Genomic DNA, 72,089 nt, shown 5'->3' with positions numbered 1-72,089 from the left:
CTTGTTTCCATTGACATGTGCATAACAGACTCAAGTAATACAAAACATATCTAACTAAAGGAGTGTTTGTTTTCATTAGTATTATATTACTGTGCTTTCCAGAAATGTGAATTTGCCTACGGTAGTGGGTTTGTATATAATTTTGGCAGTAGATAACATCTTCCATTAATGTAACAAAATCCCCCAATTCTGTTGGGCTGTTTATTTCTGGAGAGTTGTCAATTTGCATACCTAATGGCCAGATTCCCACAAGTATGAATGGAGACCCCAGATAAAGAAATTGATGCGAGCTGTTTGATGTGCTTCACTTTTAAAAAACAGGCATTTTTGAATGCCTCAATAAGACTAATAGCTACATTTTTAAAAGTGTCTGATGCTGCACCATTGAAATCAGTTCTTGATTTCAGTGGGAACAAAATCAGCTTCTTAGTAGCCCAAGTCCCATTTTCAACTTCTTTCACAATACTCTACAATAGTCTTCAACAATATCAGTATGAATGACAACATGGTAGGTCAGGAAACAAACATGCAACAAGTTTAACTGGAAAACAGATGAAATGTCTATATCAAAATAAAATGCCAACACAATTTCCAGTATTTCTGTTCTAAGCCTGTGCTACTAGGTAAATCAGGCTGTAATTTGTTCTAAACCTGGGTAGTAGATGCAGGGTATTGGCAGGATGAGGGGCCCCTGAGGACCATGAGAGTGCAGGGTCTGGGCATGAAGGGGATGGGAGGTCGCTTACCTGGCTCCACGCCTCCCGCTGCTCCCAGGCACCACTTCCTATGCACCACCTCCCGCTGCTCCCATTGGCTGCAATTCTGGCCAATGGGAGCAGTGGGGAAAGCCTTCAGGTGAGTAATTTCCTCACTGCCTCAGCCAAGAGGGAAGGAGAGCAGCAGTGCAGAGAGCCACTTCCTCCCCCTGTAAGCTGGGTCCAGCCCACAAGGCTTGGGGTTCTTCCTCGCCCCCCTCCCTGGAGCAGGAAGCCAGGGCTGATTGTCCAGCCTCACAGGGGTGGGGGGTAAGACCAATAGGCTGGAGTGCCAGGATGGGCTCCCAGCTGCAGGGAGGGGAACTGAGCCTCGAGCTGCAGCCCACCTGCAAGACAGAAGTTTGAGAACTATTGTGTTAGAGCATCCTAGCACTGGCAAGTTCTGAGACAGCAACCCAGAAAGCATTGTTGCTTTCTTAGGGTATGTCTACACTACAGCAGTAATTCGAACTAACTTAATTCGAATTAGTTAATTCGAACTAAGCTAATTCGAACTAGTGCATCTAGACCTAAAAACTAGTTTGAATTAGCATTTTGCTAATTTGAACTAGCATGTCCACATTGAGTGGACCCTGAACTGAGGTTAAGGCTGGCCGGAAGCAGTGCCGGCAGGGCATCAGATTAGGACTTAGAGCATGGAGCTGCTCTCTCAGGCTAGCCGAGGGCTGTGCTTAAAGGGACCCGACCCCCACCCCGGACAGACAGTTCTCAGGGGTTCCCCGCTCACTTGTCTAACTCGATGAGGAACAGCAAAGCAGTCCTGGCTTGGAGTGCCCTGAATGCCCACACTCGGCCATCAGCCCAGCTGCACTTGCCGCAGACTGCCATCTGGGGGGGAAGGGGGAGCAATCGGGGGCCTGCAGGAGAGCTTCCACCCCAAAGAGCCCGCAGAGCCACCACAGTCCTCCCCATCGGGGGCTCGTGCCCCATTCCTCCCTCACCTCCCTCCACTTATCCCTCCCTAGCCCCCCTGCCTGATGTACAAAATAAAGGACACGTGTGTTCAAAAATATAAACTCTCTTTATTGAACAAAACTTGGGGAGACTGGGAAAAGGAGGTGGGAGAGGGGAAGAGAGCGGGGAGGAGAGGGGAGGAGGAAACCTGGGAGGAGGGAGCTGGAAGGGGGAAGCCAGGGGAAGGAGGAGGAGGGGAAATATCAAACAATGGTATGCCATATCTTCAGTACTGTGTACAGATGTGATCTCCTCACCCCAGAAAATATATTTTGGCCTTGGAAAAGGTTCAGAAAAGGGCAACTAAAATGATCAGGGGTTTGGAACAGGTCCCATATGAAGAGAGGCTAAAGATACTGGGACTTTTCAGCTTAAAAAAGAGGAGACTGAGGGGGGATATGATAGAGGTCTATAAAAGCATGAGTGGTGTGGAGTGGGTGAATAAAGAAAAGTTCTACATTAGTTCCCATAATAGAAGGACTAGAGGACACCAAATGAAATTAATGGGTATCAGGCTTCAAACTAATAACAGAAAGTTCTTCACAAAGCAAATAGTCAACCTGTGGAACTCCTTGCTGCAGGAGACTGTGAAGGCTAGAACTATAACAGAGTTTAAAGAGAAGTTAGATAAATTCATGGAGGTTGGGTCCATGGAGTGGTATTAGCCAGGGGGTAGAAATGGTGTCCCTGGCCTCTGTTTGTGGAAGGTTGGAGATGGATGGCACGAGACAAATTAATTCGAACTACTTAATTCGAACTAGGTGTTAGTCCTCGTCGAATGAGGTTTATCTAGTTCGAATTAAGCGCTACGCTAGTTCGAATTAAGTTCGAACTAGCGGTTTGCCTGTGTAGCGCTTATGAAAGTTAATTCGAACTAACGGCTGTTAGTTCAAATTAACTTTGTAGTGTAGACATACCCTAAGTCTCTCTTTTAATAAAATTCAAAATAGCTGTTGGCCAATTGCTGTGTAAAGATAGTAATTAGCTTTCAGTTATCACTAGAAACATTTTCACCTGTTTCACTTGTATATATGCAGATCTTCTACTTTGCCTAATTAGTGTGCTCTTTGGAAAACCACCTCCACACCACAGTCCTAGCATACTATTCTTAAGTCTTAAAATATGCATTCCTGGGAGCCCTCACCTACCAGCATGTGATATATACACAGTGTAGTAAAAACCATAGGTGTGCGCACGGGGTGTGCCAGGTGTGCTCGGGCACACCCTAATGTTTCAAAGGGCTGGCTGGCTGTTGCTGGAAATTTCCAGGCACCGTGCGCCGGCCATCTGTAAGACCAAGGGAGCGCATGCACGGCATGCTGAAACACCGTGCAATGCGTGAAAGGGGAGACTCCCGGGCGTGACATCACGGCCCGGGACTTTAAAACCACAGCTCCGTATGTGGTCTGGAGTCCTGGAAGCAGCTGGGGCCTGGGCTGTGGGGACTTCTGGGGCCCGATCACAGACTCCAGCCCCGCAAACTGGAAGGCAGAAACCGAAGGTAAGGTAGGGGAGGGAAAGGGAAGGGGTGGGAGAGGAAGGGGCTCCCAGCAGCTGGCTCCTAGCTCACTGGAGCAGAGTTCGGGGGCTCGGCAGGCACTAGAGCTCAGCTGCGGTGGGAGCGCAAGGGACAAACGAGACGCCTCTCCGGCCCCAAATGAACCCAGGGGGCACCAATAGCCTAGTGCTGTCACTGAATGGGCCCCCCACTGTGGGTGCCTCCTGCCCAGGCTCCGGCTTGGGGCAATCCCCTGGCCGCCCCTCAGTTGCCAGCTCCCATTGCTGGTGCCGCCTCTACAGCTGCCTCCTGCCTCCGCCTCCTGCCTAGTGCCTGCCAAGTGCTGGGTCTGGCTTGCTCTCTCCTGCGTGCACGTGAGCCCCTTTCCCTCTCACCCACACACACCCACACGCATTCCCAAGCCAGCTGGCTGGAGCCGGGAGCTGCGGCTCCTCCACTTCACTCAGCCCGCTCAAAGTTGCAGGGATCTTCCTTCTAAAGGCAGGCTCATCATTTTTCAATGGTGACAGCATGAGGGCGGGAGAGCCAGGGGAAGTAGAGGTGCTGGGAGAAGGCTTGAAAGAAGGGGTGGGCATGAGGAAGGCGGGGATGGAGCAAGGCATGTGTGAGGGCACAGGGGCATGAGGCGAACAGGGGCAGAGAGTGGTGAGGGGGTGGGCATCAGGGAAAAAGAGGGCAAAGGGGGCAGGGACAGTGAGGGAAGGGGGAGACACCAAGAGGGTGCAGGGGTAAGGGAAGGTGCAGCTGCCAGGGGATTCTGGGGGTAAAGCAGAAGGGCAGACACCTGCAGGGGAGAGATCAGTACCAGAGGAGAGAGGCAGGGCAGGTGTGTAGAGAGAGGTGTTAGGAGAGGGAATGAGATGGGGTAGCTCACATGATCAGAGTGGGGCTGCTGGAGGAGTGGGCACAGGGGGGAGAGAAGGGCTGGTGGAGGGGGGCAGGTCTCAGGAAGGCTGAGGGCAGTGAGAAGGGCAGGAATCAGGACAGCAGAGGTGGGTGAGGGGTTGGGGGGGGGACAGCAGGCACCAGGGGAGCTGATGGAGCAAGGGGAGGAGACATGGCAGCAGAGGGAAAAGGTAGAGGTTTATACAATATTTATTAATAACCTGGGTGCCACAGTGGCACATCCAAACAAGACACGTGACCTCAGTACTGGTGCACAACACAAAATTCATTCTGCTCATGGGAGGAAACTCTTAGAGGGAACACTTCCCCCAGCCTCTCCGCCCCAGAGTTAATGTCACACACATTGGGTTAATGTAATTGCAGGATAGTTGCATGAGGGGAGTTTGGTGGGGGTCAAACTAATCCCTATTGGTAGGAGGATGGTGGTAAAAGTCCTTGGGGGGAGGAGGGGAGTCACATGACACCTTTTACATCTAGTCATCTGTCCATCTAGCCCCGAGAGTGTTACCTCCAGAGGCATGGCTAATGGGAGTCAGGGGGTGTGGCTAATGGGGGTCAAAATTCTTTGGGTGCACACCCTAATGAAATGTGCTGCACACGCCTACGCTAAAAACATTAAGTAATTAATCACCACAGCCTCTTTGGAGGTAGATGTCTTGTATGCAATTCTTCTAGAAGCCTGAACCTTGTCATTTGGCACTTTTTATGCTCTGCACTGGTATGGGGAATAATAAAAACAGTAGCATTCCCAGTGAATACTATCAGTTTGATGCAGTATGTAACAACACATGTACAATAAGAAGTATCTGTTTACTGTATAATATGTAATGCTTTTTTTTAATAAACAAAAGAATCCAGGATCATTAATCAGTGCTTACATTTTTCACCAACAATATATTATCCTAAAGAAATGATGAGACATTACTCATTTAACTTAGGCATGCTAAAAATCACCAGTCAACATCCACTGCTTTATGAGAGTTATATTGGGATTATCTCAAAAAGTCAATAACAATAACAAATCTTTATGGATTTAATACTCTAGTTTGAGCACCACTTTTAAATGTGCTTTCTTACGCTTGGTTTGACATAAAGGTATTTTCTTCTGTAGCACTCCCATGCTTTCCAAATTGATTACATCAGCATGACTGATGGGGAACGGACTACGTGTGTGACACAGGCATTAGTTATGCTGAATAAAATTCACCAAAGAAGGATTCTGCAGCACTCACAATGCTGCAGATATCGAATGCGTAGTAAATTGTTGTGTCATTTAAAGTTTTAGAGTTGTATTTTTCCAAATTGCATCTAGAATCGCCTGATTTCCAGTTGCCTAGAGAAGTTTGGGATAATAAAAAACTAATTATAGGTACAACAAAAAGTACAAAAATGTTACTTGAAAAGATAAATATTGCTGACTGTATGGTCTTCTGAAACTCACACCAATTACTGCATACATGCAACCTGGGGCCAAATTCTGAGGGATAGAAATACTGAAGAATGGCAAAGCGATATTTGCTAAGAGTTCAGCTGTAAAAATAAAAATGTAGTTTTAATTATAATTAAACTGAATTACAGGCAGTGCAGAAGATATTCTCTGAGCTTCCGTGTAACTCTACTTACTTAGATTTCCGTGAGACGCTGTGGCATTCTATATGCTTTATGAAAATATGCTTATGATATGGAATGTCATAACTGAGGTAAGCTTTCTGTAAGATGATTCATGTAAGGTATCTATGGAAAACTTATGATTTACTGAATATGATTATCTTATTCATATGCATGCATCACTTCTGTTTCTGGAATTAGGAATACAGACTGTAGATTTATACTACTAATGTGTTCATGTTGGGTAAAGCCTGCTACTAGCTCTTCAGGTACAACAGTGAAAAAGCCGGACAGTGTTAATGGCCCATTAGCAAGAGACAATGAAATGTAAAATATGCTAGTGTTCCTGCGAACCTATAGATCAGCCTGTGAAGAATGGCTACAGGAACTGTTCCCTCTAAGCTGTGCACTTGGATAGCCACCCAGGAGAGATTCAGGTGCTGACCAGCAGAGGGCCCACGGCACACATAGCTGACAGCATGTGTTTCTGCTGGTGGTGCATATCCACACATCCCTCAGTACACATAACAAAATGTATTCTGCACATGGACAGAAAAAGTTAGAGGGAACATCAAGTACAGGTACCCTACAGAGATATGTGACCTCGTCACCTGCTACTAGAACCCATCTTAAATTCTGTATTTTTCCATGGAGGGGTGGGGAATCAAACAAAGACTTCCTGCCTTACAGAAATTCCATATAGGGCAGGGGAATAAAACAATGATTGTCTTCAGTGTTGCCACTCCAAAGAGATGCTTAAGAACTTCTGGAAACAAAAGAACTATAACTGAAAGGGGGAGGGAGGGAAAAACTGCTGGACCCAGGCCAAGAGTCACCTGGCTTGTGAAGGACTTTAGATGAAGTAATAACTAGGGTGTCAAATTATTATCCATAACCAATTCCCAGTGAATCTATCTTAGATTACATGCTTTGTATTATTTTCTCATTAATCTGCTTTGTTCTGTTTGCTACCTCTTTGACCACTAAAATACATCTTCTCATAATTATTCATAGCTAATAAACTTATTTCCGGTTTATAAAATAACCCAGTTTAGATAATTTCTAAGGCCATGTCGACACTAGGAAATTATTTCAAAATTACTAAAGTTGACTTCACTCCCAATTTAACTAATGTGAACTAGCATGTCTTCTCTTTGGGGAAGCCTCAAAATTAGTCCTAAATAGCACATTGAACGGGGCCTGCCTCAGACTTAGAGCTCCCGGAAGCACTCTGGGGAGGGCACCCAGGTTGAATACTTCCTGTGGCTGCTTGGTCCGGCAAGCTGCAACGTGTGCTTACAGGGGCTCCTCTCTACAGCCGCCTCTGATAAGCCATTTCTCCACTGCCTCCCTGCTTGTGGGACAGAAAAGGGACACAGTAGGCATGCATCTTCTTATGTCTGGTTGCCCATGTGGATGCCACAGCACTCACAACATGGAGCCAGAGCTGCTGCAAAGCAGTGACTGACTCATGGGCTTTGTGCTGCATCTCATGACTCACTACTTCTAAACTGCCTGCATATTGCTTCAGCAGCACCAGGAGCAGGAGGATGAACCCCAGCGTGGCCTGCAGGCTCTGCTCACCCAGCTCCTGCTGCTGCACATGCTTCTCAATCCCCTGGACACCATGGAACGCTGCTTCTGGCAGAGAGATATGAACTCGGACTGGTGGGACCATCCCGTCCTGCAGGGATGGGACGACCAGCAGCGGCTGCAGAACTTCTGCATGCGGAAGGCTCCCTCCCTGGGGCTCTGAGATTGGCACATCTCTGTCCTCAGGTGACAAGACACCTGCATGAGACCTGCCATCCCTCTCCAGAAGCGTGTACCCATCACCCTCTGTCTCACACATACACAGTGTCTGTGACACTTCCTGTGCGTGCACATGCGCACACACACACACACACACACACACACACACACACACACAGAGTGTGTGTTTCTCACACTCCCTGAATACTCCCCCTCTCACTTCCCCCAACATGCATATTTCACACACACACACACACACGCACACACCTCCTACCTACCTGTTATTTCTATTAATTCTTGAAATTTCCTGTTGGAATGTGCAAGGCACATATATTCTCAAAGTTTGTTAAGGGTTATAGTGCTGTTATTTTAGTTGTTTGAATGGTCTATGAATTTCATGATTTTATTTTTCTTATCTTAAATTTAAATACTTGAGTAGCGAGTTCTGAAATGTCTAACCTGTCCTCGCTGTTATCACTGTTATTTTTATCGTTGTGACTTTGATGACCCCCTTGTGCTTTGTCATTTATTATTTAATAATGGTACCATCAAATAATAGCATTCTTCTATAATGTAAATTTGGCTTGCACTCCACTTAGCAGTGCCAATTTTTTTTAATTAACTAAACACATAACTGTAGGCACTGTGCAGATGAAGGTAGTTTATTATCAAATTGAATTTTTAGTTATACAGGAGACCCTCGCAATACACAGAATTCCTGTTAATGGCCTGATGGTGGCAGTGGGTGCCAGAGCCATGCTGAGCTTGCATCATTAACTCAGCTGGCAACCAGGGGGCTGCAGTCCAGAGATCCTTTTGGAGGATGGGTGGCTAGTACGGTTCCACTGTGGGTCAAGTGCAGGAAGCCAGGTTGTCACTTAAACAGTGCAGTCAAAAGAGCTCGGGTGCACTTTTCCCTACAGCCATGATACCACCTCAAATGGATTTCACTAGAATGAAGCTCAGAAGAATATATCTTGTCAAAGTGAAGCAGGCAGGCAGAATGAAGGGAGGAATGGCACACTCTGTACCTCCAAAGCAGTAGAAACTATGCATTGTATTGTTGGTCTCATGTACTAACCTTGGCGGTGTCCTTCTGAAATTGGAAAATACTCTAGTTCCCGCTTCCTTTCTGATATTTTACACAATAACAGCAACAACGAGAATAAAAAAAAACCTCTCAGAACCTACCTTTGCAAATGCTTGTGCCAAAATTAACTAAAGAAATGCAATGTTGTAGAGTACTTTCTCAAGTTGTATAGCAGCTAAGACCTTGAAAATAACTTTATGCATCCCCTTTGTGCCTTGGAACTATCTCTAACAAACAACCACATTTTTTCTTTGCTCTAATCCTTTTAAGAAGAACATGGAAGGATTATCAGGGAGAGCTTTTGTGCAACTCAGGAGCACCATCTACTGGGATGAGCATGCTATGTCTTTATCATTCAAAAGGGTGTATTGCAATGCTCCTGCACACAATGAAAAGCAAAGAGAGGAGGGGGTTGGATGGAGAATAATAAACCTCTCTGCTACTTTATGGAGTGCAAAGGATTAAACTCTACTGCTTCTTCTTTTCAGTCTACGTATCACAAGAGAACTTGTCCCGAGGGCCTCTCTAAGTCAGTGGGTCTAACTCACCCCTGCCTTGCATCTCATTTCTGTCAGGTTCATGGTGAGGATGGCCAGGAGCCATTGGCTGGCTGGAGAAGTGCCTGGAACAGCTCAGTGGGAGTTTAGGGTGATGCCCTGAATGAAGAGGTACCCAGGGAGCTAGAGGGGGAATTAGGGTGGTTGGCTCAGTCAAGGGCTGAGGCAATGGGCTTGAAGGGTTTCTACATGATGCAAGATAGGGGGAGACCCAGAGTTGTGTGACGGGTGGTGGTATGTGTGGGAGAGCATGTGGGCAGCTGGGTGGAAGAGAGAGGCTGTATGTATGGGAATGCCTAATGGTGATTGCATAGGGTGCTGGGCGGGAAGAAGGGGAAGCAGGAGGAGATTCCTGGTGTCGCCAGCATTCTTTCCACTGCCCCTAGACCATGCTGGTGCCACCAGCTCAGCTCTTGCTGTGGCTCATCTGGCTGCACACCAGCTGAGAGCAGAGCAGGTAGCACCCTAGCTGGCTGGGAGCAGGTAACACCCAGCAGTCACCACAGCCCTGCTGCTGAATGCATCTCAGCTGGGCTGTGGGGAGATGTGCTAAGGCTGCCAGGCGCACAGCATAACACTCAATGTCTGAGAGCTAGTAGTGCCGAAATGGGTGTCGAGCGACAACACAAGCTGCAAGGCAAAAGAGAATCAGGCCCGGGATCTGCACTGCCCCAAGAACTTGAAGGGAATTTATCTCAATTGCCTTGTGCCTGATGACTCAGGGCCCCATTGTATTCGGCACTGTGCAAAGGTACGACACTGGCCCAGAGAGCTCCCAGTGCAGGGTTCAGATGTCATTTAATAGGTGAATAAACTATTAAATGGGGAGTGGGACAAGATAACAGGGCAGACAGGTATAATTGCATAAATGAGACATGGACCTGGCACAGGGACTGATTTTAAACACTTGCATTCCCATTCCCGTCCAAGAGCTACCTAAAGTAAGGGGGAGAGAGGTAGGCTGTTCTCACTCAGTCCTGCACCAGAATCACTTCTAATGTCACGGCTGATTTGCCAGTGAAGACTACCGCAGCCCTCAGAGCTCCTAAGAGCTTTGAAGCACCCTGGGTTTTACCAGGATCCAAGAATGCCTCAATCATGCCTCCTCCTTTCTCCTTGATAACCAAGAAATAGGCCCTAGACTGGTGGCAAGTTTACTCTACAGGACTACATCACTGCAGCTCTGGTGTGTCTGGTGAAAATGCACTATGCTGATGGGAGATCACTCTCCTGTCAGTATAATTACTCTGCCGTGGCAAGAAGTTGAAGTTATGTTGGCAGGAAAGCATTTCCTGCTGACTTAATGATAGCACAAAACTCAGGTTGCTCAGGGCAGTGAAGAGCGGGGAGGGAAGGAAGATGTTTTTCCAAGCCCCCTGAGTGATGCAAGCTAACTTAAGTGGTAGTGTAGACCTGCCCGGGGTTCCTACAGCAGCCTACAATGCTTGTGGTATCCTCTAAAGATGGAGGAGAAGTATAGCCCAAGTCTGGCTAGCACAAGTGAATGCAGAGCATTAATTAGAATGAAAATCATTTAACTTACTGTACCCTCAGACTATTGCATGCATCCACTTAAGAACATAACTGGTGACACTGAATCTAGATGCAAGCTTTTCACTTCTGGAAACTTGATTTAGGTGATCCATGAATGGAAGATGTCTTAACCTAGTTGTTTAGTGGATCATATTGCTAACTAAATTCACCATGTAATGTAGCAGTTTCTCATGAGACAGTTCCACAAACCCTTAAAAAGCAAAACTGTAACTGTTTAGTTAGGAAGGATCTTTCTTCTCTAAAACTGAGATCATCTGTAGAGAGAAACTGGGACAATTGTAGCTGCAGGTGTCTACAAGGCAGAAAGAAGGGGAAAAGTAAAAGAAAGGAGCAGAGATTAGTACTCCAAGGAGGGCCTACAAAATATAGTTATATACAAGCTCTTTTTCAGTTTGCTGAAAGAGTATTTCATTAATTATTTGGAATTTTCCTCATCTTTTCCAAAAACGTTGTTGCACCTCTATAGAATCCAGAAAGAAGCCACTATAAACAAAAGAGAAACAAATACAAATTCCCCTACATTTAATAAGGGTTCTGTTCTGACACTTTTTCAAGAGCTATTAAAACACCTCGCTGGAATGCAGCTAATAATTTCATGCTAATTAGGATTTCTTTGTGTTATGCATAACCAAATCCTGTCTCCAGACCCAGCGATGAATTGAGACTGTAAACAGAGCAATGAAGCAAGATTTTAATAGCAGGAGTCAATAAACTGGAATTGTTTTCTCTATTTCACCTGGTTTATGAAGGAGACCAATATGTGGCAGCCCAGCATTGAAAAATAGTTGATGGGATAGGCAGCAATTTCTCTTTTCAAACATAGCACCACTATCAAAAGAGGGGGAAACGGGGAAATGTAACATTTTTGGTTTGCTCGAAACATAGGTGTGAGTGATAAGAGAGACCTGTTAAGCAGTCTCAATATTTCCCATTCTACTGCAAGAATGTTCACTTGTGGACATGTATTAATGCATCACTCAATCAAGTTTTAAACATTCAACATCTTCCACTTCTTCTCTTGAGACACAGATTAATTAGGCTGTAAAACAAATCTGCCAATAAACGTTTCCTGATATTCAACTTAAGTTTTCCTTTTCTTCATTTCATCACATTTAGGAAATCAATATTTTCACATTGTACACAACCTGTAACAGAATAATTGTTATCAAAATCCAAGCCTGAGATATGTATGTTAGATTCAAGAATCCAAATGAGAGAGAAAAATGTAATGTTTGGACTATAACACAATATGGAGTTAAACTCTTCAGTACCTCCCCTTATTTTCTCAAGCAGGACTACATCTTACAGGGAGCAAACAAAAAAAAAAAAGCAGGGAGAGGAGGAAGTGAAGTGGGGGACAGCATAATAAAAGATGCAGCAGAACACTGTGGAATTAATATCTGTACAGCGACCCTCATGCCTCCGACAAAAGTGAAGGATAATATCACAATCAGAGTAAGCCAGATCAAGTAATCCCAGAGCAGTTTTTGTGAAAGGAAGCAAAGTTTACCTGTGTGTTCTTACTCCTGGGTTAACAACCAAGATTTCCCTCAGAAACACAAAGCCCAGCATTCTAGAATGTACCCCAGGAGTTTCACATACTAAGCCCTTTCACATATTATGTAAACAAGCTCTGTTCCCCAAATAAGTCAACACTTTCCTCTTTTCAAACATGTCTTGTAATAATTAGCTGTGGATTTTACCACCTATGGCCATGACCTCCTCTGATCAAATCAGGCTAAATAGATTTGCCAGTCTGCCCAGAACTTCGATGGGAGACCTCCAAGGAAAATGTTGGATGTTGATGAAAGGATGTCAGTGATTCATCATGCGGTACACTCCCCTTTTAGTCAACACTGAATCATGGCCTCTATGTGGCGCAATGGAACACTGCTGTTGAAGGTGCTACCTGTTTTATGAGGTATGAAACCATGGTCCTGAGTGCTAGTTGTGATGGTCCCACATTCTATGACTCTGTATGCATGAGTAGTGGTGCAAGCACAGATATATTGGCCAAATCCTGAATGTCCTGTAAATTCTGTTGTCTTCAGATCTGGATTCAGAATTGGCAATTCTGGTTCATTAGTATTTTAAGGATAAGTCATCCAGATTTTAAAGCTTTGAGAATAACTTAACGAGACAGCCATTCAAACCCCACAATCGTGCCTTAGAAGGAAGCAAAGGAAAAGAACAGACTGGGCAACATCCTGTCAAGAAACTGAAAGAATACACAGTCGGTATTACGTTCCAGAAGCAGATATATATTTTTGAAAAGGTTTGCCTCTCTGCTTAGTTGTTTGGATGCAAATTTCATCTCACAATATTGTCAAAGGGACTTTTTGTTAAATGCATCTGTAGAGTGCCCAAGCCACTATGATAATACAAATATAATATTTCAACAAAGCAGTCCTGTAGCAGCCCAGGAGAGCAATGGCTCGGCAAGAGGCTACCTTAGTGACCCAACTCTCAGCAAGTAAGCAGGGTGAACTATGGAAGAGGTTCCTTCTCTAGGTAGATTGTGAATATCCTTTTAATTTACATACGGGTACCTAGACACTATACCAATGATTACCTTAGAAATGCATTGTAATAATATTCCAATGTGTGTGGGAGGAGGGGTAGGATGGTTCATGTTACTCCAGGAAACCACTCCTGAAGTGTAGCTAGCAGCAAAATCTATTTACATTTGGATGTGGTTAGCAAAGAAGAAGTTTGTATTCTAAACATACTTTAAAATGATACATAAAATAATATCTACTGTTATAACACTTTTCATCAGCAGGAATCAAAATGTTTTACAATGCATGTCACTATCATTAGCTTTCTTCTTACAGATGGGGAAACTGAGGCACGGAGTCTTGCCCAAGGTTGCCCATCAGACCAATGGCAGAGCTGGGAAAATAACTATGGTTTCCTGAGTGCCAATCTGATACTAGTTCAGCTAGGTCATACTGAGATCAGATTTAACTTCTTGGAGCGCAATTTTTGTGCTAGTCTTTGTAGCCAGCAGCTCATCCTGTCCTCTGGTTTCTCCTTCCTGGGCCATCAGTAGATGAAAGACGCATTGCAATCAGTGGGAATGTTATGTCTGGAAAGCTTTCTTATTGAGCCCAATATTAGTATTCAACTGTTATCACCTGTTCTATTCTATAAAGTGGTCTGAATGAAAACCTCCTTCTTGAAAACTCTTCAGTGGTGGGTTGACCATTTGTTAAGTAGGTTTTGTTTTAACTGGGCTTTCCAGCAATGACATACTCATGGTCCTAAGAAGCTTGAGTTTTGTCCCCATATGGTAGACTGGCAGTTGTTTGTATTGCCACAGATTCCATTTTATTCATTTGGCCTCAATTAGTATTATGAGTCTTTGTGGGTTTTCAGTAACTGGCTCAAATCCCACTGCCTGTCTAGACTATTCACATACATTTTACATAAAGAAGTTTGACACTGCCCTTTTCAAACTACAGTCAAAAAGGACACACAGCTCTGGCCAACACCCTAAGGAAGGCCTTCAGAAGCATGTGGAAGAATTGACTATTAAGCATTGTAACGACTAGGTCTATATGAGGCAATGTTTTAGCTATTTTAGTTCTAATAATTTATGCAACAAACATGTTCCTTTTGTGGCTGATGTTAACATTTGAAATTACAGCTGTAAAGTGTGTCAACAGAATGGAACCAGACTTCTGGTCATATTGTTGGAATCTATATAGGAAGCAAGAGAGGAGTCTGAAAACCACTGAAAAACATTTAATTAAGGCCTTAAAAGTTTGAATAAAGAAGTCAGTGTAGGTTAACAGGTACAACCAGCTTGTAGGAATAATAGAGGAAAATGGAAATGGCACAGCTACAAATTGAGCAGTGCAACCTACAGATACTGCATATACCGTATAGAACACAGCACAACAGTGTTGTTTAGAACAGCGTGCTCAGAGTGCATGTGGCAAGAGACAACTTGTAGAAACATTATTGCAGAGCATCCAGTTGGCAGCTAACACACCTGTAAGAAAGTCACCTTATTTGTAACTTTGGCATTAGGGTAGGTGAAGAGGCGCCCCATGGCAGAGACTATAAAACTAGTGTCTATTATAAGACTAGTGTCTATCCTGATTTAATACATCTTTAATTTTTTTAAAGTTCTAATTTTTAGTGTTTGATGTTGTTTATTGAATACAGTAGTTCGGAACAGTCAGGAATAAAATCCATGGCTTCCTTAGTCCTTCAGTCTAGTGTCCTACCCACTAGACCACATTGCCTCTTTACACAGGGAGATCTACATGCGCTATAGGGCCATAAAAGGAAATTGCCACACATGGAAACAAATATGAGAGAAAAATTCCAAGGGGGTTAGGTTGGTGGTCAATGGAGGGTGGAAGGGAAATATCATGTTTCCTCTACATACATCCATGATATGCCTACACCTTGAATACTGCATGCAGATGTGGTCACCCCATCTCAAAAAATATGTATTGGAAAAGGTTCAGAAGAAGGCAACAAAAATGTTCAGGAGTATAGAATGGCTGGCATATGGAGGAGAGATGATTAAGACTGGGACTTTTCACCTTGGAAAAGAGACAACCAAGGGGGAATATGATTGAAGTCTGTAAAATCATGACCAGTACGGAGAAAGTAAATAAGGAAGTGTTATTTACTCTTTCGTATAATACAAGAACTAGGGGTCACCAAATGAAACTAATAGGCAGCAGGTTTAAAGCAAACAAAAAGAAGTATTTCATCACACAATTATAGTCAACCTGTGAAACTGCCAAAGGATGCTGTGAAGGCCAAGACTATAACAGGGTTCAAAAAAGAACTAAATAAATTCATGGAGGATAGGTCTATGAATGGCTGTTCTGTTCATTCCCTCTTGGGCACTTGGCCTTGGCCACTGTTGGAAGACAGGATACTGGGGTAAGTGGACCTTTGGTTTGACCCAGGATGGTTGTTCTTATGTTCTTAAGGGAGGTAAGGAGAGAGAACAAATATCTGAGACTAAGCTCTGATTATTTTAACTTTTTAATTCCTAAAGTATTTAAAAGTCATAGACACTCATCCTCAGAAAAAGCAATTCCAAGGTGGCAGCCACACTGCATTTAGTTGTAGTAATGTATTATGGAGAGGTTTTGAAACAAAAACATCTTCAATTAGAGGTCCTGCAGGGTCATCTCTGAATTAGTAGCGATTCCCTGTAGTCTCAGCCCTTTTTTAAAATAAGAACTTGACTCTTTCTTCTCTGCACAGATTTTCTTTTCCTCGGATCTACCCTGCTAGCTACAATCAGCTGATTAGATTTTTATTGGTAATATCATTAAGCATTGATTTCAGCATATACACAAAAGCTGCTGAAATAATATTTCAGATGATAATAAGAAAAATGTATAGATAGGCAAAGTAAAAAAAATGCTGCTGGAGATCTTCCTGCAGTGAAATTCCAAGTGATGTAGACTTTTGAATTCGATATTATTACTACTGGTGAATGAATAGTAAAAACCGGTCTGATTTGTTTATTTAAATCCATTTACTTTGTATATTTGGCATGTAACGTTGACAATTTATGTTTTAATAAAGGTATGAATAAAGACATTGGCTGGATGGCCTACTATATTCCACATCCCAATGACATGAAAAACCAAACAATGGGTACTTAAGAACAATTTGCACCTTCTCTATCAACTTCATGTAGCATGGACACTCTAATTCAGTGGTTCCCAAACTTTTCAGCATCATGCCCCCTTTTTGACTTCTGAGAAACCCTCAAGCCCCCTTCCCTCCCCCCCCAAAAAAATAGCAGCAAAACTTGTTGAGCAAAGAAAAAAAAAGGAACTGACCAGGGCCGAAAAACAGTTGTGGGCCCTTAATTCCAGGAACCAGTGTTTAAAAAAAAAAAAAAAAAAAAAGGTGCTGGGACTCCAGGGGAAAATTTGTTGAGGAAAAAAAAAAAAAAAAAGGTTGCCCAAGCAAGGAAAAAAAAGAAAATACTGGACATTTCACATGGTATTTTCTGATTTTTGTTTCTGGATGGACCAGGCTCTTTCTTGGGGGGAGGGGAGATAAACCGGCTGGGGGCAGGGGGGCTGGGTCACCTCGTACGCCCCCTGGAATTTCTTCACACTTTGCTCCTAATTACTTCCCCCCCCCCGTTTTTTCCTTTCTCTCTTCCTTCCCCCCATCCCGTATTTATTTAGAAACTGGACCTTTAATAACTCCATTCATCTGAAGAAGTAGGTTGTGCCCACGAAAGCTCATGAGACCATCTACATGTTTTGTTAGTCTTTAAGGTGCTGCTAGACTATTCGTTGTTTAAGTTTTTCCAGTTACAGACTAACTCGGCTACCCCTCTGAAGCTAGTGTTTTAACATGTATATTAGAAGTTAAATTCTTGAATCCCAGCACCTACTATTCTTACGTAATTGTCTGATTCCCCTATACATTTCCCCCAACTGTGAAAACTTAGATAAGAAACAGAAAAAATGCTTAAAAGCCGTAATTTTGTGCAACTGTGAACATATAAATAAAAATCTAAAAAAATGATTAAAAATAAATCCAATATTATCCATTGAAAATATAAAAAATAAATTCTGCCATACCTAGCTACTGAGCAATAACAATTTGCAACAAGTACATACATTTGGCTTACCGAACTACTCAGTAATCTAACTTGGCTCTGTGTCCCTTGGTCCCTTGGGGTACGTCTAGACTACAGGCTTTTGTTGACAGAAGTTTTGTCAACAGATACTGTCGACAAAGCTTCTGTCGACAAAGAGCGTCTAGACTACAGCCAGTTCTGTCGACAAAGCAAGCTGCTTTGTCGACATAACAGTGTGGACGCAAAGGACAGTTTAGATGCAATAATGCCTTCTGTCGACAGAACTCTGTCAACAAAAGGCGTTATTCCTCATAAAATGAGGTTTACCAGCATCAACAAAACTGCTGAGTTCTGTCAACGTTATGTCGACAGAACTCAGCGGCAGCGTAGACGCAGGTTTAGTTTTGTCGACAAAAGTCCACTTTTGTCAACAAAACCCTGTAGTCTAGACACACCCTTAGTAATCACAAAGGCCTTTTCCTAGACTGCTTGTCTGGCATTTCCATGGATGCATCCTTTGGTCTACCAGTTTAAAGTGTCCCTGGGAGTCTTTTAAAACACAAATGTGATCAGAAAGGACTAGACAAGATATCATCCAGAATCATTTAGCAGATGTCAGCTGGAAGGAAATGTCTTGAATCCATGCCAAAGCCTCCTGACTTAAATTAGCGTGACACCCAGTTCTAAAGGGCAAAACAAATGGCAAAGTCCTGTCATCCTTTGGTGCCTGGGTGTGAGACATTTGATGTGTCTAGTTAGTCAACAGCAATATTCTGCCTCTCAGTTATGAAAAAACTGTTTTGGACACAGATGAGAAAAGTAATAAGAAGCAGCACCTTTAAACATTAACCTTGTGGTTCCAGCAAGTACCAAGCGGCAGGAAAGGAGGATCAGTATCAACTCCACAAAGAGCACGACAAAGTGACTCACATTTTCAGAGCTTTGTGAGTCACTTTTACAATGTTCCTGATAAGTCTGACAAAAAATTCCCTTTGTATTAGAGATCATGGGAAAAACCCCAAGCCAGACACCCTGGAGTTCAGAAGCTGGTTAGAGTCCAACTCTGTATCCAGATGCTAGTGTTTCAGCATATACGTTCTCTCTACTTATCATGATAACAATCAAGCTGGTGGTTGATTTTTGCTGGCTTGGTCTCAGCCCTGTTAAAGGAGTCCTATGGAAGTAGTTCTGATTTTGCACCTTTGTGACCGAGTTCAGTTGCTACTTTCCTAGGGTGACTAGATGCCCCATTTTTAAAGGGGTAGTCCTGTATTTAAGCCCTCCTGCAGATGTCCCTACTTTTTCTTAAAAAAGCCCTCCTGCTGGCTGGATCCTTGCTCAGCATCCATCCACCCACCAGCGATGAGTGGTGAGAGTCCAGTGGCTGATGATGGGAAGGGTGTACAAGGCTGGTGGGGATCAGGCAAAGCTGCAGTGTGTGGGGCCAGGTGCTCCCCCTGCTGGCCCATCAGTGCAGTCCCTGCTATGTGCCTCATCTTTGCCAGCAGGCTCCCTTGCACCCTGCCCCATTTTCAGCCAGCACTGGCTGCCTGCTGTGGTGGCTGGTGAATGCGGGCAGACACTGGCTAGTCATGTGTCACCTCTGCTGCCCACCCTTTACATGCGCCCCCTCTCACTGTCCTCTCCCTGCTGTGTCCCTTCACCCTCTCAATCTTGCTGCTCCCACATATCCTCCCCCCAGCAGGGTGCACAGAGAACCAGCCCCTGGTCAGATCATTCAGCTCACCCACAGCCTGGCTCCTTTCTCTCCCTTTCCCCTGCCTCTGGCTGGGTTGGCAACCATGGAAAGCTCAAGACCCTCTGGCCCAGGACGCTGTCAGGAGGAGCCAAGCCCCGCATGTGTCAAAGCCCCGCACAGCGCTGGCACGGGAAAGCGTCTCCGCCCGTCAGCTAAGCTCTGGAGTGGTGCGGAGGAAGCTGTTTCCAACCTGTTTGTGCCCTGACCCTGCAGGCTCCACAGCAGCTCCTGGGCAGGGGCTTAGTACTTTCTTCTCACACTGCCCCTGCTTGATGTGCTGCCCCCAAGCAGTGCAGGGCAACTCTGTCCCCCAGGCTCGCTCCCCTGCTGAGCCACCTCTTTGGCCAGGTTGGTTGAAGCCCCTGCAGTCAGATTCCCTGTGCCCTGGTGGTGCACTAGGCATCCTTACGGTTTAACCTCTTCCTGCCCCCACTGTAGCCAGGAGACAAAAAGTGGCTGGGTTATGTCAGTGGCTAGCAGCAGCTTGGATGTGTTAGCCGCCTTTCTATGGGCAGGAAAGGACAAACTGCTTCTAGCCACAGAGAAGTGGGGGGAGTGCGGAGGGGGAGAGAAAAGGGAAAGAGATGATCTCTGCAAAAACAGGGCCTAAGTTATTCCTAGCCCCCACTTCCCTGCAGCTGGAAACAGCTCCCTTCCCGCCTGCAAAGTACTGAATGGCTGCAGCTAGCAACGCTTTAGTGTGAACCCTCACAAAAATCTGGGAAGGGGGCTTATGACTCTGCATGCCCCTCATTTTGCCTCAAGAGGACACAGGTACCAACCCATCCCTGGGACCCAGACAGGCATGGTGGGTGGAGAACACGGAGCAGTGAGGGTTGAGTCAGGTCGGATGGCATCCCCCATCCTCATATGAAAGAGGTATATGGGAAGGTGCACTCTCCCTGTGCAAACTGTAAAGATAATATGGTACATAAAAAGACTCCAGCTATTCAGTATTTCTTATTAACAGGGGCTCAGTCAACTTGATGTTAATTTGAATGTTTGTGTAGTGAATAGTTCTGCTTGATTGCCATTGAACTTGCTTAAATACGAATAATTTTGCCAGGTGTCCTGTATTCATCATAGGGAAATATGGTCACCCTGTGTTTTCCAAAATGCTCATGCCATTTACCAAAGCTCCTTACTTGCACTAGTGTCACAGTAGAGAAGTTTTGTTAGCCACTGTTCCACTGGACCCAACTTCAGGGCTACGTCTACACTCGCGGCTTCTTGTATCAGAAATATGCAAATGAGGCTAAGCATGGAATATTGCCGAGCCTCATTTGCATACCTCATGAGCTGCCATTTTTGCAGAAGAGGCTCTTGCGCCAGAAGGAGCTGTCTACACTGCCCCTTCTTATGCAACAAAAACCCTCTTGCACAATGCCCTTCTTCCTGAAAAGTAATCGGCATAATGGCATTGTGCGAGAGGGCTTTTGTAATTTGCAATAAATTACTGAAAAACAAACCACACTACAGATGCTTCAGGGGGTAGCCGAGTTAGTCTGCACAGGATAAACTTAAAAAACAAAAACTGGTCTGGTAGCACTTTATAAACTAACAAAACACGTAGATGGTATCATGGACTTTCATGGGCACAACCCAATTCTTCAGATGACCGGAATTTTGAGTTTAGGATTTGCAGACCCAAAATAAATTTCTCCCTTTGATTTTTTTTTTCATAACCTCTGCTCCTTGTTTTCTGTCCCCCCCCCCCTCCCTTTTTTTTCCTTCCTCCCTCAGCCCTATTTATTTTGGGTCTGCACATTCTAAACTCAAAACTCTGGTCATCTGAAGAAGTGGGCTGTGCCCACGAAAGCTCATGATACCATCTACATGTTTTGTTAGCCTATAAAGTGCTGCCAAACCAGTTTTTGTTTTTTAAGTTCACACTCCAGATATTAGATACAGCAATGGATAACACCGTGGCCTCATCTGGGCTGGGGAAAAAAAATCAAAAAAATCAGCAAAAATAGAGTTGCCAGATTTCTACTGAATCAATAGTCCACAGTCACTTAAAGAAAAAACAGTAGCCCAAAAGTAGCCGAATCTATTTATTTAAACACTTTCTTTATTACCACTTTGGTCTATACCTTTAAAAAGAACTACTATCAAGAGTATTACAGTTAAATGATGGATGTTAGCAGCATAAATCTGTACCAGACAAATTTTGTCAGCCAAATCTTGGCTTGGGTTTATTTATGTGCACTGAATATGGTTTATGCAAATAGTTATGAATAAATACAAAAGATTGGAAGGAGATTCTTAGTATGCTGCTTTAAAGATTTGAAAGTATAAACATCACCTCCCTGACTCTAACTGAAGGTACTCACGTTTCTGACACTCTACCACCCTCAGAAATATTAAAAAGTAGTTAAACAGGAGCAAAGGTGACTTACCAGTTGGAAGAGAAGAACATACAGCACTGCAGACACACAGCTATAAAATGGCTGGCTGTTTTAGGGCATTTGTTTGTTTCTGCACATGTAAAAGACCAGCAGCTCCTGAAAGGTGTCCTGGGGGAACTGTCCTAGAATTAGAAAGTGCCATTGCCACTCTGCTGAGGAATCAACATCTCTGTGTAACAGTCTATATGAGCCCCACTTGGTACTTGACCCAAAGCCCATTGTAGTCAAAGGAAAGACTCTTCCAGACAAGTGGAAGAATAGATGGCCCCCCAGGATATTGCCATTTCCCCCAAAATTGGAGAGCTAGGGGAAAAAGGGAAAGTTTTAAGGGTGATTTAAGCACTGTTTGTGGTGTAACACCTGACACTTGTTTCTTGACAGCAGGTAAAGATCCCAGGCAATCATTCTTTTGCTCAGCTACTTCACATTGGGCTATCTTGAACTTGCATAGGACAACAGCCCCTTACCCTACCAGAGCAGCCCTGTATCTACTGGAGTCAGGAGAGGCTTGTTCCTCCCAGCCTTTGTGACATAGCAACTTGTGAGAGTGAGGGCAGATCATGATGAAATCTGCAGCAGTGAGCTTCCTGCTCCACCCACCACTCCCTGAACCTTCTTGTTTCAATGTATTTGGGGGGAAAAAAGTGCTGCAGAGGCTCCCAACCCTGCTGTTGGATCTGCCAGATAGACCTCTGCATTCCTGTTGCTAGAGCAAAGAATAGCCAGCCCAAGGAGGAGGGCAGTGAATTGTCTTCTCAATTAGGGTGGCTGAGCCTGTGCAGGGGGAGAAAGCCTGGAGAGGAAGAGCAGCATAGGTAGCTTTTGGCTGGCTGGAAAGGGGAGAAGAGTAAGCTAAGAAGGTGACTGCTCACCTTTGTGTTTTGTATTTGCTGCCGCAGTTCTGTTCTTACCCAGATGAAACCAGTATCTCAGATGCCCTGATTCTAACCCAGCTGCTCCTGGCTTCAGCCAGGAGCCAAGCAACAGTTTGTATTGGTCGGGTCTTTTGTTGTGCTTGATGAGCCTGAATTCCTTTTACTCAGGTGAGCAGAGTGAACAATCAACAGCACAACAAAGAAAGCTGCCTGCATTGTTCTCATGCCTGCCAAGAAGGGAGGCAGGAAACAGTCCCCTTCTCATGGCAGGACGTTTAGGGGAGGCTGTAGCCCCACCTCCTTTCCTTGCGCCCTTGCACAACTTCCTACCCTTTTTCCCAAGGCTTTATAATTTGCCCTGGGGTGAATTCAGAGGCTGAAAACAGACATAATGGTTTAGCCTAGTGGGATTTCCCTCTCCTCCCTTCAAGTTTAAAATAAGATTTTAACTTGCAACAAGTTATATAGATATAAAAAAGTAAAAAGAAACTTTGTTTCTGCTAACAATATGAAAGGGGACATACGATTAGGAAAAAGTTCACCTCATACAGAGCCTAATTTGCCAATAAAACTAAGCATAAGTAGAAAATGAAATTCATTTCAGCAGCCCATGGTCAGACGGATGAGCCTGGAATGGTGACCAGAACTTTCCCCATTCTTGAATGATTTTATTTATGTTAATAGTCCCACTGGGCTTGTTCCTGCAGCCATACGCAAGCAGTCATACAGTCACAATGACGTCGGATTTGAGTAAGGATTTGCTTGAGTAAGGATTTGTAATCTTTGGCTCCTTCTCCTCCTTCACAAGAGATGTGTAAGTTTTTCCTTGCTCACTCTCTCTTCCCTCCTGCCTCAGACAACTTAATAGTTCAGTGATGCCCTGGAGTTTTCTCTCATTTGCATGACTCAGTGTGAAGAAGAAGCTGTCTCAATTTCATAGACTGGAAGAATTCCATGGGGCATAAGCATCTCCTGAAACAGAATGGAGTTTTCCCACACACAAACTTAAGAACAGCCATACTGGGTCAGACCAAAGGTCTATCTAGCCCAGTATCCTGACTGCCAACTGTGGCTAGTGCCAGATGCCCCAGAGGGAGTGAACAGAACAGGGAATCATCCAGTGATCCAACCCCTGTCATTCATTTCCAGCTCCTGACAGAGGCTAGGGACACCATCTGCCCAATAAGTACTGGGACCCCCTGAAGCCCTCCCAAAAGTAACCCTGGCCTTCACAAAAACACTAGTAAATACTTGTTCTTGCATAATCCAACTGCTGCCTTGTACCTACCCATATTTACATATCTCTCATAAAGAGAGAGGATTTCACCTAGCACCAAGGTGATTAGTGAGTCAGAGATTCACCCCTCCTAGGCTTTAACACCTAAAAGGTAAATCCAAAGTAACACAACACAAATCCTAGTGTAAACCATCACCTTGGGCAGTGCTATTCCTAGGGTTCCCTACCTCAGGACCAATCAAGGTGGGTGTCCCAGACTCTAGCTCCCGTTCCTCCTTATTCAGAGTGGAGTCAAGGGAATCATACCTATCCCAGAAAATCAGCTACAAGTAGCCTGCCGCTCTCCACGGGGTTCCAAAATCTACTAAATGGGTGAGGCAGTCAATGTTCTTTCTAAGATTTTCCATCCATGAGCGAAGTGAGTTTTGTTTTGTGCACCAACATTGAGGTTATATGTGCTTGCTCAAATGTCCCACCCCAGGCCCAGGATACCCGGTTAAACATTCACATCGCTAGTTTACCCCACAGCATACTAATTCTGTTCTCAAAACCAATATCTCCCTTACTAGATCATTGCTGCTCAGTACTAAAATATTCGGGTTTTCTCCTTTCCGTTTCATGTCCTATAAAGGTGTAGCATGGCAGAGCTAACTGAACAGAGCAGACTGGTCCAAGGTCTCCTGGTCCTTAATGGGGCAGGTTGCCTGTTACTGAGACCAAACCCCCTTTTTTAAAAAAAATCATGATTTTAGGACTACTCTCAAGATTTTGGGGGGCTGAGTTATGACTTTTGGTCTTAGTGATAATGAAATTCCTTGTGCTATGTATACAGGTTTGGCTAGGGTCTACTACTCTGTGTGGCATTTTTTTTATTCTCTGTGTTTACTGCCATTTCAGGCACTTCATGTGTTCAGTGATGATTTCCAGAGCCAGGCAGCATAAAGGGCAGGAGCAACTGCACAGCAGCCTCAGCTCCAGTTCCAGAGCACACAGGGAAGTTTCCTGCCATGCAGACCCACCAGCCATGCTGCTAGAGCTGAAACTTGGGCCACAGTGAAGCTGCCCCAGGCAAAGGGGGGCAGCCATCCATGACACATCTCTACCAGCTGGGCTGCATGGTGGCCATCTGAGCTGGAACTGGGGCCGCAGTGACACTGCGCCAGTAGGGACAGCCTCACCACAGCCCTGGCTCCAACTGCAACACAACAGGCCAGCGGCCCGCCACACAGCCCTGCCAGCTGGACCACATGGCATTCACAGAGCTGGATTCCACACCACACCACTCACCTTCCAGCAGCAAAGTGAGTGCTGCTGTGCAGCTCTGCAAAAGAAGTGGGCAGGCCAAGAATTTTGTGTGCACAGCCGCGCATGTGCGCACCTTAGAGGGAACTATGGAGGCAACAACTAACGCCTGCCGCTCCCTTAAATCTCCCAGCTCTGTAGTGACTGAGACCTGCCTTGGAAGCTCCTACATTTCTGAGGCCTTCTTGTGTATTGATAAGGAAACAGCTCTTGGATTAAAATAAATCACAGCACATCACGTCATTTAGTACCTGGCATCATATAACTCAGCATCACCTGTTGCAGTTAGATGGAGACTGGAACCATTTCTCACTGTACCATACCATCTGAGTATGAATACTGCATATAATGGTGCAAAATCTTCTTTTATATTTCAAAGAGACTATCAGAAACTGTGAGGGCAATGAACACCTCCTTCTAGTGGCAATTTTTCCTGCACCAGACTATCCAGATATTTAGAAATGCCCTTATTTCTACACTGTATGGCAACATCTCTTAAAGTCAAACTCTCAAGGGAAGCAAAAGGAAATGCATGCACGCAAGAAAAATATAACTCAGTACCAACAGCTACAAAACAAAGGTTTGAATTCAGACTGTCCATATGAGCTGGATTTTCTGGCTGTGCCTTTCAGTGTAGTGCTGCCAGACAGCCATAATCCTTTGACTCCACTTCTGAAATTATTTTTAAATATGGAGTTTAAGGTGATGATAAAGCAAAGAGCAGAATGGCAAAAACATTCTTTTTTCCAATATGGTGCATAGCAGTTCACAGAAAGTGGTATCCAAGCAACAGGTGTGAAAGGGGCAAGATTATTAAAAGACTTGTTGAGTCAATTATCTCAGCCTGAACAGGCTGATAACTAGCATAATCGCAGTTGCTGCAGAACACAGGTTTTTCTTACAGTTAAAAATAATCACCATATGACAAAAAGCCATGTTAAGAACACAATCTCTAATGAAGCCTTCATCTCCTAAATTCTTTCCCTCACCTGCAACACATATGTGCTCTCTCTCTCTCTCTCTCTCTCACACACACACACACACACACACACATATAATCAGGAACAACTAAAAGCTTCACTTTCACATAGTACACCATTTTGCTCTTCAGATTTCATACCCAGAAAATAAGCCACTTAAAAATGGCACCTTCTTACTCAACAAACCTGCTTTCTGTATATGATTAATATTTTCCAGATCTGAAGCACTGTTTTTGTTTATCAACACAAGTTCTGGCAAAGATGTGAAATCATATTCTTGACTGTACAACATTAAATATAATAAAGAGTCTCATCAGATTTTATTATGATTTGGTGAGAATTATTATTTCCCTACATGACATTTGCATGTGAGCTCAACTGAAGAAATGGGTTGTGCCCACAAAAGCTACATTTACCATTTACATTTTTGTTAGTCTCTAAGGTGCTGCAAGAGTATTCGGTTTTTGGTTTGGCTTTGTTTTTTTCAAGTGTAGAAGTGATTTTACCCTTGGTGGATAAAGAACAGGTTAGGAACTATTTAGAAAAGCTAAACGTACACAAATTCATGGGTCCGGACTTAATGCATCCAGGGGTACCGAGGGAGTTGGCAAATGTCATTGAGGAGCCTTTGGCCATTATCTTTGAAAAGTCATGGAGATTGGGAGAAATCCCGGATGATTGGGAAAAGGCAAATGTAGTCCCCATCTTCAAAAAAGGGAAGAAGGATGATACAGGGAACTATAGGCCGGTCAGTCTTACCTCGGTTCCTGGAAAAATCATGGAAGGGATCCTTAAGGAATCCATTTTAAGGCACTTGGGAAAGAGGAAAGTGATTAGGAATAGTCAGCATGGATTCACAAAGGGAAAGTCGTGCCTGACCAATCTGATTAGCTTCTATGATGAGGTAACTGGCTCTGTGGACGTGGGAAAGTCAGTGGATGTGATATACCTTGACTTTAGCAAGGCTTTTGATACGGTCTCCCACAATATTCTTGCCAGCAAGTTAAAGGAATGTGGATTGGATAAATGGACAGTAAGATGGATAGAAAGATGGCTAGAAGGCTGGGCCCAGTGAGTAGTGATCAACGGCTCGATGTCAGGATGGCGGTCGGTTTCTAGTGGAGTGCCCCAAGGTTCGGTTCTAGGACCGGTTTTGTTCAATATCTTTATTAATGTCCTGGATGAGGGGATGGATTGCACCCTCAGCAAGTTTGCGGATGACTCATAGACTTTAAGGTCAGAAGGGACCATTATGATCATCTAGTCTGACCCCCTACACAGTGCAGGCCACAGAATCTCACCCACCCCTCCTAGAATAATCCTCTCACCTATATCTCAGATATTGAAGCCTTCAAATACTTTGAAGACCCCAAGATGCAGAGAATCCTCTAGCTGTGATCTGTACCCCATGCTACAGAAGAAGGCAAAAAACCTCCAGGGCCTCTGCCAATCTACCCTGGAGGAAAATTCCTTCCCGACCCCAAATATGGCGATCAGCTAAACCCTGAGCATGTGGGCAAGACTCACCAGCCAGACACCCAGAAAGTTCTCTATAATAACTCCTATCATCCCTCCATTGACCTATTTCCCACTGATAATGAATGGTCAATTAGTTACCAAGATCATGTTATCTCATCAAACCATCCCCTTCATAAACCCATCGGCTGTGTCTACATTGGCACCCCTTTCCGGAAAAGGGATGCTAATGAGACACTTTGGAATTGCAAATTCCGCAGGGGATTTAAATATCCCCCGCGGCATTTGCATGAAAATGGCTGCCGCTTTTTTCCGGCTCGGGGTTTTGCTGGAGAAAAGCGCCAGTCTAGACGGGATCTTGCGGAAAATAAGCCCTTTTCCGGAAGATCCCTTATTCCTACTAGTATTCCTTTTCCGGAAAGGGGTGCCAATGTAGACACAGCCATCTAGTTTAATCTTGAAACCAGATAGATCTTTTGCCCCACTACTTCCCTTGGAAGGCTGTTCCAGAACTTCACTCCTCTAATGGTTAGAAACCTTCGTCTAATCTCAAGTCTAAACTTCCTACTAGCCAGCTTATATCCATTTGTTCTTGTGTCCACATTGGTATTAAGCTTAAATAATTCCTCTCCCTCCCTGGTATTTATCCCTCTAATATATTTAAAGAGTGCAATCATGTCCCCCCTCAGCCTTCTTTTGACACTAAGCTAGAGGGAAAGGTAGATATGCTTGAGGGCAGAGATAGGGTCCAGAGTGACTTAGACAAATTGGAGGACTGGGCCACAAGAAATCTGATGAGGTTCAACAAGGACAAGTGCAGGGTCCTGCACTTGGGACAGAAGAATCCCAAGCATAGTTACAGGCTGGGTACCAACCACTTAAGTAGTAGTTCTGCAGAAAAGGACCTGGGGGTTACAGTGGATGAGAAGCTGGATATGAGTCAACAGTGTGCCCTTGTAGCCAAGAAGGCTAATGGCATATTAGGTTGCATTAAGAGGAGCATTGCCAGCAGATCTAGAGATATCATTATTCCCCTTTATTCGGCTCTGGTGAGGCCACATCTGGAGTATTGTGTCCAGTTCTGGGCCCCCCACTACAAAAAGGATGTGGACGCATTGGAGAGGGTCCAGCGGAGGGCAACCAAAATGATTAGGGGGCTGGAGCATATGACCTATGAGGAAAGGCTGAGGGAGTTGGGTCTGTTTAGTCTGCAGAAACTAAGAGTGAGGGGGGATTTGATAGCAGCCTTCAACTTCCTGAAGGGAGGTTCCATAGAGGATGGAGAAAGGCTGTTCTCAGTAGTGACAGATGGCAGAACAAGGAGCAATGGTCTCAAGCTGTGGTGGGAGAGGTCCAGATTGGATATTAGGAAAAACTATTTCACTAGGGCTACGTCTAGACTGCAAGCCTCTTTCGAAAGAGAGCGTCTAGACTGCACGTGGAATTTCGAAAAAGCAAGCCGCTTTTTCGAAAGAAAGCACCCAGTGAGTCTGGATGCTCTCTTTCTAAAAAGCCTGTTTGCTTTCAAGAACGCCTTCTTTCGAAAGAGCACTTTCGAAAGAAGGCGTTCTTCCTCGTGGAATTAGGTTTACCACTGTCGAAAGAAAAGCCGCATTCTTTCGATTTAATTTCGAAAGAACGCGGCTGCAGTCTAGACGTAGGTGAAGTTTTTTCGAAAAAAGGCTACTTTTTTCGAAAAAACCCCTGAGTCTGGACACAGCCTAGGAGGGTAGTGAAGCACTGGCATGGGTTACCTAGGGAAGTAGTGGAGTCTCCATCCCTAGAGGTGTTTAAGTCTCGGCTTGACAAAGCCCTGGCTGGGTTGATTTAGTTGGTATTGGTCCTGCCTAGAGCAGGGGGCTGGACTTGATGACCTTCTGAGGTCTCTTCCAGCTCTATGGTTCTATGATTCTATGATTCTATGAATGTCAGATGTGGAGAAAAAAGCATCAGAAAAAAGATATGCCTTGCCTCATCCAATCAGCAATCATTCCTTAATGCAAAGTTACTCAGGTAGTGGCTGAGCCTTAATCTCAGTGGTTATCTCCTTAAAAATTACTTCATGGATTTGGAATATATCCCACCATCCTGTGCATGCTCCCACTCACAGAAACCTTCATGCTCTAGAGCAAAGTTTGTAGAAAAATGGCTCACATTGCGTGGCTGGAAGAGGAGGACTGCATCCATCGATAACTTGGCTTAGTGACTTGGCTAACCTGGCAGCTAAAAAGCAGGTAACATTTAGAGAAAGAGGTCCTCAGACAAATTTGAAAAGATTTTATCTACATTTCTTATTAATTCCTAGCAGATGAAAACTCCCATTCTATTCTTTTTGTTCTTGTGGTTATTATTTGTTTAGTTGTTCTGTTGTCATTTGTTGGCTTGTTTTCTGTTCTCCCCTGATTTTGGAGAGCAGAAATCAATAAAATATAAAGTTAAATAATATTTTCCATTTCCATTCTGTTGTCTCCATCAGTTTCACTAACACAACATTTTGTCTCATTTCCCATTACTGGCCATTTTGTAATTCTTTTTTATTCTTAGCCTTGGAAATGATCTCTTGTATAATCCCATTCCAAACTCTAGTTGTTTCAAAATTTGTGATATAATGCAGTTTCAAGGGACAGGTCAAGGGATATGATGACACATTAGAAACTTTGCATACATGTTTAAAAATAGCCATCTTGAAAAGGCTTTTTATCTCAATAATACTTACTTGGTTAAATGAAATGTTTTGGGATCCTTCTAGTTGCCAAGGAGACGTAACCATACACATTTAAAGGATTTAGCGGATTTTTTTCTTGAAGTTCCAACAGTTATCTAGATCAAGCTAAAAATGAGGCTGTGCTTGCAACCATAACTATGTGTCCTCCATAATGAAAAAAACACCTGCAAGAATTTCTGGACTTTCAATTCTTCTAGGTACTTATATCCCCATTTGAGCTATAGGAAGGATCTACAGAAATAGCCTTTCTTCTTTCTAAGCTGCCACCAGCCAATAGAAGATAACGCACTTGCATACGCTAATTAGAATTATACAACCTGCTCCCAATGAAGTCAATGGTAAAACAACAAACAACAAAACCCTCAAACCACCTGTTGATGGTAATGGAAGCAAGAATGAGCCCCAATTATGAACAACAAAAAATTTTAAATAGTTTTGCTTAGTTACCATTCTTTTCCTTCAAAAATAGCCCATATACAAGATTTCAAAGAGATGTAGAAACATAAACAAGTCATTCTGAGCTAGAGATACACAAATAAGACATTCAACAAAAGTCAACATTTAAAATCAGATAATTCTAGAATAGCCTGTAACTTGGAATGAATTTGATTTTTTTGTTTGTACTCTACAGAAAATGTTCCCTTTTGTGGGCAGAGCAAAAAAGTAAGTTTCGAGTTATAGGTTTACTTAAAAAAAACATTAGGGGTCAATCCTTCCATTTTTTACTCTTGTGGATAGTCTTTTTTCTCATGCAGAAATTTGCATTTCCCTAAATGGGAATCAAGTTACTAACAAGAAGTAGGGATGACCAGAATGAACTCTTAGAATGAAGGCTAATTGCAAATATAACACATAAAAGGCTACTGCCTTCCATCATGCAAACTGATATATTGAACATATCATTTAAGCTCTCAATACTATTTTATATATGTAGATTATAAAATATGTAAGAATTCTGTATGTATAATTTTGGACTGGCAGATTATAGGACTCCTGTACTAACAGCAGGCAGTTCTATCAAGAGAGGTTCAAAATAGTTTTTTTAGTCTAAATTTATGGAGCATCAAGAAGAAAGTACCTTCGCTAAAAAAATCACATTATTATAACAATGTATTCCTGCCTTCAGGAAAAAATATCTGCCATTAAAATGACAATAATTTCTTCCCTAATTTAATCTTTCAGGTGAAATTCCCCTCATTTTAACTTTATTTGCTTCAAGAGTACAATTGTCTGTAATCACATGATGATCTTCTCATTATACCAACCTAACTCCAAGGCAACATTCTTAGGATAAATTTTACAGATTTGCCTTAAAGGCAAGATTTGCCTTAATAGCAACTATGAACCAGTGAAATCTTGAATAGTATAACAGAAATATTGTGAAAGATCTGGGAGCATGTGTCTGTATTTCTCACAGTCACTAGATGGCGCAAAAGAACAACCTTGTTTTTTGTTTATATCTAGAAACCCTTTGATAATTGTTTATTAATTATATTATCTGCCAGTGTTATAATATCTACTACAATAGTTTTCATTTATCATAAGACAATTCTTTATGGCTATATCACTCTAGTATAATGTGGGTTCTTTACCTCCAACAGTTTGTCAGTGACCATGTCTATTTACAAAGGGGCTTCCTGCAGCTTAAGTTTCTGATTCCAGATACCTCTCTTTCAACGTCAAATCAAAGGTTGCCAGATACTTTATTTACCTGTGCATCTGCAGATACAGCTGCTTGCAGCTCCTGTTGTCCACAGTTCACTGTTCCTGGCCTTTGGGAGCTGCAAGAAGCAGCAAAGGCCATGCTACCTCTTCCTGCAGCTTCCATTGGCTGAGAACAGCAAACCCTCTTTGGAAATATTTTGAAATACTTTGTGTTTCTGGCATTTTAGAAGACTTTAAGAGAGTTCAAAAGAAACACTAAATACAATTTTAAAAAACATTTTTTTACACAGTCCTTGTATTTCACTAACTTGCCAGAGGAGTTATTTGCCAAAACATCAACAAATACGCACCCAAACCTCTCATGCTCCACTAACTCAGGTTAGGCAATTTATAAAATCACTGAAGTAATGTGATAAGCTCCCTTGCAAAAGAGGTCTCAGGTCCCCTCTTCATACACAGTTGACACCCTCTGACTTCCCTGGCAAATAGCATTGTACATTTTGGTGCACTATTTTGGCATCAGTCATTCTATGACATTATTTTTTATTTTCCTCAACACTTTCCCACCATCCTTTTTCTTTACTTAAGTATAACGTCCTCCCTCCCTCAAGTCCATCTCTTAACTGCTCATTCTCCCTCCTATGCTCTCTCCATTCATATCCATCTGGTTCCACATTTTCCCTGTCACCTATCTCTGGACAGTCCAACTGTCCAGGGGCAGAGTAGGGGCTGTTTTGTTGGTTGTGACATCCTTTTTCTCAAGAGAGACTGGTTGTATCTGCTCTTTCTAACATTTTTTAATCTTTATTTATTTTTAATTCTGTGAAGAAAGAGCATGCAGTATCTGGTATCGCTCCTAGAGGTTACTAAAAGACAAGATTTGCACCTAAAATCATTCATTTAAAAAAATCCTCATTCAGCAATAAAAATTTAATAGAAAAAGGTGTTGAGTTATGCACACAAATGCAATAAGGTTTCTTTTTATTGACTAAAACTCTTGTGCTTTTATCTTTAAAAATTGCTATGTGTATGAAAAGCAAAAATCTCCCAATATATTTATGTGGAATAATCATAATACTAGACTATGAGCAGAGTTAATTTGTCAGAGTTTTATAAAATGTGTGCCAGAGCCGGCACTGGTCCTGTTGGACATAGACAGTGCTGAGGACTCAGAAGAGATTGAGCCAAACTTCTCTGGAATAGGTGAGCATAGGCCATGACTGGAGCCAGCATGGGCCTGCAAGATCTTTGTAACCAGGGGGTTGTCAATAACACTGTTGGGTGGATGGTGAAGGGTGGAAGCAGCCTATTGTACAGGCTGCTGGAGTTAAGCAATAAACTCTAAATTTCCTCCCCTCTTGGGAAAATTATAGATATAAATATAGTTTATAAATGTTATATATTATAGTTTATAAATTATATATAAGCTGTATATATGTGTGTGTGTGTGTGTGTGTGTGTGTGTATATATATATATATATATATATATATATATATATATATATATATATATAATTGTATGTATATATCTATATACAGTTTATAATATATAGAGAGATAGATATATATATAATACTATTGTGACATCTGGTATTATGATTATATATATGTGTTTTATAAAATATTTATATATAATTTATAAACTGTATGAATATATATAGTATTATTATTGTAGTATCTGGTATTAAATATAAACCTTTTTTTTAAATAACAGTTTTGTGGAGTTCTGACAGTAAGTTAATGTTTGTACAGGGATAGATACCTGAGATATACATACACAACACTGGATATGCCTCTGCAGTACATATGTTAAAGCAAGACATGGGAGACTAGCGAGAGCTTACAGCACTTGCAGCACAGCACAGGCTAATGATAATACAGGCGCTACAGTTTCTTCTTTCTTTCTTTCTTTCTTTCTTTCTTTCTTTCTTTCTTTCTAACCTGCTCTTTTTCGCTCTGCCCACCAGACTGCCAACAGGTTGAACAACTACAGCACGTTGCTGCTCCACCGGCGTTAGCTTGGCTCTAAGTACTGTACCACTGGCAGGCCGGGAGGGATGCCCCGAGCCTTGCAACACACCTGCTCCGCCGCCAGGCTGGGTCGCCCGTCCCTGCGATCTCTCAAGGCTGGAATTCCCTTGGCAGATGAATTCCAACACCGCCCCCCGGCACGTCCTCCAGCGCCCCGACGCCGCGCGAGAGACGAGCCGCGCCCTGCACCGCGCCCGAGCGCTCTCCAGCCGGGGTCAACACCCGTCCCCACGTGCGCTTCTGCTGCCGGGCGGGCGCGCTGCGCATCGGGCCACAGGCACAGCATGGCCCAGGCAGAGCCGGCGCTGGTCCTGTCGGACACAGACAGCGCTGAGGGCCTGAGTGAGGTGGAACCCCGCTTCTCTGCGACAGGTGGGCAAAGGAGCCAGCCAGGGGCTGTGAGCCCTTTGGAGCCAAGGGATTGTCCAAAGCAACGCTGGGAGGCGTTGGGAGCAGCCTGAAGGAGGCTGGACTTGAACGATCAACTTTAAACTTCCTCCCCTTTGGGGAAAATGGGAAGGGAGGCTCAGTACCAGACTGTGGGCATAGGAGAGACTGTGTCTGATTCACAGTTAATGTTGCCCTGGGAAATATGAGCGCCTCCTTTGTGGGTTACACAACTGACACTTCAATGCAGATGAGGGTTGTGCCACTCTGCACATCAGACTAATAACTGATCTCCCCCCACCTGCTGCTTAACTGTGCACAAATCAGCTGTATAAATACCCAACTTCTGGGCTGTTTGAAGAATTCAGTGAATGTGGGTGGGCTATACTAGTGTTTCTCTATGGGTATGTCTAGACTACAGGCTTTTGACGACAGAGGCTTTGTCGACAGATACTGACTGTCGACAAAGCTTCTGTTGACAAAGAGCATCTAGACTACATCCAGTTCTGTTGACAAAGCAAGCCGCTTTGTTGACATGAGAGTGTAGACGCAAAGGACAGTGTAGATGCAATAATGCCTTCTGTCGACAGAACTCTGTCAACAAAAGGCATTGTTACTCGTAAAGTAAGCTTTACCGCCGTCGACAGAACTCAGCGGTAGTGTAGACGCAGGTATAGTTTTGTCGACAAAAGGCCAGTGTTGTTGACAAAACCCTGTAGTCTAGACACACCCTACGTGGCAAAAGTTCAATGGTGCAAACTAGCTATACTGGTGTTTCCTGGTTAGAAAATCACAGTGCTGCTAAAAATTGAGTTATTGTCCAAGAAGCTGATGTTTTTTGCTCCCTCCCCTTCCTCCCCCGCCCCCCAGTGATAGAGCTGCAAGAAAAAGAAAGCACTTCTTCCGATGTGATATCTCTTGGCTCTCTTGAAGAAATAATGCTTGTTACACCTACAAGCCCCAACAGAGGTACTTTTACAGACTGTTTCTTTAAGCATTGCTACAACTTGACCTGCTGAATATATGAAAGAGAGAGTGTGTGTGTGTGTGTGTGTGTGTGTGTGTGTGTGTGTGTGTGTGTGTGTGTTATTTGATCTACACATAGGAAACTTTGGAGCAAAACTGATAAGATTGACTATCAAAGTTTGTTGCATGCAGCACTCACATGGACTCTAATGGAACTTCTTCAAGGGGAGGGCTTGAAGGCTTGGCCCCATACATTTCAGAGAACCCTTTCTATAGCAGAAAATACAGGTTATGCCAACTCTTATGGATCGTTGCTCTGCAACATTTTGAAGAAATAAACAACGGGTATTACAATTTGTTTCCTCCCCCCAGACTTTATTGCACATGAAGTCAATGAAAACCAAAGGAGTATTGAAGGTGAGTAATCAAACTAAATTACCTACAACTAATAGGCCATTTTAGCCATGTGGCTTAATTTCCATGTCACACTGCATATTAACCACTATATCAAAAAAATCCAAGTGTCCAACCCTAAGCAGTACCCAAAAATATGGGGAAATCAAACATAAACAAAAATACATTACAAAAATTAGCCATACAATGGCTGTCCTAAAGGACTGGGATCAAAGCCGTTCTCGCTTCTGATTCACTAGTTGAAATCTGCCTGAGGCTGTTAGTGCCTGAAAGACATTAACATTTAGTGGTTTGCTGGCATATAGGAAATGATTTGGTGGGCATAGACCAGCATCTCAGGGGGCTCATCGCTAGCACTATCAGCAAATTTGATATAAACTGTCTGTTTTAAAAATGCAAATGAAAGCTGATTTGGCACAAAGACTGCACTGCCTTGTGGCTGTATCTGTGCCCTTTCCAGGATCATTTGTGGGTGTGTTAGGCCAGCCCTCAGAGAGAACAGAAGCTGCTATGATGCTGAATAGATTCTGAAGCCAAGAAGAAATTGTCTGGCTAAAGAGATACATGTTTTTCTTCAGATCAGAGATCCTCATTGAAAATCTAGCCCTTAAGAACAAAGCTTGTGGATTTGGAAGTATTGGCAGGTCTCTAGCTGGCAACCTTGACAGAAATGGCTCACAGGCAAGTCCACAGCAGTGATTATCTCAGCTGGAGGAGGATCCTTGCATTGACAGTGCTTAAAATTGTTTGTATTAAAAACACAGTTGTCCCTTTTGGCTGTGTTAGTTAACATTGACCCTTTTCCTATCCTTTGCGCTATGCAGGAGAGGACCATATTCTTAAATCTCTTATTTAGAAATAATTAAAGAATATCCCAGTCAGTGTTTTTCATTGCTAACAGGTGTGTTGAGCAAGTAACAATGAGAGTTACTGATCTGGGTATGTCTAGCCTCTAGGGTTTCTGAGAGCTGTGTCTGTAGAATTCTGCATCTTGTCCAGAAGAGATAGGTGAGAGAGGCTGAAATTAAGCAATGCCAGATTTTGAAAGACGACATTCTTTGTGTTTCATATAGAAATCTGCATCTGCTGTGGTAGTTTCCAGATTCATACCCAGCATCCCTTGTTCCACGGAGGAATTTGTTCTCCATGTACGGTTAGTAGTTGATATGGCTCAATAAGAAAGCCTTACTGCCTTACAATAAGACCTCAGAAACACTGTCTGTTTAGTTTATTTAAGAAATGGTACAAAGGTGACTTGATCACTCTGTAAGCACCTACATGCATAGGTGCCAGTTTCCTCCCAGCCTGGGATGTGCTTAAGACCCCATCCATACCTGACAACTTCCTCCAAGCCTTCACCCCTGTCTGGCGTCTTCCCAGCCTCCCCTGCCCTCTTCCTATGCCCTCCCCTGAGTGTGCCCTATTCCTGCTCCTCCCCCTTCCTCCATGAGCCTCCTGCACACCTCAGTTCAGCTGGTTGTAGTGGGCAGGAGTGCTGGGAGGGAGAGAGAGGAGTTAACTGGTGGGGCTGCCACTGGTGGGAGGCACAGGAGGGCAGAGGGGGAACTTGGCTGCCTGTGAATGATAAGCACGCGCTAATACTTTTCCATAGGTGCTCCAGGGCTGGACCACCCATGGAGGCAGCATCTCTGCCTACCTGGCAAAAGGGTTCTGATAGTAGACTGTTGTTTAATCTAGCAGAAAAGGGGATGATGACATACAATGTTGGGGGGCTGGAACAGCTTGTGCATACAACGTTGGAGTGCTGACAGCCATTGTACCAAACTGTAAAGCCTTGGTATAATGAAAGTCACTTCAAGGCAGGAGGTGCTTCATCACCCCCCACATCCTTAGTACTGGCACCTATGTAATGGCTGGAAGCTGAAGCTAGACAAATTGATACTAGAATACTGTGCCCATTGGAACAACTTACCAAAAGGATGCGGTGGATTCTCCATCAGCTCAAGGCTTTAGATCCAGATGGCACATTTTTAAAAAAGATACTCTGTAGCCTGGACAGAAGCCATGGTCTTGATGCAGAAATGATTGGATGAGGTTTTAAGTCCTAGCTGATCATAATGATCCCATTCTCGTCTAAATATATAAGAAAGTATCACTAACCAGGCACACTCATGTCTCAACTCAATATCTTTTAATGTGGCTCCCATTAGAGTTTGCACACATTGATAAAAATAATACATTAAAAATTAGAACTTCTATATTATTATGTTGCCCTGCGGAAAAGTCACTTCCCTTTCCATGCCTCAGTTTCCCTATTTATAAATGTGGGTACAGTACTGATATTTGCCTCCTTTTGAGATCTATTTATGAGAAGCACCATGTATAATCTAAGTGTTGTAATTATTTGTCTAAAGTTATCTAATACATCACTGCTTTCCTGTTACATCCCATTCTTCACCACCTTTGTCAGTATTTGGTCTACATTCAGTTGTACATGCAATGCTTCCTAGGGCACAAAACATATGTTTCTGTTTGCAAAGCCCCATGCACATTACTGGTGCTACATAAAAAATGAATAATAGTGAAGCTCACATGCAAAGCAGAACAGCTGAGAATGATTGTTACATTTCAGCAAATAAACCTACATTTGCAACTAACTATAGTTTGCTGTTTTATAAGGAGAACTTTGTGGAAACATTTTTCCTGTATGATGATGACGGCTTTCAGTCCTACTGTACCATCTGCTGCTCAGGAAAGACGCTGCTAATGTGCGATGATCCGACTTGTAATAGGTAAAAAGTAGAGATAGACCTGAGGGAATGTCTAGACTTCAGCCACAGCATGTGATACAGCATGAGTGGACAAATTCCAACTAGCTCTAATCTCGCTAACTTGGGTACCAGAGCGGTGCAGCTGCATGTGTCAGAACAGGCAGTAAAAGCTGGCCCCAAATCCTGGGTAATTATTTGTGGTGTTGGCCCATGCTGAAGTATGTGCTACCATGGCTTAACTGCTCTGGGACCTCAGCTAGCTACATTAAAGCCAACTCAGTATGACTAACTGTCGCCCCAGGGACATATCCTAACCCACAAGGTTCAAGTCCAGTTCCAAACTCTGGTAAAGTTTGCAGGGGCACGTTTTCATGGAGGGTTCTGGTTCAGTTCACTGAGGCTGGAGCTAGCTGCACAGTTCAGATAAGCTTGGGGTGCTGGGATGTCAGGGTTTTAGATCCGCATTTGCACTGTGCTCACCGCCTATCATCATGTTACCGTATATCTTTAGGATGTGCAGGTGTTGACGTGTCCAGCACTCACATGCACATTTAAACCATCTGTCGTTCTGCACACAATTCAACACAAACTATCCGGAAGATAGCAGGAGATGGGATTAGAGAAAAACCCATCTCTTAAAAACCCTCCATTATAAATGTGAATAAATAAATGAAATTCTACAAACCTGTTAAGGAAAATTTCATATTATTCAAGACACTGCCCTGCCTAGCCCCGTGCCATTCCTGGAAGCAGCCGGCACATCCCTGTGGCCACTAGGAGGGAGGTTATGGGGTATCCATGAGCTGCACCTACTACCAAGTGCCAGTTCCGCAGTTCCCATTGGCCAGGAACCATGGCCAATGGGAGCTGCAGGGACAATGCTTGAAGCAAGGGTAGTGTGCAGAGCCACCTGCTCCCCTCCCATCCCCCGACCAGGGACTGCAGGGATGTGCCAACCACTTACGGTATCCACATGAAGCCAGGGCAGGCAAGGAGCCTGCCTTAGCCCTGCTGCAGCACTAACCAGGAGCCTCCCAAGGTAAGTGCTACATGGCCAGAACCTGTACCCCACACCTCCTCCAGCATCCCAACCCCTGCATCCAGCCCAAATGCTCTCCCAGAGCCTGCACCCCACACTCCCTCCTCCACCCTAACCCCCTACCTCAGTCTGGTGAAAATAAGAATGAGGGAGAACAAGCAGTGGATAAAGTGAGTAGGGTTGGGCCTCAAAGAAGGGGCAGAGGTGGGGAAAAGATATCTGGGTTTGTGTGATTAGCCAGTTGGCAATCCATAGGGCAGTCCCCAGGGGAAATAGCCAAATACTTGCCCTTTTCAGTATCACGTAACTGCCCCATTTTGAGGATACTTTAATCTTTAAGGTTGGCTTGGCTTGGGTGCCCCCTTTTATCCACTCTCCCCCATAGAAATAACCTATCCCATTCCTAAAGCCTATCCCTTAGTTGTTGTGCCCTAGATAAACAAGAGTTTCCTTATAATGCATTCAGGCCCCACCTAACTCCTATATTAGTAGAGGAGGTGGTTTTTCCATTAAGTTCAATGGTAGTTAGATTTGCTCTCTAGACTTAATATGAAAATAAAAAGCAAGTGGGTTTTACTGGACAGATCTAGCCTGGCAGGTCATCTGATTGAAAACAAACTGAACTCCCACTTTTTCCATTCTTACCATACCCTGAGCTTTGCATATATTTTGGGGTTGTTTCTTTGAATCTATCTCAACTTTGATTGTTTTAAAGGTGTGGCCAAGAACACAGAGGGGGATCATTCATGAACGGTACACCACAATAGCATTTTATCAGATAGCACATGTACCAGCATCTTCAGTGAAACCATTTCTGAGGGAAGAGATCATTCTCTTGAATATGATTTTAAGTAACAGAAAACAATCAAACAAGTTAAATTGAGCCTTTTGCGGGCATAAAATGTGTGCAGAGAACAGTTTAAACACTGAATTGACATTATTTAATTTGTGTAGGTGCTATTGCCTTGAGTGTCTGGATGTGCTTGTAAGTCCTGGTACTGCAGAGAAAGTTAAAGCAATGAACACATGGTTGTGTTTCATGTGCCTCCCCTTGAGTTCAAATGGATTACTGAAGAGGAAGAACAGATGGCGTGCAGAACTGAAGAGCTTCTATGATCAGGAATCTGTAAGGAGCATCTCAAGTGACTTTTAATATAAAAGTAAAGGGATGGAGGAGTCAGGGCTGACACAGACCCTACCTCTGACCTATCTTTCTTCCCGCATCCTTTAATAATGCTCTCCTACATGTGCTTATGTTTTCACACCAAACGCTTGAATCTTCTTTCTTATAAAAAAGTAAATCAATACACAGTAGCTTTGCATCCTAAATCAACATTGGACTCTGATTCTGCACATATGTATGTGTGTCTGACTTCATGTATGTCAGCAAAATTACACAGATTGCTACGTATTTGCAGGATCATGGTGTGTGTGGGACTGAAGAAGAAACACTTTAGTAAGGACACAGTTTCAGGGAGCTAAAAAGGAGATATGTTCATGGTGATTCAACATATATATTTTCCTTCTCGATCAGTAAGTGTATGTGGCACTTTTTTGGGGACACTGGTGCTATCAAAATAGATTGAAGGAATGATCATTTTTACTCAATATAGAACTATTAAAGATCAATTAGATTTCTGATAAAGAATGCATGCAAAGTATTCAGAACTAGATTCATTTATGATACTGGATTACTTTTCTTTATACTAAAACAATTAAACTATATTAACTGCATCAGGCTGCTGTCATAAGCAAAATATAGATTAGAATTAACAACTTTGCAATTTTTGAACTGTATCATTTATTACTGTATTCTGTGCCAATTGAGAGATCCTAGTTGAGGCCAGTTGAGGACTCCAGAAAAACTAAGGTATCTTACCACTTCTGCAAGAGGAAAGTCAGCATACCCATTATCAGATATTCTGCCGCCAGCAGGTGGAAGCAGAACCCCATCAGCTGTACTGTTAGAAGGGATGTGAGGCTGTCGTTTGCAAAAATAAAAACATTTGGGGACAAATACTGCTGAAAACCTGAACTCTTCCTCCCATACAAAGGTATATTTATTTGCAACATATAAATCATTACTTCCTAATGTGTCAATCACACTCCAGAAATTTCCAAGGTTCTGAAATGCTTTTAATAGCCATTAGTTGCCTTATGCCCACAGCATATGTATAATGCCCTCCTCTGGACTTCGGGATCCTGACTGGATCCTGAAGAGAAGAATGGTTGCTGGGTGGATCATTTAATTAAAAAAGCAGTGTGTCAGGGCACCTGCATTTGTATTCCTTATCAGTAGCCCATCAACAGTTCTCACTCTAGGTTCCGGGTTCTTCAAGCATCAATACTCTTGGGCAAAGATCCCCATGTTTCCACCTCCTAACCACGGGTTTTCCAGGCTGTGCAGTTCCCTGCCTACGCTGAGACAGTCCTAATGAAATAGATTCCTTAAACAGGCCAGCACCTGTCCTTTATTGTTATTAATGAGCAATGTTGAGTATTCACACAACAGAATGGGTTGTGCAAACAAGGGTCTTTTTTTTTTATGACAGAACCATCTTAAGATTTATCGGCCTTTATCTGCATGGGAACGTAAACCAATCCGTGTTCTCTCCCTTTTTGATAATATTACCACAGGTAAGTGGATACAAAAGGCTTACGATTGTGACAGATATATTTAAAAAAATCAATTAATGTATCAGGCCAAATTCATCTGTGATGTAATTCCATTGTCCAATGGGACAAATGAGTCCCATGCTTTGGTTACATTTTGCCCTTCATGAATCATTATGACCAACATAAAGGTATGTGTTTTGATAGACCTCTTTTGTCAAAAAATGGCTTTTTATAGAACTTTTTTTGAAAAAAATGTTTTGCTAAAATTGTTTCTGTCAATATTTTCTATTAATATTTTTCAAAAACATTATCAAAAATCTGATTTAAATAACCATTTGGTCATGTTCTTTACCAAAAACCCTTCATAAACAAAACATTTGACCAATGGTTTTTGATAAACGTGTATATGAAAATGTCATTAACACATTTAGGAAATAAAATCCATTTTGAAACCAGTAAAGAGAAAAAAAAAACCCTTCAAAATGTTATTTTTTATGGAAAAAAGAGTAAGTTTCAGAACAATCCCATACCATGTTATGGATTTAAATGTTGCTATTTGTAGCCCGAGTGGGGATATTCAGTACAGCACTACATAGTTTGATCTCACGTTTGTAATCTTGATTTTTTTTAAATGTCTTCAGCTTTGTCAGTTGGTGAAGCTGTAAATACCCAACACTGTTCTATACTAGAAGAGCTACCTGCTTAAATGTCAGTTACTGAACTGCTCACTGGGCCCGTGACAAAAGTATGTGCTTAGTTTGAAACATTAGGTCCCTCCACCAGCCCAGGCAATGCTTATAGTTAGGAGTGTGCTGAAGTAACGTGCATGAGGGCCCAGATTCCAGCACTAACACTGTGTTTCTAATCTCCATTCTTCAGAGATGACAAATCTTGGATTTTTGGACAGCAGCTTGGGGGTTGGTGGCAGGCTGACATACTTAGATGATGTCACTGATGTTCGGAGGACAGATGTAAGTACGGCATGGAAAACATCACCGCGTTAACTGTGCACAGCTCTGAAGCTACATTATTGCATGCTGTGATAATTGTAGGGGAACACTAGCAGCCCCCAGGTAGCCATGCATGACCTAAACTGAAGCAGAACCTTCATCATTCTGAGGGGAGGGAGGTCAGGCAGGCCAAAGTGAGATCCTTGCCTTCTCGCTTGGGACTGGGCTGAAAAGCAGCTCACATCACACCAGTGCTTCTACAGGAGGGGCTCACAGGTGGGCAGAAGAGAATCTGGGATGTGGACAGTGTGTTTACAAACAAAGAACATCTACCTGCCAAAACTTGAGTCTCAAAGTGAGCATGTAATGGGCCGCAGGCACCACCACAGGCCTCAGTAATAGTAAGAGGGACAGCAGAACTGCACTACACCCTGGATCCAGGTTGAGGAGTGTGAGTGGAGGATTCTTCTGTTATAGACGCTTTCCTTAGGGTCCCAGCTAGTGCCCACTGAAGACAATGGGGCTGCGTCTAGACTGGCAAGTTTTTGCGCAAAAGCACTGACGTTCTACTGTCTGAAATCAGTGCTTCTTGCGCAAATGATTTGACGTTCCCATTCGGGCAAAAGCCCTTTTCCGGAAATGTTTTTGCTCAAGAGGGCCAGTGTAGACAGCTAAAAACTGTTTTGCGCAAAAAAGCCCCGATGGCGAAAATGGCGATCGGGGCTTTCTTGCACAAAACCGCGTCTAGATTGGCACGGACGCTTTTCCGCAAAAAGTGCTTTTGCAGAAAAGCGTCCGTGCCAATCTAGATGCTCTTTTCCACAAATGCTTTTAACGGAAAAACTTTTCCGTTAAAAGCATTTGCGGAAAATCATGCCAGTCTAGACGTAGCCTGGGTGTTTTTACACTGACTTCAGTGGGCACTAGATCGGGTCCTTGAACTGTAAGTTCCTTCAAGTGAGTATTGTATCTTCATATGTGCTTTATATGTCACTTGACATACAGTTACCTGTTCTGTTCATTCCCTCTGTTGCACCTGGCATTGGCCGCTATAGGAAGACGGGCTACTGGGCTAGACAGACCTTTGGTCTGACCCACTGTGCCATTCTTATGTATGTAGAGCACCTTAGTATATTAGAGCCTTGGCTTGATTGGTTCCTGTGGGCAGTACCACAACGCAAGCAATAAATAACAGTAATTCTATTGCCCCTAATGCAAATGTCCCTACTGGAAAATCTCCTTACTCAGTTGGGGAAGAGAGGAGAGAAGTGGAAATGTGGGTCTATGTTTACCAAACTTTGTATAATGGGGCAATGGAAGAGCAGATTCTCCATATAAATGCATGGTTTAATCAAGTACATGCTACGAGGATTCAATTAATTGACTGAAAATCTCCCCTGCTCCAAGAATTGAGAGATCCCGCCTGAAATGGTGGCAGTATTTTCTTTGTGAAATCTTGGGCTACATCTAGACTGCAAGCCTCTTTCTAAAAAGAGCATCTAGACAACAACAAGATTTTTTGAACAAGCGGCTCGCTTTTTCGAAAGAGAGTCTAGACACTCTCTTTCGAAAAAGCCCTGTTTTCATGCAATAGCGCCTTTTTTCAAAAGATGACTTTCGAAAAAAGGCATTATTCCTTGTAGAATGAGCAGGGCTCGACAAATCACTGAATCTACTCGCCCATGGTGAGTAGATTTTAGCCGGTTTCCCCGTTCACTAGCGGCGTGCGCATGCACAGTGCGGGGCTGACGAGTAGATTTCGCTGCTGTTTGTCAAGGCCTCAGAATGAGGTTTACTGCCATCGACAAAACTGCTGTGTTCTTTCGATTTACTGTGGACAGAATGCGGCAGTAATCTAGACGCAGGTACAGTTTTTTCAAAAAAACTCCACTTTCAAAAAACAACAACTCTGTAGTCTAGACACACCCTTACAGATGTCCAAGTCACTCTGTAATTAATTTTATTCAAACCATCCTCATTTGCCCACTGAAAGTACACCGCCATTCTGCAATTTCAGTGATGGATAAATAGCATAACCCATACCATATTTAGTATTTCAAAATCTGACCACTCACTATGCTGCCATTTGCCTTTCTAAACTCCTAGTTCCTTTTCTTTTCATGCCGTGGTCTTGTATTGCAAAGTCTGGTGGTCTTTATGCCAGTCTTTGAGAGATTATGCCAACTCATGTCCACTTTAAAAGGAGGGTGGAGATTTTTGTGCAGCTAATGACATTCATCCTTTGTATATACAATTTCCTCACCACTGTGTCTTCTGATGTATTGTTGTTGGCACCATGTGCATGTATTTTCTATTACCTGCATGCACAAGGGTTAACTCCATATGTAATTGATTTGAGTGCAAAACATCATGTGCACAAATACAGGTTACATTTTGAAAATTTGGCCTTCTGTATGCAGACATTACTGGCTGCTTGGTACAGATCAGTTATTCTTTTTTTGCATGTTTAGTACAAGGATGAATCTGTGTGGAGAAAATGCTATTGTTATGGAACAGTGCAGCATGGGCTGCAAAGACCAAAGGTCAGACTCTATTTTAGAAGCTGGGGTTCTGAACTACACACTGCACTCAACACCACGTTCTGGTTTTCAGTTGTGTGAGAGCTATGCAATGACTAAATGCTAACTTAAGCATTAAGTACAAGCCCTCTGTGACTTAATAAGAGAATAATGCAGAATTATCTGTGATTGGGAGTGACATCTGATAATGTCCCCAGAGAGGCTTGCATTGGGCAAACTAGGAGGGAAAGAATTCTTCAGATAGAGCCACTGCTCATATCAGGTTCTGTTCCATTCAGGTTCTTATACCACACCTATCCTCTTAGGCTGTGTCTACACTGGCATGATTTTGTGCAAATACTTTTAACGCAAGAGTTTTTGCGTTAAAGTATTTGCGCAAGAGAGCGTCTATACTGGCATGTGCCTTTGTGCAAAAGATTTGCTTTTGCGCAAAAGCATCCGTGCCAGTGTAGATGCTCTCTTGCACAAGAAAGCTCCGATGGCCATTTTAGCCATTGGGCTTTCTTGTGCAAGAAATTGATGTTACCTGTCTACACTGGCCTCTTGTACAAGAACACTTGCTCAAGAGGACTTATCTCTGAGCGGGAGCGTCAGAGTATTTGTGCAAGAAGCACTGATTTCATACAGTAGAATGTCAGTGTTCTTGAGCAAATACTCGTGGCCATTGTAGACAGGCGGCAAGATTTTCCGCAAAAGTGGCTGCTTTTGTGCAAAATCTTGCCAATGTAGACACAGCCTTTAGTGTCTGAGTGCCTGTATGCAAAAGCTTGCATTTTAATAGCCACCAAAAAAAGAATGTAAATACATGGTTCTAAAAGAAACAAGAAGTTCTGAAACTTGTACATCTTATTAGGTAAAAGAAGTGGCTCCTTTTGATTTCATATTTGGTTCCACTCCTCCAGTTGGAAATTCCTACAAACACACTCCCGGTAAGAGGTGTCATGGAGTATAAAATGATATATAATTAATCAGTCTGACAGAGTTAAATCTTTAACTGTACCAGAGCTCCTCATGGTACAACTGAGGAGATGGGGGTGGAGCAAAATGTGGCTTAAGATATTTGTCTGTTCTCCTTATTCCCAGGAGTGCTGAGATGTGGTTTGGCACCTCCTGTGATTTTGCAGTACTCTCAAGATGGTTCTGAATTACCTTGACTTGTGCCAGCAATCAAAATACTGCTGTGGGAGTTCTCCAACACAGTGCAATCTGACCACAGCCCTCCATCCTCTGACACGTGCCCCGTCCAGCAGGATTTGGGAGGGACAGGTTAAAGTGGGCTTTGCTGGCTATAAGTCCTCTGGGGATTACAGCTCTTTGTGCTGTTACAGCAGAAAGGACCACTGTGACTGTGATCATAGTCTAAACCTCCAGGATACCACAGGCCATAGGATTCCCCCAGCATTTGAGAGAGAGAGAAGACAACAATTTTAATTAAACTGTATTAAATCTGCTATATCTCCTCACCTATGGAAGGAGAGAGATTTCCTAGGAGACGCCCTTTGACCTTACAATCTCTATGGTAGCGGCCATATTCCATTTCATCTTAATGCGAGTATGCAGTGGTAGAGGGTGCAGGGAAGACCCTCACTCTATATAAGAGTTGAACAGCCCACACAAGGGCAGGCCAGAATGCCAGAAAGCAGAGGGCCTGAACCATCTTTACCCCCAGAGAGCTCCTAGTGCTCCAGCCAGAGTGAGAAGCAGCTCTGTCCTCCTCCACACTGTCACTGGCTTTGTGGAAAGAGAATTAGGTGATCACAGTGGTCTCTTCTGACCAACACACCGCGAGGCTGTAGTTATTTGGCACCCCATGAAGTAGGCATTTTAGTGTTCACGCTCCCCCTGCACAACATGGAGCTTCAGGAAGCATCCTCCTCTCCTGGGGCTAACTGCAGCCACTCAGGCTGGGCAGCACCGCCCTGCCCTTTACCAGGGCCTCCATGTAATGTGTGGAGCCTGACCATTGGTGACTCCGAGGCGCATCCCTCATTTCCAGCTCAAATTTGCCTCTGTCCCATGTGGCTCTGGGGTCCATTTCAGATCTAGTAGAAGCAAGTGCTTATTCAAGCGCCGGGGCTAGGGCTGATCCCGTGTTCACTGTCTCTCTGCTTACATGGTGCATGTGAGGGAAATGAGAAATGACTCCTCAAACTGAAGTAATGGAAAACTGTATCTGTGTGAAAGAGGAACCTCTCCAGGCTCATTTCATATGTCCTGCACTGCTTTCTTTGCTAAAGTGACAGAGAGGCTCTTATAGCCCCTCTCTCTGAAAGCTGCACTGTCCCACTGGCAGAGCAAGACAGGATGGGCACCGTGTCTCTGCTACCTGCTTCACTCTTCTTTTCCTTTCTCCTCCTCCCTTTTGCCCCAGCTTGGTATTTCTATCAATATCACCGCATCCTACAATATGGGAAACCCCCAGAGAGCAGTCCCAGGCCATTCTTCTGGATGTTTGTGGATAATCTGGTGCTAGAAAAAGAAGACAGAGATACAGCTTCACGATTCTTTCAGGTACACATAAAATCCAGTCACCAATCCGGGCTGGCAAGCTGATCGTACAACCCATGGTCTGCATGCTTTCTTCTATTTCTTGAGCTGGGTGGTCCACGTTATGTACACCGAGTTCTATCTCTGTGTCCATCATGGAGAGGCCCACCTAGACCTCATTTTCCTCATGAATATTAATTTCTTCTCATCTTCACTGCACCTCTGTTTCTTGTCTTTCTCATGTGCCAGCAAAGATTACACCTAGCCCCTGGCTCCTCTCTGTGGCCTCATGGCTCCTCTCCACAAAGGTGCAGACATTACCCTATTCACTTACACACCCTATTCACACCACTTGCACACACGCACACACTCCCCTGTCATAGGATAGAATGTTACAGAACTTAAAGATTGTACAGGAAGTTACAAAGTTTTTAAGAAGTTGCAGAACTTGAAACATTACATGAAAGTTACATGGCTTACAATAGAAAGGGACATAACTGAGAGTTACATGGCTTACAATTGCAGAGAGCCATTCAACTTACAATGGCTGAAACTGACGACTCATGATCCAAAAAGTTACATGTCTTTCATTCATATTATACTGGTCTGGACGAAGGTTTTACACAGCAGCAATAGGTGTATTTTCTGAAGAGAATTGAAAGATTATTTTTGAAGGAAACTACCATTAGCATTAATTGCTAGAACAATATTAAACATCTAGCAGCTTCTATCTGATATCACACCATATATTTTCAGGAATTAATCCTTTAAAACAGGCCTGCATGATATACGGCCCGAGGGTCGCATGCGGCCTGCAGGGACTCACTGGGCAGCCTGTGATGACTACGGGCAGCGTGGCCCCATCCGATCCGCCAGACAGGTGGAGGAGTGGAGCGCCGCCGGGGAGGGGGAAGTGCGGTGATTCTCACCGCCGGGCTGCCTCCGAGCAGCTCTGGTGCGAGGAGGCGGGGCGCAAGCCAGAGGGCAGGATGCCAGCAGATGCCAGGATGCTGGCGTCACGTGGCGGCCAGACATCACTGCTCCAGCAGCCCCGTAAACTGGAAGGCAGAAGCCAGGTAGTGGAGGGGAAGGGGCTTGACTGAGGGGAGGGGGGCAGGTCAAGAGAAAGGGGAAGGCACCAAGGGACAGCGTGCAGGAGAGACAAATGCCAGAGGCCCAAGTGGAGACAATGAGGAAAAGGGCAGGAGGGAAGTGTCAGTGGGAGGAGGGACAGGGTGATGCTGGGAGAGGAGAGGATAAGGGCATTGGGAGCTGTATGTTGTGCAGGCCTGATTTAATTGAAAAATTCTTAATAAAGTATCACCCCCCTCCCAACCTACCATTGCGGGTAGGGTTGCCAAGTGTCTCGTTTTCTACCAGACAGTCCAGTATTTGTGCCTGGTAGCGCTTCCTGTGGTTGCGTGCTGAAGCCGGGTGGTGCGGGGTGGGGTGTTTGTTTTTTTTTATTTTATTTATTTATTTATTTTTTTTTGTATGCCTGACATGGTTGGTGATTGTTTTGTTTTGTTTTTTGGCTCGGCAAAAATTTTAGCCCACGTATTTTTTGAGAGAGCATCTGGCAGCTCTACTTGTGGCCTGCAGCTGTTTTCTTTTGAGTAATAAGGCCCTCGCCGCTTTCTGAGTTGTGCAGGCCTGCTCTAAAATATGCAGTCTTTAAGAATTCAATTCTGTTCCCTTTCTGTGTGCTGTAATGATTGATACTTAGATCAGTTGGTTTCCTTCTAGAAATACTAGTAATGCTCTTCAGACAACGATCAATTGTTTGTGTAACCTGTTGGAAGTCAGAGGGGCTACTTGTATGTGAAAGTGCCCACTAAAGCTGGTCAGGAAAAAATGTGAATGTACAAAAAAAAAATTTATAATTCAAAAGGAGTTGAACTGCTCTGTAATGTTAGAAATATGGAAGTATGTATTGACCTGTTGACTGAAAAACAGGGAATTGCAAAATATTTAGCAAAAAAATCTATTTTTATTTTTGAATTTTCAAAATTTGAAATTGTTTAAATTTCAAAATCTGGAAAATTCTGACACTTGCTCACACATTGCCCAATTTACCCCACAGAAGGGCAACAATCATATGAAAAAAACTAGCTACGCATGTTGTGAATTGATAGAAGCTGTTCTTAAACATTTTTGGTGACTACCATACAATGTAGTATCAACACGTGGCAGAAGATGTCTGGCTACTAAGACGTTTGCATATTTTTCCCTTTTAAAAGACAGAGGCAGTGACCATACACAGGGAATATAAAGAAATTGTCCAGAATGCTGTGATCTTATGGAGCAACATACCATCTGTTAAAAGGTGACACAACAGTTTACTTGCAGGGTTTTTCTAAAGAATGGCTTGTCTCTGATCCAAAGAAGCTGAAGACTAGTTTAGTTAACAAAGGGCTTTCTAAAGGTATGTATCTTCAGACACTTCAAATTGCTGTGTCCCCCAGTTAACTCTGGTACTTTTACTCTGTTTCTGAAGCTTGCACTCTCACATACTTAAGCGATCGCTAAGTCTCAGCAGGGTAGCCATGTTAGTCTGTAAGTTTAAAAACAATGAGTAATCCTGTGGCACCTGTGGCACCTTAGAGACTACCAAAAATATATATATATAGTATCATGAGCTTTCATGGGCAAAACCCACTTCTTCAAATGAGATCATCTCAAGACCATTTCGTCTGAAGAAGAGGGTTTTACCCCTGAAAACTCATGATACTATGTATATTTCTTCTTAGTTTCTAAGGTGCCACAGGACTACTCATGTTTGGTTTTTTTTTTTAAGTTATCTCAATTTGGCATGCCAAACTTGCATTCTGAGTTTGAAACCTGCTGGGAGAAGTTAAAATAGATTCCATTCTCATTTAAATGGAGCCTGAAGCCTTACTCAGCCATTTGGGAATGTGGATGTGGCAAAAGAAGACTGGAGAAATCCATCTCTTCTCCAATTCATCCCCTTATTTCTATTATCGCCTCACTCTCATCCCTTTAAGACAATGATGGGCAACCTAAGCTAGAGAATGGGCTGCATGATTGGCCCTCCCTCTCAATGGGCTGCAAGATTGTCCTAACCAAGATGGTCTCCCAGGATAAGGTGATTTTGTTAACTGCACTTGTGTTCCTAGAATCTGTGGGGTGTGCTGCTTGGACTGTAGCACACTTTGATTAGATGCAGAGGGAGTGCACAGTTCTCACAGTCAATGTTGTGTGCAGCCAAGCGTCACGCCACATGCCCTCACCTTAGTAAAATGGAAGGAAAATTGTGGACAGCAACCAGCAGAATCTGGCAATCCTGAGCCTGGGGAACAGTAAACAAAATGTCTCATGGGCCACACATAGAACATGCCGCTGGTACCCATTACTGCTTTAAGAACATTGCCATCAGGGATGCCATGTTTCAATCTTGTATTAAGATCTGATCCTGAAATGCAGTGAGTACCCATTGAGTACTAGTTTGGGGCCTTAAGGTTTTTTACATCCCAGGTATGAAGCTTCTCGTTATGGGCTTTATGATTGTTACTTCAAGGGAACCTTAATTATATCCATTTAGGTGCAAGATGCTGCAAATCATCTATGCAATCATTAGAAAATGCTTACAAGAAGAATGCAGAGTTCTCACATCCTCTGGACAAGACTTGCCTCACTTCCTGCTTTCCCAGAATGTTTTTCTGTAAAATTGGCTTCTGAGAATTTCTCATGTAATGAATGTGCTCCACACTGCAGATACCCACAGGCAATGTCACTATAACCACTGGTTTTATGCCCGAAGAAAATTACATTAGACCATTTTAAACTCTAAACTCTGCAGACAAGACATAGTTTTAATAAAAATCAAACCCTTTACTAAAAAACGTGAGCTTAAGGCTAATTTTTTTTAATTGAATTACAGCCAATATGGCACTCGTTCAGACAGAGAAACTCTCAGTTACATTGCCAGTTATTACAACAACTGCAAAGAATCTGTTGCTGGGAAATAGTCTTAAACTTTTTTATGTCTCAAAAGACATTTTTTCACAGCATTAAATGGAGTAGCCTCATCCTGTCAAAGCTATCCACTGGTTTGTTTGAAATGTAGAGCCCAATCCTGCAAATCTTTTCATGGACAAGTACGAGTAGTCCTTATTCATGTTAATAATTTCATTGACACTAATGGGACTACTCCAGTGAATAATATTTGCCGGATAGGTTCTGTTGCTGGGGGAAATGAAAGTCTCAGTGACTGCCTCATTTATCAAGACCAATCAACAGGTAGTGCCTGATTCTGTAGGTACTGAGCGTGCTGGCCCTGATTCAGCAAAGCACTGGCACACATGCTCAATGTTAAGTGGGGAGGAAGGGTCACTGAAACCAAGGAGACTCCTAACATTTTTAAAATTAAGCATGTACTCCAATGCTTTACTGCATCAGAGCCAGCGTGCCCCACAGTTAGCAGGACTGAGCCGATACAGAAGAGATATTTTAAAGAACAATTTATGGGAGGAACATTATGAGCGTTTATTGTTTTGTTTGTCTGTTTGTTTTTTCAGTAAGTATTCTCTTTCAAACATGGAGCTGGACTTAGACCTCTTGGCAAAGAAGATCCTCAGAACAAGAATTTTATCCCAACGACCAGCCACTCTAGTGACAAAGTTTTTTCTTCCCTTGAGAGAATATTTTAAATGTTTTTCATAAGAAGTTCTTCCTGGTCCAGATTAATGGATTATCCCATAACATTTAAAAAAAAATTCTGTGTCACTTCAGGCCTGATCCAAAGTTCATTTAAATCAGTGGGATTCTTTTTACTGACATCAATGGTCTTTGGATCAAATCCATACTGAAGTATTTCTCTTTTGCATGTATTTATTGATGCTGTATATCTAATTCTCTTGTGCTGCCCAAAGCTTTTATTTTGCTATTTAATGGGTTGCTGTATTTTCTTTTATAGATGTTACTTTAGTATACACAGAGCTATTGAGTACATGCTATCTTTGATTTGATATTTAACAGCCTATTAAGACCTTGATCATGCAAACACATGGGGATGTGAGTAACTTTACTCATGTTAATAATTTCATTTAATTCACTGGTGAATCATTTGCAGAAAATTATTAATATATGTAATCATTTGGAGGATCAAGATTTAGGGTAGAATTTTATTTAAAGACATCTGATTCTATATAGCCTATACCTTAATACTAGAACTAGCAGAAAATGTTTTAGTTCATGTTTTACCTAAATACTAATATAACAGAAAATCTTTTAATATTTTATTATTGCAAACTTTTACCTAAATGTTCTATATTTATAATTAACAACTGATTTGTGTAATTAAGGTTTAAAAAGCCTGAATAATATAATGAATGTGAGAGATGATTAACATTTCTTAATCTAAAAATGTAGCACATTTTTTTGTGTATGATTGGAATGAAGAAAAAAAAAGATTCAGAATATTGTAAGCATGCTTGATAATGCTTTATTTTCTTTTGATGGGTGTATATTTAAAATATTGTTTTGTTACAATTTTACTAAAAACAGGTACAAATAATCAGAAAAATCAATCCAGTTCAGGGTTTACAAGAAATACAAAATAAAGCAAATATAATAAAAGAGCTCTGAGTACAATAATGTTACGTGACGAGTGAACTCAACTCACCTTTGCTTCACAGAGAGTTTGGGGCACTCAGAAACTCCCACAAAGCATTTAGCACCTTGCATTGCGGAACAGGGCTCTAAATTAGCAAATGGAAAACCGAATCTGTCACAGCCACTAGTGTGTTAGCTACATTGTCACGTGAGGTTGCCAACATTCTAGCTGAAGAATAATGAACACCCTTAACCCATTCCCTGCTCTGCCCCTTCCCCACCCCTTTTCAGAGGCCCTCCCCACCACTCCATTGTTCGCTCTTCTCCACCCTTGCTCATTCACACACATTTTCACCAAGCTGGGGCAGGAGGTTGAGGTGTGGGAGAGGGTTTGAGGTGTGGGATATGAGCAATCAACCTGGGGCTCTGGGCAGGGGCAGAGGGTGCAGGCTCTGGAGCAGGTCCAAAAATGAGAATCTTAGGATGTGGGAGAGGGATCCAGACTGGGGCATGTGTTTGGAGTGCAGGAGGGGATGAAAGCTCCAACTGGGGATACTGGCTCTTGAGTAGGACCAGAAATGAGGGGTTGAGGATGCAGGAGGGAGCTCTGAGCTGGGGCAGGGGATTAGGATGCAAGTAGGAGTGAGGGCTCTGGGGTGGGACTGGGGATGAGTGGTTTGGGGTACAGGAGGGGGCTCAAGGTTGGGGTAGGAGGGTGGGGTGCAGGCTGCGGGCAGCGCTTACCTCAGGCACCTCCCAGGAAGCAGTGACGTATGCTGGCAGCGCCTAGACACAGGGATGCCCAGTGAGGCTATGTGCACTGCCCCCAAGCACTGATTCACAGCTCCCACTGGACAGGAACTGCAGCCAATGGGAGCTGTGGGGGCAGAGGCAGAGCTTGGGGGCAGCCTTCCTTGCCACTTACCTAGAAGCCACAAAGACATGCTGCCGCTTCCCAGGAGACACCAGAGGTGAGCGCCACCGGGAGCTCACACCCCTAACTCCCTCCCATGCCCCAGTCTGCCTAAGAGCAACCAGGCTTTTAACAGCCTGCTCAGCAGTGCTGACCAGAGCCATCAGGGTCCCTTTTTGAGCAAGAAGTCTGGTCTAAAACCAGATGTCTGGCAACCCTATTTGTCATGTGATCACATGGGAAAAGGTGTACAATCCTACTTACAAAATTAAACCTATCGACCTCAGCACAAGGCGATATACAGCCACCTAGCTTACTGAAGTTCATAGGTAGACTTGCTAAGTTTTTACTGAGGGTGCATCCACACAGCACCCTAAACTCGAAATAAAATATGTAATTTGCATTACACAAATTGCATATCTTATTTCGAAACTATTTTGAAATTTGGCGTGTCTACACAGCGCCAAATTTCAAAATAATGTGCTATTTCGAGCCATCCCTTATCCCTCAGGTAATGAGGTTTACCAGGATGGCAAAATACCATGCCCATTATTTTCAAATAATGGGCAGCTTGTGTAGATGCAGGGTAGCTATTTTGGGATACCAAATAGCCTTGCAGTGTAGACATACCCTAATAGAGATAATAGAAGATTCTGAAACTTCAAGTTTAGAAACAAAATGAGCAATAGCTTTCATCTGGGCCCTGATTGTGTAAATGTTTACACCCATGCTTAGTCTAAAACCATGAATTAACCCAATGCATAGTAAAGTTAGGCACATGCATAAGTGTTTGTAGGACTGCAGCTTACTAACATCATTTTCAGGAAGATTATGAAATCACAAAGAACATTGAATAAATGATTTTCTTTGCCACTAAAAGTAAAAGCTGAACTTTAAGGTCAGAAGGACCATTGTAACTATCTAGTCTACTCTGACCTCCTGCACAATGCAAATCACAGTTCCTCATCCATCCACTTCTGTAATAGACTTCTAACCTCTGGATGAATTACTGACGTCCTCAAATCATGATTCAAAGACTTCAAGTTACAGATAATTCTCCATACACTGTAGTTTAAACCTTCAAGTGACCCATGTCCCAAACTGTAGAAATTGGGAAAAAAAAACCAACATTTCTGCTAATCTGCCTTGAGTGAAATTTCATCCCAACCCCAAATATGGTGATCAGTTGGACCTTGAGCATATGGGCAAGCCAGACATCTCAGAAAGAATTCTCTGTATTAACCCTCCCCATCTAGAATTCTATCTACAACTAGTTATTGGAGCTGTCTGCTTCTAACAGTCACCGATCAGCCAAATGACACTGTGGGCAGTCTCATCATATCACCCCCTCCACAAACTTATTAAGCTCAGTCTTGAAGGTTAAGCTTCTTTGTTCCCACTACTCCCATTGGAAGACTGTTCCAGAACTTCACTCCTCTGATGGTTAGAAACCATTGCCTAATTTTGAGCAATGAAGGCTTGTTGAAGGCCAGTTTATATTCACTTCTTCTTGTGTTAACATTGGCACTTAATTACTCCTCTCCCTGCCTGCTATTTATCCCTTTCCTGTATTTATGGAGGGAAATCGTATTTTCCCCCTAGTCTCCTTTTAGTTAGAATAAAAAAGCCAAGTTGTTTGTATCTCCTCTTGTAAGGTAAGTTTTCCATTTCTCAGATCACCTCAGTAAGTCTTTACTGCACCTGTTCCCATCTGAATTCATCTTCCTTAAACAAGAGAGACCAGAATTGCACATAATACTCAAGATGAGGTCTCACCACTGACTTGTGTAGTGGTATTAGCACTTCTCTGTCTACTGGAAATACCTCACCTGATGCATCTTAGTACTTCATTAGCCTTTTTTCACAGTCGCATCACATTGATGGCTCATTGGTGATCAACCAATACACCCAGGTCTTTCTCCCCCTTTGTTGTTTTCAACTGTTAAGTCTCTATTAAGAAGGAGTATTTTCAGTCATAGAAAGGATCAGATGTAAATTTTGGACATTCAGAAGATACTTCTAATGTCACTATTTTGTAACTTCTTAATAGCTGACATATTTGCCTAATAGTTTCCATTTTGATATGCACGTCACTGCTACCCCCTTGTAACTTAGGTGTGTACATCTGTTGCAGGTGCTTCTGCTTTTGTGGTTGTGTGGGTGGTAGTCATGGAGGATGCACATGAGTAGGTAAAAGGAAAGTGGGTGTTTGAGACAGAAAGCATGCAGAGGAAGTGAGTATATGAGCACGTTGCAGTGAGACTTCCCAAGTGTGTTTCCAGGAAAATCTTCCATGGTCCCCTGGACTCAACTAACAAACAATAATGGAGCAAGTGAAGAATCTTAAGGGTACGTCTAAACTACATCCCTCTTTCGAAAGAGGGATGTAAATTAGACATATTGAAATTGCAAATGAAGCCAGGATTTGAATTTCCCGTACTTCATTTGCATAACTGCGTCACTGCGTTCTTTTGAAAAATGCTATTTCGAAAGGGAAAGCACGGTCTAGACGCAGTTCTTTCAAAAAGAAAAGCCTTTTTCGAAAGATTCTGTACTCCGCAAAAAATGAGCACAGGAAATTCAAATCTCGGCTTCATTTGCAATTTCGATATGTCTAATTTACATCCTTCTTTCGAAAGAGGGATGTAGTCTAGACATATATTGTGTACTTTCTCAAACTTCTCAGACACCAAACGAGGATCTGGCTGAGACTTGCATAGGCACAGCATGTGCAAAGAATGAAGCAAGAGAAAAAAGGCCCTTGAATTTGGCACTGCTGTAGTGATATGCTGCCAGTACATTCCTGATGTTTCCTTTCCCTGTTTCTATGCTAACCCCATGTGTTCCAAGGGTATAAGTGTTTGAAGAGAGAAGGACTAAGGAATAGATTCAGCCATTAAAGTTATATAAGCTTGCGGGGCATCTATACATGTTTCCCCGCTCCTGCCCCCCCAATAGTATACTAGATGAATGGATAGCACAGCACAGCACCCAACCTGTGAAATTTGCTCTGGAGTATATGCACATTAATATCTTGTAGGAGACCTGAGGGTTTCCCCTACTTCCTGGGAAAGTTGTTTAACAATATTTGTCATTTGGTGCAGTCTGGTGCATTCTAAAGGAAAACAAAAACAAATGTTCTCCAGAGTAGTTTTGTGAGCCCTAAAGATAGCTTGCATTGCTGGCAAGGGTGAATTAGAAGTAGCAAGAGAAGGCACTCCACTGGAACCAGAAAAATAGTCCCAACCCTTCATTTAGTTTAGTGGCAGGGAGCCATGCATAGTCCTTTCCAGCACATCACTGGGCAGCTACAGGTTCAGTGTTCAGGCACTGGGTTCAGTGAACACAATAGGCGAGATTTAACCCTGAGCTATTGCAGCACAGCACACACCCAGAGGTGATTTGCAACAGCATAAAGTTCTAGAATCCTCTCCCCTCCCAAAGCTGAGTAGCACTGGCTGGGGAGAGGGAAGAGGTCACAGTAGCTAAGAGGTGTGTTTATTCTCTAGGTAACCTCCTGTTGAGCCACAATCATAATGTAAAGTTGCTTTTCTCAAGCAAAATCGTAAATGGGAGGACAGTGACACAAGCACCACTTGTCTTTCTTCAGGAACTGGCACTTCCACTGTACTAGTGGGAAGGACGGGTTAGATGTGATTAGATTCTCTTCTTAACACTCTTTAGAGTAGCCCTTACAAAATAAAAGGCTTCATCAAACTTATAAAGCTTTAGAGAAGAAATAGAAGACAAGTCATCTTTTATGAGTGTCCACTAAATGGGATCATAACGCTTCTATTTTCACAACAATGAAAATGTCTATGTACAACAGGAGTAGAAAACCAGGACTGATGCTCTCAAATAATAAGGTGGTGATTTTCTCTAGGGAAAATCAAATACTTTCGATGCAGCTTGTGTCTATAGTAACTGCAGCAAGAAAAGTCCAGGCAAATGTTTTGGCTTGGTGCCTGCTCAATTGTTTGTGTTAACCTTAATGAACTGACACAGAAAAATATATAGCCCCAGATCAACCAAAACCTATGTATTTAGGACACTTCTGCTCTTGTTAATTACTTCCATGATGGCAAAAGACTAACATTCTGTAATGACAAAACACAAAAGCAGGAAATACAAAAGGACTTTGGAACTGTTGCAGCTGTAACACAAACACACGTATGATTTAAGAATGGTATGAACTTTAACTCTTCTCTAGTCTCTTTCTACTATGCCAGCTCTAATGAGCAAAATGCAAAGAATTCCATTTGTTTGAGTCTATCAGATCTAGCAGCTGGGATTTAAAGATTGTTGCAGACTTACTTTACCTACCTCCTTTCCCCCCATTCCCTCATTAGGGACGTATTTCGAAGCACAAATGTAACTTTTTAAGAGAGGATGATTAAATTTAGGGCTTGTGAGCCTTCACAGTGTTCCTTTAGGAGATTTAGGTTAACAGTCACGTTCTTTGCATTTTTATTAAAAAAAAGAGAGTTTTTATTGATTAAATTTGTAAAGGAAAACAGATTAGCGTGGTACAAGAACCACCAAGAAAGAAAAAATACCCAAGTGGCTGTCAAATATGCAAATAATCTCCAAATCTCCAACAGAATAATTTCATGACACCACATGCAGAATAAATATATTTATGCTCATCAATATCAGACAGCAATTATTTAACAGTAATCTGGCCTGGCCCCAGATTAACCTCCTAGGAGTAGAGTTTTCCATCTTTTTGTTATTGCAGAGACAACTGTTTAAATAAAAAATATGGTATAAATCAAAATAGCAAATTCAAGCTTAATTTAGCAACTTTTAGTACTACAAAATCAGAGATACTGTTCTCTTCCTCACATTTTAAATACAATATGATAATTTCACATAGGCCTTCATCCTGATTTAAACACGTGTTTAAATCCAACTGATATAAAACCACATGTTTAAGTGCCTACCAAGGGTATACTAGTGTACTTAAAAGGAACATATGTGCGTAAATTCCCTCCTGAATCAGGGATTCAGAGCTTGGTCTACACTCCAAGTCAATTAGTTATTCCACTGATTGAATCTGATTTTTGACAGGCCTGTAGTTCTGTGCAAACTGGAATACTGCATATCTAAAATGCAGGAGACCATCTTTTTATTGATTTTTGTTAATTCATCAAATTGTGAAGGGTAATGGAAAAAGTAACAATGCACAAAATCAAAAAAGCCTCTGGTTATGTGGATTAAAAACTGGCGGCCACATCTCAACAAGGATTTACAGAATGGGAGTGTTTCTAGTGGAGAGCCACAGGGATTGGTACTAAATGCAATGCTGTTCAGCATTTTCATCACTAATCTGGAAGGGTATGTCTACACTTGCTCCCTTTCTCAAGATAGGGATGCAAATGTAGTGTACCAAAATTGCTCATGAAGCACGCGATTTAAATATCCCGTACTTAATTAGCATAATCGCATCCTGCTGCCATTTTGAAATTGCATTATTGCGAAATAAAACGCCCCGGGTAGCAGCGTTATTTGAGAGAAAACCCTTCTCTCGAAATAACTGTTACTCCTCATACAATGAGGTTTAAAAGTTATTTCGAGATAATGGTTTTCTCTCAAAATGACGCTGCTACACGGGACGTTTTATTTCTCAATAATGCGATTTCAAAATGGCAGACGGACACAACTATGCTAATTAAGTGCAATTTCAGTGCACTACATTTGCATCCCTATCTCAAGATAGGGAGCAAGTGTAGACATACCCGAAGTAACTACAACATCACAGCTAGTGTCATGCTACACTACAAAAGTAACTACAGAATCATATGCTAATGACATTTGCTGATGACACAGAGATTAGTGGAATTAGTAATGATAAGGACAGGACAGCCATACAGAGTGATCTGGTTTGCTGGATAAATTGACCTCAAACAAAATGCCTTACAATACAACCAAATGCAAAGTTTCATATCTTGGAACAAAGAATGCATAGCTTTAGAAGTGGGACCGTCTCTTGGAAAACTGTGATTTTGAAAAGGATTTGGGAAGCATTGTGGATGGGCAACTAAATGTGAAGTTCTAAAGTCAGGCTGTGGCAAAAGGACTAATGTGATCCTTGGATATATAACGGGAGTAGAGAGCAGGAACAGTGATTTCACTGCCACATACAGTATTGGTGAGACTGAATTTAGAAGACTGCCTACAGTTCTGATGACCATATTTTTTAAATGGTGTAGCAACACTAGAGGGGATACAGAAAAGAGCCAAAGGTTTGATGGTTGGAGAAAATGCTTCACAATCAGGAGCGGCCTGTCCATATAGGCGAACTAGGCGGTCGCCTAGGGCACCAAGTTAAATGGGGCACCAAATGGTGGTGCAATATCATTGAGGGGTTTGGAAGTGGGGGCACTGATTGCATGGTTCGCCTAGGGCGCCAGTTGCTGGCTGCTAGTCTAGGGCCACCCTTGCTCACAATCAGAGACTTAAAGAACTCAACCTGGTTACCTTATCAAAGAGAGGACTGAGAGGTGACTTGATTACAGTGTAGAAGTATCTTCATGGGGAGAAAATGCTAGGTATTAAAAGGCTCTATAATCTAGCATAGAACAGCAGCAGAAGAACCAATGGTGGGAAAATGAAGCCAGACACATTCAAATTAGAAATCTGATCCAATTTTATTAACAGCGAGGATGATTAACTACTGGTTAAAACTGCCAAAGGAAGTAGTAGGTTTCCTTGTCTGGATGTCTTTTGGGAAGTTATGCTTTAGTCAGACATGAGATTGCAGAGTCAGCTCAGGGACAGCTGGGTGAAATGCAATGGCCTGTGCTATACAGGAGGTCAGATTATAAGATTTCAGGAACCCTTCTAGCTTTATGCTCTATCAAAGGAAAGATGGTGACAGCATACAAAGCAACCAGAAAGCTCACTCTCGGTTTCTGTTTTCAATGCGGAGAGACGCCTGTGGCCGAAAGAGCAGCTGTGGTTAACTCTGGTTTCAGATATGCTGATGACTAGGAAACCCAAAGAACGAAAGGCCAGTCATAAAATGAAGAAGAAAGGTCAGAATTTAGCTGCATGGTACATCCCTGAATATTGTAAGACGAAGTCTTAAAAGGAATATTTGGATATAAAGTAAGAGCTAAATACTTGTTTTCAGCTGTCAGTTGTATTATATAATTAAGTAAGTCATTGTGTGCATAAAATGCATATTTAGAATATAAGCTCTTTGGGACAGGCACAGCATCTCTGAGTGTTCTTACACTGCCTAGTAAAATGGGGCCCCTATCTCAGTTGGAGTTGTGGGGGCTACTACAATTCAAATAGTCATTTGAGAGAAAATGCTCTCCCAAGCACAAAGCTGGTAAACTGGGCCCCAGTGACCTCTCCCTTGTTTCAGGAATTCTGGCATGAACTACAGGCGGTGCAGCAGTGTCACACCATGTCCTTCCAGGCTCTCAACCAGCATATGGCGTGTGGCCACAGGATGATCCCTTAGAAATCTAGTTTTAATAGCAATCACACTTTTCTAAAAACAGCGCTCTACAGTGCTGGAAAGGCTTACTGCCTTTTAGCAAAGAGGCACTGGAACTCTCCTCAGCATACACTGAGATGTCCTGTTCAAAAACAACAACTGCATGAAATCTTTTATTCCTGAGGGATTCTCAAAATTTAGCTTAACCTATAGACTTCACCTCACAAGGAGGAAGCTATACCAACTCTCTCCCAAGGCACATATGATTCTTTGGTTTGCATTTTTCTTACCTACTCTTTCTTTCCTGATTATAACCCTCTTAAGTAACCTTCAGTGCCAAAGAATAACCTTTTTGTAATTAGAAATAAAGTCAATAGCAAACTAAGTCAATAATTAGAACTGGTCAAAAAATGTAGGGAAAAATGTAGGGAACTGTCCTGGATTGAAGTGTCATTAGACACATTGGAACAAATAGAAAAACTTAATGTTAACAAATCTCCGGGACCGGATGGCATTCATCCAAGGATTCTAAAAGAACTCAAATGGGACATTGCTGAACTATTATCTGTGATTTGTAACCTATCCTTTAAATCGGCTTCCGTACCTAATGACTGGAAGGTAGCTAACGTGATATGAATATTTAATAAGGGCTCTAGAGGTGATCCTGGCAATTACAGACCGGTAAGTCTAACTTCAGTACTGGGCAAATTAGTCAAAACAATACTAAAGAATAAAATTGTGAGGCATGTAGAAGAACATAATTTGTTGGATAAAAGTCAACATGGTTTCTGTAAAGGGAAGTCATGTCTTAAAACTCTATTAGAGTTCTTTGAAGGGGTTAACAAACATGCAGACAAGGGGAATCCAGTAGATATAGTATACTTAGATTTTCAAAAAGCCTTTGACAAGGTCCCTCATCAAAGGCTCTTGTGTAAATTACATGGCCATGGGATAAGAGGGAAGGTCCTTTCATGGACTGAAAACTGGTTAAAAGACAGGAAACAAAGGGTAGGAATAAATGGTAAATTTTCAGAATGGAGAGGGGTAACTAGTGGTGTCCCCCAAGGGTCAGTCCTGGGACCAATCCTGTTCAACTTATTCATAAGTGATCTGGAGAAAGGGGTAAGCAGTGAGGTGGTAAAGTTTGTGCATGATACCAAACTGTTTAGGATAGTCAAGACAGAAGCAGACTGTGAGGGACTCCAAAAAGATCTCACCAAACTGAGTGATTGGGCAACAAAATGGCAAATGAAATTTAATGTGGATAAGTGTAAAGTAACGCACATCGGGAAAAATAACCCCAACTATATGTACAGTATTGTGCAGCTAATTTGACTATGACAAATCAGGAAAGAGATCTTGGAGTTATCGTGGATAGTTCTCTGAAAACTTTCACACAGTGTGCAGCGGTGGTCAAAAAGGCAAATAGGATGCTAGGAATTATTAAGAAAGGGATAGAAAATAAGATCCAGACTATCTTACTGTCTTTGTATAAAACTATGGTACGCCCACATCTTGAATACTGTGTACAGATGTGGACTCCTCACCTCAAAAAAGATATTTTGGCCTTGGAAAGGGTTCAGAAAAGGGCGACTAAAATGATTAGGGGTTTGAAACGGGTCCCATATGAAGAGAGGTTAAAACAACTCGGACTTTTCCGTTTAGAAAAGAGGAGACTAAGGGGGGATATGATAGAGGTATACAAAATCCTGAGTGGTGTGGAGAGGGCGAATAAAGAAAAGTTATTTATTAGTTCCCATAATAGAAGAACTAGAGGACACCAAGGATACGTCGGGACTGCAAGCCTCTTTCGAAAGAGGCTTTTTAGAAAGATACTTTCGAAAAAGCTTCTTTCGAAAAAGAGCATCTGGATTACAATCAGTACTTTGGAAAAAGCAAGTTGCTTTTTCAAAAGAGAGCACCCAGGCAGTCTGGATGCTCTCTTTCAAAAAAGCACAGTTTGCATTACATAGCGCCTTTTTTCGAAAGAGCACTTTCAAAAAAAGGCGTTATTCCTCATGAAATGAGGAGTACCGCCGTCGAAAGAAAAGCCACGTTCTTTCGATTTAATTTTGAAAGAACATGGCTGTAGTCTAGATGCAGGTGAAGTTTTTTCGAAAAAAGGCTACTTTTTTCGAAAAAAACGTGCAGTCTAGACACAGACTAAATGAAGTTAATGGGTAGCAGGTTTAAAACTAATAAAAGAAAGTTCTTCTTCACACAGCGTGTAGTCAACCTATGGAACTCCTTGCCAGAGGAGGCTGTGAAGGCTAGGACTATAACAGAGTTTAAAGAGAAGCTAGATAATTTCAAGGAGGTTAGGTCCATAAAAGACTATTAGCCAGGGGATAGGAATGATTTCCCTGGCCTCTGTTTGTCAGAGGCTGGAGAGGGATGGCAGGAGACAAATTGCTTGATCATTGTCTTCGGTCCACCCTCTCTGGGGCGCCTGGTGCTGGCCACTGTCGGCAGACAGGATACTGGGCTAGATGGACCTTTGGTCTGACCCAGTATGGCCGTTCTATGTAAAATGTAATTTTTTTCATTATTGCTGGCTTCTTTTCAACATATGAAAATTATCAGCCAGCTCTAAAGCATGCCAAAAAGGAAAAGTCCTGTCAAAACCATTCATTTTTTTCTATTAAAATGATTTTTTGACAAAACTTTAGTTGAAAATGGAAATTAACAAAATGTTGGCCTAGCTTTTGTTTTGTATAGGCTATATCACATAACTTGAAGTTCAATTATTCATCTGGTAGATACAAGCAGAAAGATAGAATGAAGAGATGTGAGTCTGACATAAGGCAAAATCTAGGTCAGGGGATTTCCAAATTTCCAAAGTTGACCTGTTGAATTCACAAAAACAGGTTAAAATATGTGGCTGTACTAAAAAAGGGGCAAGTTCTGAGCATAATTCCAACAAAAAAAGTATAGATTTGTGTACAAATAAAAGGCTTGTACTTGCAGGATTCATCAGATCATATATATAGTAGCCCAATGTCTGTGACTCAGTAACGCTGAAATACTGGCTGTTCCCTCTGGGCGGCACTGTTGCCTCCCACTGTGGCACTTGGCTGCTTGGTGCTGCATGGGGAGCACGGGGCCCAAACAACCACTTGCACCGCTTGCTCCCCTGTGGCGGCCCAGCTGAGCAGCGCAGAAGTCAGCTGAGCACCACAGCGGGAGGCGAAGAGGGGTGGGGTGGTGACATGCGGCATGACAGCGGCTCCAGGCCCCGCTCCCTGGCCGTGAACGTCACTGCCCCGCCCCCCTTCATCTCCCGCAGTGGCGCTCAGCTGACCTCTGCGCCACTCAGCTGGGCTGCCATGTGGGAGCAAGTGGCACAAACGACCGTTTGGGCTCCGCGCTCCCCATGCGGCACGGGGAGCGTGGAGCCGCAGTCCCGCAAGTAAGAGGCAGGGGGAGGAGGAGAAGAGAAAGAGAGAGACAAAGAGAGAGGCAAGAGGTGGAGGAGAGCTAAGAGAGAGAGAAAGGGAGGCAGTAGAAGGAGGGGAGAGAGAGAGACAGACAGAGCGAGAGACTGGAGGCTCAGGAGAGAAGACTGACGTGGAGGAAAGACCTGAAAATCCTGTCTTATGATGAGTTAATTGGCTAGTGTGTAAATATTTGCTAACTTGCCCATTGCATACAGGTCTGGACTCCCTCAGACACCTGATGGGCAGAATCCCCTGGGATGCTAACATGAAGGGGAAAGGAGTCCAGGACAGCTGGCAGTATTTTAAAGAAGCCTTATTGAAGACACAGAAAGAAACCATCCCGATGTGTAGCAAGAGAGGCAAACATGGAAGGAGACCGGGTTGGCTTGCAGGGGAAATCCTTGGTGAACTTAAGCACAAAAAGAAAGCTTACAAAAAGTGGAAACTTGGACAAATGTCCAGGAAAGGGTTTAAATGTATAGCATGAGAATGTCAGGGGGTTATCAGGAAGGCGAAAGCGCAATTGGAATTGCGACTGGCAAAGGATGTGAAGGATAACAAGAAAGGATTCTACAGGCATGTTTAGCAAGAAGAAGGTGATCAGAGAGGGTGTGGGGCCCCTACTGGATGAAGGAGGTAACCTAGTGACAGATGATGTGGGGAAAGCTGAAGTACTCAATGCTTTCTTTGCCTCTGTATTCACGGACAAGGTCAGCTCCCGGACTAATGCGCTAAGTGACGCAAGATGGGATGAAGATGGACAGCCCTTGGTGGGTAAAGAACAGGTTAGGAACTATTTAGAAAAACTAAACGTGCACAAATCCATGGGTCCGGACTTAATGCATCCGAGGGTACTGAGGGAGTTGGCAAATGTCATTGAGGAGCCTTTGGCCATTATCTTTGAAAACTCGTGGAGATTGGGAGAGATCCTGGATGATTGGAAAAAGGCAAATGTAGTGCCCATCTTCAAAAAAGGGAAGAAGGACCAGGGAACTATAAGAAAAAATGTCAGTCAGTTATTTCCTCATTAGTCATAAGCTGAAACAATGTACAATAATAAAGATGTCAGAAGTCTGGCAGATTTTGTACATTGATACACAGAAACTTGTATACGGTCTGACATACCAAAGTCAGTGATGGGAAATGAGGAGCATATTTGAGGGGGCTACATCAACATATATTTTTGGAGGTAAGTGTCTAAAAGAATACATGTCTGAAGGCTGAAGCTCTCAAAACTATGCAGCAGATGGTAAAGCTGGTCCTATTTCTATTGAAAACCATCACATTACTAATATCCTCTTCAGGAATTAAACTGTTTCAAAACTCCAACATGTCTAACATTAAAACGAAAGTGGGTTCAGCAGATGGACCTGAAAGATTTTACAAAGCTGATCAGTCAACCGATGTTGCCATTCAATATGGTTCCTGTTTATTCTTTATAAAATTAATGGCTAATGTTACATGCCTAATGATACTTTCATTGTACTACACCTGTAGCTGCCAGACAAATCAGCTAATTTAATAATATCTTTAATGTAGCTCCCAAGACATTGGAGTTTTAGGGGAATTCAACAGAAGCAGGAATATATTTTATAAATATCATATTTCTAAAAAGATTATGAGCCACATTAGAAATTGATCTACACATCATAGTATCACTGATAACCATGAGAATTGCGTGAATGGCTCAAGGATGTACATGGCCCCTTAAGATAAAAAAAAAGTTGTTGAAATTACTCTTACAATAGCAAAAAATAGAACCAAATAATTGTATTGAACAACCCAAAATGCATAGATTTCAGTTCCTGTTCCTCAGCTCTTGGGACTCATCTGACATCCTGTTGTAGTGCGTGGTTTCCTATTTCATTGTACTTTGTATTAAAAAATTACATTAAAACATCAATCTACAGTCTATATTTTAGAAGTGTGAATAGTATTGTTCTCACAGAATGGGAACTAATGTAGTCCTATAACCAGGAATAATTTGCCAGTTCCCTTAGCCCAGGGCAGAGGTCTACAACATTTGGATGTATGTTGGTTTCTAATATTATAGTATCACGAGTTTTTCTAGAGCTCTTGCTCTTAAAAAGAACCGTATATGAAGTCCATTTAGGCTGCCAGTTCCCCTAAAATCTCTAGATATCTGAATTTTTGGTCATCAGTAATGTCAATTTCCAAGATATTATTGAATCCGTTTTATTACCTCATCCCAGAATCAGTTCACCCAAGGCAAACAAAACATTCATAAGTTACAGTTAGACCATTAAGTATTCCAATAATAGCATTTTCTTTTAATCTTCCTTTAAATTCTTGCAGATGTCCAATCAGTTCAAAAAACAATCTTCTTTTGTAAGCAATATACTGTGCTCATAGCTGTGTTCCGTTATTTTAATAATTTTTACCATGAGCCCACACAGCCATTTGTTTGTGTTTAGATACATCTTGTTATATCACCAGTTGCTAATGTAGTTCTCTAGGTCTTTAGTCTGTTCTAAACATGCCACTTATCCACCCATTAGCATATGACAAACATTAAAAACTCAGATGGACTTTGATTTCAACACCAGGTCAAAACCACACTGAGCTTTGGGGAGGTTCAGATCGGAACTCAAATGTAATGGGATTTATACATCCCAACCAGCAGCTGATAAGAAAACACTTCAATGTCTTTTGAGCAATAAAGGTGGAACTTATTAACTAATCAAAGAACTTATTAACTAATCAAAACTTATTAACTAATCAAAACACTCTAGAACTTATTAACTAATCAAATAGTCAATGGAAATCCCATTGACTATTCAATTAGTTAATTAATCAAAATTTAACATCCTTAGTTGAAACTATAGTAAAGAACAAAATTGTTGAAAATCTATATGAACTTCATTTGTTGGGGAAGCATCAACATGTTTTTTGTAAAGGGAAATCATGCCTCAATGATCTACTAGAATTCATTGAAGAGGGTTGGATCCAGTGGATATAGTTTACATAGATTTTCAAAAAGCCTATAACAAGATCCCTCACCAAAGGGATATTAAGTAAAATAAGCTGTCCAGGTCCTCTCATGGACAGGTAACTGGTTACAAGACAGGAAAAACGGGTAGGAATAAATGGTCATTTTTCAGAAAGGAGAGAGGTAACTAGTGGTGTCCCCCAGGGGTCTGAAATGGGGCCAGTCCTATTCACATTTTCATAAATGATCTGGAGAAAGGGGTAAACTGTGAGATGGCAAAAACTACTGAAGACAGTTAAATCCCAGGTAGGCTGCAAAGAGCTACAAAAGAATCACTCAAAACTGGGTGACTGGACAACAAAATGGGAGGTGAAATTTAATGTTGATAAATGCAAAATAATGCACATTGGAAAACACAATCCCAACTATACATACAAAATGATGGGATCTAAATTAGCTGTTAACACTCAAGAAAGAGATCTTCGAGTCATTGCGGACTGTTCACCTATACTCAATGGCTGTGTCTACACTGCACCCCTTTTCCGGTGTTACACTGAGGGAAGCTTGTGACTAAATTTGCAATCTGATTAATATTAATTAAACCTCAGTGGAAGTGGCAGATACCACCAAACCTCATCTATCATAGGTGTTTGTTGATTAACTTGCCGCAGAGAAATAAAAACGTTACACAGTTTAAAGGGGCCAAACCACATATTGTAGAAATTTAAAAGGTACAACAAGGAAATAGGTAAACACTCTTAATATCCCAACCCAAGAAGAAATAGGAGGATAGAAAAGTACCCCACGAACACAAGGTATTACACAGACAATAATTACACTATACAGCTGTTGACGATGGACGTGATGCACCTGTCTCTCCAGCCTTTGGCTAATTAAAGCCTCTAGCGAGAGACTAGGATGTCCTCTGCAGTGCTCTCGACCTCAAGCCGTATGCTCCTTCCGAGCCCTTGGTGAGGAACAGAGAGGCGGTCCCTCGTAGACCCTGGGGACGGGTGGAATGCAGGCAGGTGGTGAAGTCCTACTCCAGGGCCTTCCGCTCCTGGACGCAGGATTCACTGCTGGTAAATTGCCTGGCGCTGGTCTTTGGGTTGATTCCGCTCTTCAGCTGGAACCGGCGATAGACGAGCTACTCCTGTACCCAGACTGGATACACAAAATCCCTAACTAAACTAACACGACGCCTCCCGTCACGATATAATACCCCGGCCATTTGAGCGTAGAACCGACGCACTATACTAACGGACAGACTCGATGATGAACCTCTAACTAATCTAGCTACCTAATAGACAAGGACAGGGGATAGGGTGGAACGCAGGTGCTAACAAAAGAGCATGCAGAAGCGAACAAGCGGGAAAGGTATCAAGAACTTAAGTAGTCTCCCCCCATGAATATTTATGAGCTGTAACTTTAAACTCATTGGACCTTACTTGGATAAACAAAGGTCTCTGATTGGGTGTCTGAATAAACAGCTTCTAACTGTCTGGGGTGAGTGTACTGTGTGCAGCAGCATGTGGTGACATGTGCAGCTACTTGCGTGCCGTGTGCAGCAGAAAATTAGAATAATCTATGTAACTTATTCATGACAGTTGTTACATATTCAGTGTAACAAATCAGGAATAAGGGACCTTTCGGAAAAGGCTTTATTTTCCTAAAGATCACCGTCTAGACTGGCGCTTTTTTCCGGCAAAGCCCCAAGCCGGAAAAAAGCAGCAGCCATGTTCATGCAAATGGAGCGGGGGAGATGTAAATCTCCGCTTCATTTGCAATTCCGACTTGTCTCATCTGCATCCCTTTTCCGGAAAAGGGGTGCAGTGTAGACACAGCCAATGTGATGTGGTCAAAAAATGAACAGAATGCTGGGAATTATTAAGAAAGGAATTAATAATATGACCAAATATATCATATTGCCTCCGTATAAATCCATGATACGCCCACAACTTGAATTTTGCACTCAGAAGAAGTCACCCCATCTCAAAAAAGATATATTGGAATTGGAAAAAGTTCAAAAAAAGGGGGGGGGGAGGTTTATGGAACAGCTTTCATATAAGGAGAGATGATTGAGACAGGGACTTTTCAGTTTCGAAAAGAGACTAAGGGGGATATATTGAGATTTATAAAATCATGAGTGGTGTGGAGAAAGTAAATAAGGAAATGCTATTTACTCCTTCTCATAAAGAACTTACTGCCACCAAATTAAATTAATAGGTAGCAAGTTCAAAAGAAACAAAAGGAAGTATTTTGTCACATAACACACAGTCAACCTATGGAACTCCTTGCAAGAGGATGCTGTGAAGCTCAAGATTAGGGTTCAAAAAAGGGCCAGATAAATTAATAGCAAATAGGTCCATCAATGGCTAGTAGCAAGGATGTGCAGGGATAGTGCCCCAAGAACCTGTTTGTCAGAAGTTAGGAATGAGCAACAGGTAATGATTACTTGATGATTACCTGTTCTATTAATTTCCTTTGGAGCACCTGGCATTGGTCACTGTCAGAAGACAGGATGCTGAGCTATATGGACCTTTGGTCTGACTCAGTATGGCCATTCTTATGTTCTAGAAATCAGACTCTTTCTTTGGGAAAGCAGAAGCTCTGATTGATTGAATGAAAAAGCCTCTTTCACATGGACATTTCAAATTCCCAGGGCCATTCTCTCTGTTCCTTAGCGGAAGGTTCCCCTGCCTGATTTATTCTGAATTTGATTTTCAGCTGTGCAAACCCTCTTGGATTGTGAAAAACATTTTCTTTGATTGCGTATGAACACCAGAAAGTCTGGTTCCAACAGGCATTTTATGTTCTAAGCCAGGGGTCTCCAAACTACGGCCTGCGGGCCGGATGCGGCCCGCGAGGCCCTCTCATCCGGCCCGTGGAGACCTTTTTGTCTACGGAAAAAAAATTACGTGAAGAACAATTTGAGAACAAACTTGTCCGATGATAATCTCAGGTCACTGTTGATGTTAGGGACAACAAATCTAAAGCCAGAAATGTCTGCTATTTTGGCATCCAGGATACAATTTCACCATTCACACTAATACAGGTGTTCATGTGTAGTGTATCAATGTGTTATTAAATAATAACTGAATAAAATAATATTAAATAAATAATTAAAAACAACATCCATGTTTTGATTGTTTTTTATTTGGACCTCAAGTGTGTAGTCGGCCCCCGAACTGCTGTTTGATAGTTAATGCGGCCCTCGGGCTGAAAAGTTTGGAGACCCCTGTTCTAAGCCATGAGAAATTGGTCTCCCATTTACTACATTCCATTTGATCTACCACATGTGGTGCTAGTCAGTGAGATTTTGCCACTTGCCCAACAGAGCAAGAGTTACACGGGGTATCCAGAACAAAGATGGATAAAGCAGCTCAAAGAGTTATAGTAATAACAGAGACAGTTTTTGTAAGGAGTGGGAGTAGTCAGAAATAAAGTCTTTTTTGTGACATTTCAAAGGGTTGCTGAAGCTGGTTAGCGGCATCAGGAAAAACGGATTCCCAACCTGACCACCTGATCAAGATCAAGTTGCACATAGAGCAATAAAATTTGTCATCGTTAAAGATTATAACCCAATAAAGAGCTTCATTCTTGGGAGAGACACTGGTGATAGTTCTAGAACTAGAGATTCCAACCTATAGTTCTGCTCCCTGTCATGGGGCAATAACAGTGTTACATACTTTAAGAGAAAATAACAGCTTGGAAAGATCCTGTCCATCAGAGCATCAAGTCATATGCCTCTATTAAGAAATATATGGATGGCAAATTATGACGAAATCAACTAGAAAAGGGAATCAGAATGAAAATCCAGGGTGGTAAATAGGAAGCACAAGTGAGTAGGAAGGAATCAGTCATTTCATTTTGCCCA

At 42.7% G+C, this 72,089-nt stretch overlaps 1 protein-coding gene across 1 annotated transcript; it reads left to right on the top strand.

The window, feature by feature from the left end:
- Positions 1-34,041: 34,041 nt before the first annotated feature.
- Positions 34,042-52,636, top strand: DNMT3L (DNA methyltransferase 3 like). Its single transcript, XM_089776246.1, has 12 exons — positions 34,042-34,129; positions 35,015-35,113; positions 35,483-35,527; positions 36,598-36,677; positions 38,165-38,277; positions 40,250-40,421; positions 41,848-41,932; positions 42,791-42,882; positions 46,255-46,330; positions 47,773-47,912; positions 50,129-50,214; positions 52,427-52,636. The coding sequence occupies exons 1-12, from the start codon at positions 34,042-34,044 to the stop codon at positions 52,569-52,571; spliced, it is 1,221 nt and encodes a 406-aa protein (XP_089632372.1). The 3' UTR covers positions 52,572-52,636.
- The last annotated feature ends 19,453 nt before the right edge of the window (positions 52,637-72,089 follow it).

The sequence above is a fragment of the Pelodiscus sinensis genome, chromosome 1 (assembly GCF_052426305.1).
Source record: "Pelodiscus sinensis isolate ZL-2025 chromosome 1, ASM5242630v1, whole genome shotgun sequence".
NCBI lineage: Eukaryota > Metazoa > Chordata > Testudines > Trionychidae > Pelodiscus > Pelodiscus sinensis.
This window is presented reverse-complemented; position numbering and strand designations above follow the sequence as displayed.

Bases quoted from the DNA above. Each gene is read 5' to 3' on its own strand.
- DNMT3L (XM_089776246.1), top strand. From the start codon at position 34,042: ATGGCCCAGGCAGAGCCGGCGCTGGTCCTGTCGGACACAGACAGCGCT. The intron at 40,422-41,847 runs GTAAGGAGCATC...TTTTTATGACAG, and splicing joins GCTTCTATGATCAGGAATCT to AACCATCTTAAGATTTATCG. The intron at 42,883-46,254 runs GTAAGTACGGCA...ACATCTTATTAG, and splicing joins CTGATGTTCGGAGGACAGAT to GTAAAAGAAGTGGCTCCTTT.